The sequence below is a fragment of the Humulus lupulus genome, chromosome 3 (assembly GCF_963169125.1).
Source record: "Humulus lupulus chromosome 3, drHumLupu1.1, whole genome shotgun sequence".
NCBI classification, from domain to species: Eukaryota; Viridiplantae; Streptophyta; class Magnoliopsida; order Rosales; family Cannabaceae; genus Humulus; species Humulus lupulus.
The window spans coordinates 238,970,107-239,042,195 of NC_084795.1; the positions used below are offsets into that span (position 1 = coordinate 238,970,107).

General features: G+C 41.4%; 1 long non-coding RNA gene across 1 annotated transcript; it reads left to right on the top strand.

Moving 5' to 3' along the window:
- Nucleotides 1-37,593: 37,593 nt before the first annotated feature.
- Nucleotides 37,594-40,950, top strand: LOC133821575 (uncharacterized). Its single transcript, XR_009887678.1, has 3 exons — nucleotides 37,594-37,876; nucleotides 40,060-40,101; nucleotides 40,683-40,950. It is a non-coding gene; the product is annotated as an uncharacterized LOC133821575 (long non-coding RNA).
- The last annotated feature ends 31,139 nt before the right edge of the window (nucleotides 40,951-72,089 follow it).

Consider the following 72,089-nt stretch of genomic DNA (forward strand, 5'->3'; position numbering starts at 1 on the left):
TATCAATTACATTTACAACTACATATGAATGAGTTGCTTCAGAATTAATGATGACTCTACACATTATACCAGAAATAGAGAGTTGACCTGTGACAACGGTGTTACTATTGGCCGCCTCTCCTTGAGTCAAACTGAGGACTTTGGCTAGCAATAGGTTTCTATTATTGCCTTGCTCAACTCTTGCCTTCCATTGTGGGCAATCCTTCTTTGGGTGACCTGTTTGATTGCACTTGTTCGTGCCTGCGTGACGTTCCCCTAAGTGTCAGGGTGAGCATTTAGAACAGTTGGGGTAATCAACTGTGTGGTTCTGTTGGTTTATGCAGTTATGACAATTGTTGTGATTGTTATGATTTTTATGGTTGTTGTGGTTGTTGTGGTTGTTACGATGATGTGGTTTTTATGATTGCTATGGTTATTACCATTTGGAGTTGTTGTTTTGCACCTCTTGTCAATGCGACTGCCTTGCCCCTCTTGAGCCTTCCTCTTATTGTCGTCTTGGAAGGCCTTGTTCTTGTTGGCCTCCCTTCCTGCAACATTTTCTTTCCATATACGGTCCTCTAAGTAGTCTACACCAAGTGCCTTGTCTAAGATCTAAGTATAACTAACCACTTCAGCACTGGTCTTCTTCGCTTCCCTAGCAATCATGGGATTTAATCATCTCACAAACCTTTGGACCCTCATGGCCTCCGTCGGAAATTTTTTAGGAGAAAACCTCATCAACCTATCAAACTTTTGGGCATACTCAGTGACAGAAAGGTTGCCTTGCATCAATGTTATGAATTTGTCGAACCTAGTTTCTAGTACAGCCGCATTGTAGTACTTCTTACTAAACACTTGAATGAAGTCTGCCCAAGTCATGGTGTTCAGGTCATGATTTTGCTTCACTACATCCCACTAGATTATGGCATCCATCTTGAGTAAATGAGCAGCACATGAAACCCTTTAAGGATCATTATACTCCACGTGATCAAAGATGGCCTTGATCGACATTAACCAATCCTCACCCACCATTGGGTTGGGTTTTCCTTCAAAGTTTGGTGGAGATTGTTTCTGAAGCGCTCATAGACTAACTTGAATCCATAACTCAATAGCATTGGAGCAGGTGCAGGAACTGGTTGTACGGGAGGCTCGGTCTGTGCCATGGGTTCTTGTGGGGCTTGAGGCACTTGCTGGTCTTGGGCTAGCTCTTCCTCTCTTTGCTTCAATTTATTCCTTAGCCTTGCTACTTCTACAGCTAGGTCCATAGGTGGTGCAGTTAGGGCTGCTGGCTACGCTGGTGGCACTTCCACACCAAGCCTTTTAGCTGCATTTGGGTTCGCAAGGGCGAGTCTTCCGCGGCCTATACCCCTTCCCCTACCACCTCTTTCGCCTGTTCCTCTTGTAGACATGATGATATTCTAAGGCACGAAAGAAAACATCATGAGATAAAGTAATTCGTATAATGGTTAATTAATTAAGAGTTTAATTATTAGGGTGGTCATGCATGCTCCTATCCATTTAACATCCAAAGATGCAAAGAGGGAAAAATAAATGTAGAAATTACTTAAATATCCATAATCAACCAAAACATCCAATCATAACCAAAATATCCAACTCTAAAAAATATCCAAAAATAGCCAAAATATTTAAAAATATCCAGAAGGTCTCAAAAAGGAGTCTTGTTTTATTTAAATAATACTAATGGGTCGAATATTTGGAAAAAGACTCTAGTCCTCCACCATGGACTTGTACCCTGAGTCACCATGGACTTTAGCACACACACAAACACACCAATAACTCACCAAAATCTACTTACCAAAAATACTTACTACAATTAAAATATAAAGCTACATAGAATCCCCTAGCAATATTCTGCTCTTTCTTTTAATTAAAAGAACAGAAAATATAAAATCATGATTAAGGAAAGTCCTATTCTCTCTTTGCCTATTCACAGGCCATTCGCTTATTCATACTCTATACTTGTGTGAACACAAGTATTCTAGAACTTTTACTCTTTAAAAGTCTTATTTCCTTTTTCTTAAATAATCAAGAATAGATAAGAAGAGAATAAAATGCAAAGTGTACGGGAAACTAATGCATGCTCACCATGCACACACACAAGTGCTCATGTGCATCTCTACTAAGCATACACCTCAGTGCATATCATTTATGCAATTTAAAAAAAAAGGTTTAAAGTCCCACTGTAAGCATAATAGAAAACATAAATAACTCCAAAAAATGTTAACTAGATCGTTTATTTGTTCATGGACACCCCGTGACACACATGTTCAGATCTTGGAACGCCCCATATCACAGTGCGTGCCATACAAGCACTACTAAAAAAAAGTACAATTGTGTTAGTCAAATGCGTCAGTCAATGTAGTTGACTGACGTTGTTGACCGAGAATTAGCATTTGTGGCAGTCGGGGGCAATTGCGTCATAACATACACTGACAGCATTGAATGGGACCGTTTGCGTTAGTGGGCCACTGACGCTGTTAACGGAACCATTTGCGTCATTAACCCACTAACAGTAACGACCCATTTGCGTCAGTGAGGCACTGACGCAAATGCCAAAGTAAAACATGCATTTTTCTTTGGCATTTGCGTCAATGCCCCACTGACGCAAAGGGGTCGTTACTGTCAGTGGGCCACTGACGCAAATGGCCCGTTAAGTGAATTAAGACAGCCACATTGACCTAAATAGTTTTAGAAAAAAATGGGACAAAACTAGCGACGCCCTCTTCGGTTTTCCTTCATTTTGGTAAGTTTCTATCATTTTTTTTTCAATTTTAATGTAAAAATAATGATGTATATATGTTTATGAAGCTTATACATAGTTTTTTTATTTAATTTTTTGTATATATTTTGTATTTTTGAAGATTATTGTTTGAAAACCCATAAACTTAGTTTTTTGGGGTTTTCTAATACAATAACCCACATTGCTCAATTACCACAAGTAAGTGCAATTTTATTAATTTTTATGATTTAAATTTAATTTTTGTGATATTTTTTTTTTTATAAATTGACTATATTTCAGAGTTTTTAATTTTTGGATAATTTTATATTAATGATTATGTAATTGTTTTAGGTTTAAACTTTGCATTGTAATATTTTGTTTTTATTACAATTGCTTTATTTTTTGTTAACTTTTTCAATTTTTTTTAAAATTTAATTTAGTTTTGGATTTACTTATGTAAATGATTATATATATATATATTAATGTATATATTTTATGTAAGTTTCACTTTATTAATTATTTAGTTTGAATATTTTGAGTAAGTTTTTGTTTATATTTTGTTAACTTTTTAAATTTTGGGTTTAATTGGTTAAACATGTATATATTAAATTGTTTGTTTTCTTTAAGTTATATTTTATTATTGATTTATTTAGGATATTTATAGATGATTTTTCTTTATGTGATTTGTTAACTTTTTTTTAAAAAAAAATATTTTATTTCGAGTTTAAGTATTTAAATGAGTACATATATCAAATTATTTGTTTTCTTTAAAAACTTTATTGTTTATTTAGTTACAATATAGCATTAATATATTTTTCTTTATATTTTGTCAACTTTTTTATTATTTTTTTGTTTATTGTTATATTTGAGTAGGTATTTTGTTGACAACTTTGTTGGTGAGATCAAGCTTTGGAGGATTTTATATTAGAGGTAATATTTTAAACCTTAATGTATAATTAAGATATTGAACTTAGTGGAATGTATGAATTATAAAATAGTGGAGATAGGTTCTGAGACTGTGTGCTGTGGTGATATAAGGCTGTAATTATGCATGTTTGATTGATTAATTGGTTTGTTGGGTTTATGTGATGAATATATGTTTATTTAAATTTTGGGAAATATGATAGAATTAGGGGAAATGCTGCCCAATTTTTTTTTTTTTTAAGATTTAGTAATATGAGAATTAAGCATGTTTGATTGATTTGTTAAATATTTTTGTGTATACCATGTGTGTATACATGCATGTTTTAAATTTGGTAAATGTGATAAAAATAGGGGAAATGCTGCCCAATTTGTTTTGGACATCTTGTTTCCTTTATTTACTTGTCAATTAGGTAATCCATAAACCTAATTGTTAATGTTTGTTGCTTTGTTTGTTTGTTTTTCTGTGTGAAGTTTAACAATGGATAGAGATTGGATGTCAGCAGATAGGTTATCCGTGAAATATAGGAATGGAGTTGAGTTTCTTGCAATTTTGTGCAAGAAATACTTAATCTCCTAATAGTATTCCTTGTCCTTCTGTTAAGTGTGGTAACGTTGTCAGGATGCCAATTTTTATAATAAAATATCACTTAGTTAGGAATAGTATAGACAAAAGTTATAAAGTATGGTTTTTACACGGAGAAAGAATGAAAGTCACTGATGAGGGACCATCTAAGAATAATAAGTATTTTGATGTGGATTACAAAGTTGATGATATTGCAGAATTGATTGATGATGCACAATATGAATCACATGTGGATCCAATGAAATTTCAGTTAATCTAAGAAGATGATGAGAAACCTATTTTTCCTAATTGTACAAGGTTCACTAAATTATCAGCACTGATTAGGTTGTATAACTTAAAAGCCAAACATGGGTGGAGTGATAAGGGAATGATAGAGTTGTTAACATTTTTAGGAGAATTATTACCCGAAGGTAATGAAATGTCGTCTTCATTTTATGAAGCAAAGAAGACATTGCGTTCCTTAGGCATGCAATATGAAAAAATACATGCTTGTCCTAATGATTGCATGTTATATCGAAAGAGATTTGTTGATGCAATTGCATGTCCAACATGTGGCGAGTCTAAATGGTAAGAGAAAAAAAATTCAGATGCAGTTAGAAAAGGTGTCCCTGCAAAGGTTTTATGGTATCTACCACCGATACCTCATTTGGTTCGGTTGTACCGAAATGATGATCATGCTAAAAATTTAATTTGGCATGCCAAAGATAGAGTGAAGGATGGCAAGCTAAGACATCCAGCTGACTCGCCAGCTTGGAAAACAGTAGATGTTAAATGGCCTAAATTTGGCAATGAACCGAGAAATATTCGTCTGGGTCTTTCTACTGACGGAATTAATCCACACACTTCCCTTAGTAGTAAATATAGTTGTTGGCCTGTAATGCTACTCATCTATAATCTACCGCCATGGTTGTGTGTGAAGAGGAAGTTTACCATGTTGACCTTGTTGATATCTGGTCCTAAACAACTTGGAAATGATATTGATGTATACCTAGTCCCTTCAATTGATGATTTGAGAACATTGTGGTATATGCTTACGATGCTTATAAGAAAGAAAATTTTAATCTTAAAGCAGTGTTGTTGTGTACTATCAATGATTTTCCAGCCTTAGGTAATATTTATGGATTTAGTGTGAAAGGGTACAAGGCTTGTCCCATTTGTGTAGAAGGGACTCATTCTGAACATTTATAACATTCTAGAAAGATTTTTTATATGGGACACCGAAAGTTCTTATCCAAAGAACATAAATTTTGAAGTTTGACAGATGCCTTTAATGGTAAACTTGAATTTGGAAAGGCTCCACCACCTTACTTGGAGGACAATTGTTAACAAAGTTGAACAAAGTCCAATGCAAGTTCAGTAAGCCTAGAAAATATACAAATAAGAGAAAAACTGTTAGACGAGAAAAAACAAAGGAGGTTTTAGATGGTGTGACAGGTTGTTGGAAGAAGAAATCTATTTTTTTTTAGCTTGAATACTGGGAGCATTTGGTTTTGCGGCATAACTTGGATGTGATGCACATTGAGAAAAACGTGTCGGATAGTGTACGCCCTGATTTTCCAACGGGCTATTAGCGAGCTGAGATATGGCCTAAACTATATCAGCCACGTGGATCCCCCATGACCAGAGCTGTTGTTGTCAGGTCCTACCTCGTTAGCTTGGGGTATCCAAGGGTTCACCAAGATTACTTAAGGATTGAGTCTAGACTCTGAAGGCCACAGGTCGAGGGAAGCATCCAGCTCGTGGTACGAGCTAGAGTTGGAGGCTGTGACCTTTTGTAAAGTCAACCACGCAAGGTAAACGTGCATATATCAGACATCACGTGTCTGATATATCCCTGACTTCTCGGACAAGCAGCATAACCGTGCGTATTCAGACACCCACGACTGGGTTGGGCCGTGCGGCCCATTGTCCCCCTCACCTATTGATTAGACCACACTTCATGTGTCAGGTTTTAGGAATTAATCATGAATGTCACAGAAGTGGCATGATAGGTAAAAAGGTCACGGGATGACCTTCTTACCAACTCCCAGGTGCCCTCTCTTATAAATATGGAGACCCTAGGAGTTGCAAAGGGTTGGATTCTATTGTGTAAGGAAATACCCTGTAAAAGAATACCAAGCATATAGCAATAATATTGACTGGTGGAGTAGAAGGATTATAACCTTTGAACCACCTAAAAAATGTAATTGTGTCACCAGTCCATCTCCAAAAGATCATCCATCTGTTTCGGTTCATAGTTAAGCACTAATCCCTTCCTCTTATTTTCTTAATTACCTGTTGGCGAAGAACCGCGTCAACAGATTGGTGCTTTCATTGAGAGCAAGTTAGATTGGTGCTATCGCAAACATCCAACTATGGTGACCACCCGATCAAGACACGGTAACGAGGCGGAACAACATGATGGGCAGGAGGCTCATCATGCCGCCATCTCTGGTGAACAGATTCCTGAAGTCCAGCAGCGGCCAGGCAAACAGCCAGTGGGCCAAGATGACACAGGAAGTTTGGCGCCCCGGCCGCCTAATCCAAACCCAGATTTTTACACTGCGGTAGAGATGGAGAACGCTCAGCTGAGGAGCCAACTAGCGAAAGCTAATCAGCAGATCAAGGAGGTGTTGGCCCGACTACCCCCTCTTACAACCGACACTAACGTCAGAAAGAGGCAAGGCGAGAATCATAAGTCCCACCGAGGTAATTGGTCCAGGCCTAGCCGCTCGGGCAGACCGCCGACATCAAACTCTATTCTCTCATCGCACCGTCGAGAGGCAAACTTCAAAGAAATGCCTAGAGCCGAACAACAGTATAGCCGCTCGGTCCGAACTTCAACTCCCAGTTCACAACCAGCTTCGAGCGTGCCCAGGAGAGCTCGAGGGAATTCCAGAAGGAGATCCGGGGAGGGCTCACAGCATCAGCCCATCCCCACCAGCCGTCCTGCGCCTCGTCCAGATCGCCAGGCGCGGGACCCGCAGGTTGGCAGGGCCGAAAGGCCCCCACCTAACTTGATCTGCCTTGACGGAACCAGGATTGCATCTCCGGTCAGGCATCCTCCATCTCCAATAAGATATCCATCTCCTCCTCGGCCAATCCGAGATATTCCAACTTATGGAAGCAGCAGGAGAAATCCGCCGTCCGCAAGACCTTCCCGACGTAGCAGGGCGCCGAGAGAGAGCCCGGATCCTCACCCCCAGAGGTGGACTCCGAGCTTCTCTAACAGGAGCTACTGGACCGGCAGTCGCTGAAGTGACCTTTCTGGCGGAGACCTGCGTCCACGTTTAAGCTCGGCACAAAGTCCTCAAACCACCCAGGGGCGACCTGCGAGATCACCTAAACTCTCATAGGGGGGAACCAGTAGGAAGTGGCAGACCTGCATCAATTTCTCCGACCTAAATAAAGCATGCCCCAAAGATTGTTTTCCCTTGCCAAGGATTGACCAATTGGTGGATGCCACGGCGGGGCACGAGCTCATGTCCTTTATGGACACGTACTCAGGCTATAATCAGATCGCCATGAATCCGGCGGACCAAGAGCACACCAGCTTCATGACCCTGACTAACGTCTATTGTTACAAGGTCATACCGTTCGGGCTGAAGAACGTCGGCGCTACATACCAGAGGTTAGTAAATAGAATGTTCGCCAACCAGATCGGGAAGAACATGGAAGTGTATGTTGATGACATGCTAGTCAAGTCAAAGACTGCTGACAACCATGTTTCCAACCTAGAGGAGTGCTTCAAGATATTACGGGAGTATGGCGTGAGGCTTAATCCATAGAAATGCACTTTTGGAGTCGCATCTGGAAAATTCCTGGGTTTCATCGTCAATACCCGAGGAATCGAGGCAAACCCCGACAAGGTTAGGTCATTGCTCGAGCTTCCCTCACCTAGGTCGCGCAGAGACGTCCAAGGCCTAACAGGAAGGGTGGCAGCCCTCAATCGATTTATTTCAAAATCCACCGATAAGTGCCTGGCATTCTACAACCTGCTCCGAGGAAATAAGAAATTCGAATGGACAGAAGAGTGCGAAAGCGCTTTCCTCGACCTGAAGGCACATCTGGCCGAGCCACCCATATTATCCAAACCAAAAGAAGGAGAGCCTCTTTTTCTCTACCTAGCTATCACAGAGGATGCAGCTAGTGCCGTATTAGTCCGAGAAGAAGACCGGGTTCAGAAACCTGTCTATTACATCAGCAAGAGACTTCTCGGGGCTGAATCCCGATACCCATTGATGGAAAAATTGGCGTTCTGCCTTATCATGGCCTCCTGAAAGCTCAGTCTGTACTTCCAGTCCCACTCAATACACGTCATGACCGATCAACCTTTAAGGCAGGTTTTGCAAAAACCTGAAGCATCAGAACGCCTATTAAAGTGGGCTATTGAACTCAGTCAGTTCGAGATTTTATACACCCCACGAGCTGCTATAAAAAGTCAGGCCCTGGCCGATTTTGTAGCAGAGTGCACAGGATTCCGGGAGGATCCTGTAGAAGACTCACCCCAAGTCACCTCGGCCCAGGCATCGTGGAAGATCTTCATGGATGGTTCATCCAATGAGAACGGCTCTGGGGCGGGAATCATTTTGATATCCCCTGAGGGACATAGATTCCACTCAGCGTTGAGATTCGGATTCAAGGCCTCCAACAATGAGGCCGAATACGAAGCTTTGCTGGCCGGGCTAATGATAGCCCAGGAGCTGAAGGCGAGCTCCGTTCAATGCTTCAGTGATTCCCAGCTCGTGGTAAACCAGGTGCTGGGCGAGTATCAAGCACGAGGACCCAAGATGGCTGCCTACCTGGAAAAGGTAAAAGTTGAGCTGTCCGCGTTTGGGCGAGGCTCAATTGAGCAGATACCTCGGGAGCAGAACGCTAACGTAGATGCTCTTGCCAGGCTCGCCACCTCCGGGGAGACGGAGGCTTTGGGGTTAGTTCTGGTAGAGTTCTTGGAAAAACCAAGTATAGAAGAAGTCAGGACGGAGGTCGAGATGATCGACGCCAGGCCGACCTGGATGGCCTCCATCCTCGAGTATCTCACCGAGGGGAAGCTACCTGAAGGGCGTAATGATGTGTGGCGGGTATTGTACCAGGCCCCAAGGTATACGATGGTAGATGGGATGCTATACCGGCGTGGGCACTCCCTACCTCTCCTACGATGTGTTCTTCCAGGCGAAGCAAAGGTCATCCTGCAGGAAGTGCATGAGGACTTTTGCGGGGATCACACTAGGGGGCAAAGCTTGGCCCTAAAGGTCTTAAGGCAAGGGCATTACTGGCCCACTCTGTCCAAGGACTCGATTTCGTATGTCAAGAAATGTGACAAGTGCCAGCGGTTCGCCACAGTTGCCCGTGCTCCCCCAGTCGAGCTGAAGATGATCTCTTCCCCGTGGCCATCTGCGGTCTGGGGAATCGACTTGGTTGGCGCTCTCCCTACTGGAAAAGGCGGGGTCCGTTACGCCGTGGTGGCCATCGACTACTTTACGAAGTGGGCTGAGGCAGAACCTTTGGCGACAATAACTTCCAAAAAAGTCCTCGACTTCGTGGTTAAGAGCATTATCTGCCGATTCGGGCTGCCCAAGAAAATCATTTCCGACAATGGGACTCAATTCGACAGCGACCTATTCACCGAATTTTGTAAAAGGTACGGGATCGTGAAAAGCTTCTCGTCCGTGGCCTATCCTCAGGAAAATGGCCAGGTCGAGGCCGTCAATAAGACCCTAAAGGCGAGCCTCAAGAAGAGACTAGACGAAGCTAAGGGGGTCTGGCCAGAACAGCTCCCCCAGGTTCTATGGGCATACCGGACCTCTCATCAGACTCCTACGGGTCATACTCCTTTCTCCCTAGCTTTTGGGAGTGAGGCAGTCCTCCCTGTGGAGATTAAGGTACCTTTACATAGAGTCCAGGCATATGACCAGGACCACAACCACGAGCTACTTTGCGCTTCCCTTGACTTGGTTGATGAAAGATGGGAAGATTCGCAACTCCAGCTTGCACATTACCAGCAAAAAATCACTCGTTATTTCAACTCAAAAGTCAAAAAGCACGCCTTTAGCATTGGCAACCTGGTCCTCAGGAGGGTTTTCTTAGCCAGTAAAGATCCCAAAGATGGAGTATTGGGACCGAACTGGGAAAGGCCATATCAAATCATCGAGGTCATTAAAGAAGGAACTTATAAATTAGCTCGGCTCGATGGAGGGGCAGTCCCACGAACCTGGAACGCCATCCATTTGAAGAGATATTATCAATGACACCCTTGTAAGGCCTAAAATGCCATTTTTTACGTATTAAGCAATGAGAATTAACTTTTCATTTATGATTGTACATGTTTACAAGTGTAATCTAAAGTAACCACGAAAGACCCTTTCCTAGTCACTTAGGGGGCATATGGTGCCTGGATATAACCAGGTCGCCTTAAAGACTTAGAAGTTAATTCAAATCGATTAATCGTTGTTTTTCTTAAAAAAACGTGAGATATTGATAAAGAATTAACGCGAACTAAGCTCTACCCTGGATGCAACCAAGTTCTAAAACTTAGAAGTTAATTTAAATCGATTGATCGTTGTTTTTCTTAAAAAGCACGAGATATTGATAAAAATTAACGCTAACTAAGTTTTCAAACTAAGTTCCTGGACATAACCAGGTCATAAAACTTAGAAGTTAATTTAAATCGATTGATCGTTGTTTTTCTTAATGAGCACGAGAAATTGATAGAAATTAACGCGAACTAAGTTTTTCAAAGTAGTGCCTAAAATGCGTAGAGGCAAAGGGAAATAAACCAATTAAAAGAAAAAATTGATAAAACCAATTGTCTCGAGGTGGAAAAACCTCATGCAAAGTTACAGAAAAAAAAAAGAGAATATTAAAGGGAAGGGTGCGAAAAAGAAAGGCCCTAAGCTCCACCAGGCTGCCCCGAGGAGGTCGCTGTCTCGCCCTCCTGCTCGGCCACGACGGATGCCTCCCCGGTTTCAGAAGGTGCCTTTTGCTGGAGGTGAGCTTTGAACCCCTCCAGGAAGACCTCTCCGTCCGCTCCTAAGAAGGAGAAGTCGCCGTCCGGGTTATAGGCCCAACAATGGTAGAGCATGTCCTCCATGGCGGTGCTGGAAGCTGCCTTCTCTGTTTCCAAGGCGGCCTTAGCCTCCTCGGTCCCAGCCTTCACAGAGTCTAGCTCGACCAGCGCGGAAGCGAGGGCGGCTTTGGTAGCCTCGGCCTCTTGAAGCTTGGGACGGGCTTCTTCCAGCTCGGCCTGTACGGCCACCAGGGCATCCTTGGCTTCCTTTTCCTTCTGTTGGGCCATCTGCAAGGAAGTCTGATGGGCGGCCAAGGCCGCCTGATGCTCGCCCCTCATATCCTCGAGTTGGGCCTTGGCCCTGGCTATGCTCCGGTGAAGGGCCAAGACGCTCTGCAAAAACAGAGGCAACTGCCTTAGAAAAAAAAGATAGAGGAAAAACAGGGCAAGGCATGATAATAAAAAATAAGGGTAAAGTGAGCTTACTGTTAGGGCCATGCCCAATGAAGATTCCATTACGCCCACTGGGCTCCTTGTTTCGATGGCCCGCAGGTCCCTCTCATTGAAGCGGTAGAAGTGGTCGACGGCGTAGCTCGCCGTCTCATACACCGTCCCCCGAAAGACATCTGGAATCTTCTCCAGGGCTTGGGGGTCCACCGAGATATGCACCTCGGGAGGCGCAGTTGCTGAAGCCCCGAGTTCCACCCCTATGTCCCGGACGAAGGCCAGAGCTCGCGGAGGGAGTGGGGGCATGTTCCCCACCGCAGCAGGAGGTGCAGTTTCCTCGGCCTGGGCAGCTAGGGGCTGCTCTTTCCCCTTTGCAAGGGACTTGGTTGGGGTCCCAGCAGCTTTCTTCGCCATCCGGAGCTTCTTCATTTTGGGCCCAGAGGCCCCAGCTGAGGAGTTCCCTCCGGTGAACATAGCTTGCAGATTTTTTGCCCCAGGCTGAGACATCTCCTCTGGCAAAACAAAAACAACTTCAATATATCAGTAAGCAGTCATGCAAAAAAAAAAAAAAAGCAAAAAGCAAAACTCAAGTATATATGTATATACTAAAGAGAATCCTACCCCCCGAGCTAGAAGAGGAATCTATGGTCACGACCATCGGCCCCGGAGCTTCTGCGGAGGAATCTAAGACAATTACTTCTCGAGCTGGCGCGGGTTCTGGATCCGAGGCTGGCTCAGGACTAGACTCTTCTACGTATTGCCTAAGACCCGGAGCTACGACACCCTCCCGGAGTGATGGCCATGACCGAAGGTTGGTCCCATACTCCTCGAATAGGACCGACCTAAAGGCTAGGGTGTTGTCTACAACTATGGTACCCCTAGGGCGGCTACTTTCGTAATCCAACACGAGCTAGTCGACGCAGTGGAGCAGGGTTACATCAAAGTCTGGGTCACTTCGATGGCGTTGGACGAGCTGTTTGGGATTGAACCTAGCTAGCCGGGGGTCTGCAGTGGCCCTATCTAAGCTCCTAAATGTATATGGGTTACCTTGGCCGGAGGGACCTGCAGCTGCTCCGGACCGGATCCTCTCCTCGTCCTCACGAGGGGCACCTCGTCCTCCTCGTCCTCATCCCCCGCGGCCTCCTCCTCGGGGATAGGCCTTATATCGCGAGCTGGGGGAGGCACCCAGGGCCTCCTCAGGTTCATAGTCTGGCCTGGGGAGATCAGCTTACAGGCCAGCATCATCTCGTCTGTCACGAGCTCGCGATAGTCCTTTTCACTGGGGGGCAAGCCCGCCAGTGTCTCGTATTGGCTCCCGAGGATCACAGACTTCTCTGTCCTCGCGAAGATAGCTGCAGAATTATTCTAAGTCAGAAATGGATACAAGGGGGAGCTAACTGATACTTAACTTACGAGCTAAGGATGAAAGGTACTTACGAGGACGGTTGAAGTAGTGCAGGTCGCAGTTGCGAAACCCCTTGGACATAAAGAACTGGTCTTTGAAGTCATTGGGGTGGCTGGGAAGCTTGATGACCGCAGCCGTATTTGGAAACCGGGTTAAGTAATAGAACCCGTCGCCTCACCCCCACTGCTCCGGGCTGGCCTTGAGGCAGAAGAAGTATAATATATCAGCCGGAGTGGGGACCTCCCACTCCTGTTTCAGGAACAGATATCTCAACCCCGCCAACACATGATAGAAGTTGGGGGGGAGCTGGAAAGGAGCCAACCTCATGTAGTTGAGGAAGTCGGCGAAGTACTGATCCAGCGGGAGAAAAGCCCCGGCTTTGAAGTGCTCGTCACTCCAAGCCGCGAACTCCTCGTCGAGCGGCGCGCAGCTCCGCTCACCTTCTGCGGGAGGTAGGGCGATCAGGGCGCCCCTCCCCAGTTCGATGCCATGGGAAAGGAATATCTTATTCACTTTCCCCTGATCGATGATCTTCAAAATGATCCTCTCGGCCTCGAAGAAAGCGTCGGGCGCCACCTCGAGCTCCTGCTCCACAGCCGGCCCAAAGACAGAAATTGGGGAGTCCGTCATCACCTCTTTTCCCTTGGATTGTTGGGAAGCCGAGCTGCCGGCGATCCTCTTTGGAGCATTCTTCTTGGGTGCCATCTGGTCACCTAGCGAACAAAAAGAAAAGATTTTCATAAAAGGCGACCTAAGCATAAGGAAGAATCAAAAGGGGTGTTTCCTTTGCACGAGATGAGGTAATCTCAGCCCGTGGAGAGTGAGACCACGCGGTTCTATGAACACGCGCCTGTGCTCCCAATAGATCCCCGATTACTCGGAATTCGTGTGTCAGGAGGGTTAGGATAGAAATTTTCCTTGGAAGGAAAGTTTTAGTAGGCAAGAGAGGCAAAATCGCCTGTGAAGCGTGTCCCCTAAGCTACCCGGTTTTGCACCCAAAATACTGGATATTTTAAACAAGCATACCAAAAATCCTACCCATAAAATTTTCCCAGGAAATGCACCCTATAAACCGTGGCCCTAAATGGTTTTCTACTACAAGAGATACCCTAACCTAAAAGGCTTTCACCCTTCATGCCCACAAAAAACCAACAAAACCTTGCATGCGGCTACAGTAAATATTTACCTAGGCTACAGTGAAAAATAATCTCAAAACATGCACAGTCAGGGGACTTACAGAGTGTTCTGGTTGAGAAGAGGATGAAGGGGTTGTCTGGGTTAGGGCCTCATCGGAGTAGTTGATACCAAAGCTTCAAGGGAGCCTTTACACCTGAACTTCTCGAGCTCTGGGAATGGTAGCCGGAAAGAAGAGGGTTTTTTCTTTTGAAGATGAAGAAGAGAGAAGAAGAAGGAAAATTCTGAAAAATTTCAAATGAATGGGTGGCCCATGCGTAAGGTGGCCACCCCTTTTATATACGTGAAAGGCCACATGAGGAGGGCCGTTGGATTGCCCTGATGTGGGATCCAAGGCTCTCCACTCGAAAGACAAAACGACGGCTGAGTATAGGCTAGGCCATTTAATGCAGTTCTCAGAAGACGTACCGTCACCAACCACGATGTTCCACGTATTTGGCGCCTGCGTAGAATGTGGAATATGAAGAGTTCATGGGGAAGCCGAAAAGCCCCTACTGTGGCCCTACACGACGTCGTGTACCACGAGCAGGGGCTTGGGGGGCAAATGTACGCCCTGATTTTCCAACGGGCTATTAGCGAGCTGAGATACGGCCTAAACTATATCAGCCACATGGATCCCCCATGACCGGAGCTGTTGTCGTCAGGTCCTACCTCGTTAGCTCGGGGTATCCAACGGTTCACCAAGATTACTTAAGGACTGAGTCTGGACTCTGAAGGCCACAGGTTGAGGGAAGCATCCAGCACGTGGTACGAGCTAGAGTTGGAGGCTGTGACCTTTTGTAAAGTCAACCATGCAAGGTAAACGTTCATATATCAGACATCACGTGTCTGATATATCCCTGACTTCTCGGACACACAGCATGAACGTGCGTATTCAGACACCCACGACTGGGTTGGGCCGTGCGGCCCATTATCCCCCTTACCTATTGATTAGACCACACTTCATGTGTCAGGTTTTAGGAATTAATCATGAATGTCACAGAAGTGACATGATAGGTAAGAAGGTCACGGGATGACCTTCTTACCAACTCCCAGGTGTCCTCTCCTATAAATATGGAGACCCTGGGAGTTGCAAAGGGTTGGATTCTATTGTGTAAGGAAATACCCTGTAAAAGAATACCAAGCATATAGCAATAATATTGACTGGTGGAGTAGAAGGATTTTAACCTTTGAACCACCTAAAAAATGTAATTGTGTCACCAGTCCATCTCCAAAAGATCATCCATCTGTTTCGGTTCATAGTTAAGCACTAATCCCTTCCTCTTATTTTCTTAATTACCTGTTGGCGAAGACCCGCGTCAACAGATAGCTTAATTAGTACATTGTTGAATATTCCTAGTCGGAGTAAGGATGGAATTAAAACTTGGTTGGATTTAAAAGTAATGGGTATACGCCGTAAGTTACAACCAGAGGTTGGTGAGAGACGAACCTATTCACCACCTGCGTGTTGTACCCTGTCTAAAGAAGAAAAACAAATTGTATGTCATTCTTTGTCGAATGTGAAAGTACCGGAAGATTATTCTTCAAATATTTCTTCTCTGGTAGATATGAAAATTTTGAATTTAGTTGGAATGAAGTCTCATGACCATCATACACTACTTGAGCATCTTCTACCGGTAGCTATCTGTTCTATGTTACCCAAAAAAGTTTGATATGCAATTACCAAACTATGCTTCTTCTTTAAATCTATTTGTTATAAAGAAGTAGATGTGTCAAAGTTGGACAATCTTCAAACAAATATCTTGATAACTATGTGTGAGTTGGAGCAGTATTTCCCACATTCATTTTTTGACATAATGGTTCATTTAATAGTTCATTTGGTGGAAGAAGTAAAATTGTGTGGACTAGTATACTTGAGATGGATGTACCCATTTGAACGGTATATGAAGGTTTTCAAAGGTTATGTTAGAAATAGAAGTAGACGTGAGGGTTGCATAGTTGAATCCTACATCGTTGAAGAAGAAATGGAGTTCTGCTCATAATACTTATCAGGTGTTGCGAGCATTGGACTATGTTTTTCTAAAATTAAGTTTGAAATAAGTAAAGGCGGAGGAGGTGGTGTTGTTTCTGAAGCAAATAAATTTGATAGAGATGAGGCACATCGCCTAGTCTTACAAAATATTGATGATGTTCAACCATATATCGAGTAAGTTCCTATACATATGCATGGTCAATCTTATTTTTCTCTTTCATTATATTGGCAATGAAGGTATTTTGTTGATATAAATGATTTTTCTTGAAGAAAACATTTCAATTGGATAAAGACCACTTATCCTAATAAGCCTCGGAATAAAAAATGGGTACAAGATGAACATTATCGAAATTCTAGTACTTGGTTCAAGAATGAGGTAAAATACTTGTGTTGTTCTTGTTTGAGTATTATTGTATTTTAGCTTGTTAGAATTTAATATACTTTGTTTTATTTTATTGTATTCTAGGTTCTGAACAACACCACAAACAAAGTGTCTGAAACACTAAAATGGATAGCACGAGGTCCTTCAATGAGTGTAATTAAGTATCAATGCTATTATATTCATGGTACTCAATTCAACACCATGGAACGTGATAATATTAGTTAGACACAAAATAGTGGTGTTACTATTATCGCCCAGACTTTTCAAATATATAGTTCCAACGATAAAAATCCCATACAATGTGATATGACATTTTATGGGGTGATCAAAGAAATTTGGGAACTAGTTATGTGACTATTCAAATTCCTCTCTTCTTGTGTGATTGGCTGAATAGTGATAATGGGGTCAAAATAGATGACTTAGGATTCACACTGGTGGACTTAAACCGAATAGGACATAAATCTAACTGCTTTATAATGGCGTCTAGTAGATGCTCGATGGTCAGTTGTCCTAACAAGTCAACCGAAAGATTATCTGATCAAAGAGTTTGGGAGCGATGATATTATACTCGAGCAAGAAATATTTACAATTGCTTCACCGCATATTGATGTCACCATTGATAATGATGATGACTATATACGCGAGAATGGTGAAGGGTTGTGGGTAGATAATTAAAGGTATATATATTAATTTTGTGATTTTGTTTTTATGTATTTTGTGAAGTTTATACCAGATAATATTTGTGTTTACTTAATTGCAGATTTATTGATTATGGATCCATCATATGATGATGAGGGCGATCCATTTGTTGATGATCATGGTAATGGTCTGGAGGGGATTAATCATACCGCACCAACAAATACACAAGATAAGAAGAATAGGGCTAAATTGAATTCTAGTGATGTATTCAAAGCAAGAAGTGAGGGTCGCAATTCTGAGGTTGAGTACAATCATTTTGGTCGAGCAATGGGAAAAGGGGGGATCAAGATGAACAACACCATCAATCTTCTATCACGCACAACCCTACCTTTAGATATTGACAATTGGAAACAAATACGGAATGATAAAAAGGAGACTTTATGGGGTCAAATACAGGTAAGCTATAATATTAACTATTAAATTTATCAGAGAAAATTAATATATTGAAAAAAGTTTAATATTTTTGGGTTCATTTGCGCAGACTATGTTCAAACGTCCAAATTCTTCTAAAACAAACATCCTCAAAGAAGCAGGAAAAACATGGAGAAACTGGAAAATAAGACTAACAAAAGATCTTATTTATGTATATAAGAATTTATCTCCTGAGCTTCTTGCCAAGCCGCCATCAGACTACATCGAGTATTACAAACCTGAAGATTGGAAAAAAATTGTTGCGAAAAGACTTACCCCAGATTAGGAAGAGATGAGAAAAAAAAACAAGATGCTCGGGCTCAGAATAAGTATCCACATCACTCAGGGCGTGGTGGTTATACACTGGTAGAACAACAAATGGAGGAGGAACTAGGTCATGAGTTGATCGAATATGACAGAGCTGAGATGTGGACACAGACACGGATGAACAAGAAAGAAGAAGTTATTGACAGAGAAGCTCGAGAGGTGGTGAAGAAGATTGTAAGTGTTCTTCGATTTTTTAAAATAATTTTAACAATTAATGTGTGTGCTAAATTCTAATTGATTTATTTACTATGTATATAGGCGGAATACAGGCAAAAAGTAGCAGAAGGCGAGTTGGTGCAGGAAGGTTCAAACGATATACTAACAATGGAATTAGGCACTCCAGAGCATGGGGGACGTGTTAGGGGAATTGGTGCACATGTCGCTCCCCATCAATTTTTTCATGTCCCACCGCCAAAAAGATTCAATCACAAACAAAAAGGTGTGGAAGATGTTCGTTATAAAGACCTTGAAGAGAAATGGCGTCAATCTGAAGAAAGGGCACGTCAACATGAGGAGAAATTAAACCAGTTGATGGCGCATATTGCATCTCAACAGAGCAGTGCATTTGGATCATCAATTGCATCTGGTTTGGGTGTAGGAGGAGCCTCAAACACACCACATGCACCATATGCCCCTCCACCACCGACACAGGCACAATATGCTCCTCCACCACCGACATGGACATCATATGCTCACTGACAACCCTCACAGGTAGCATATGCTCCTCCACAACCGACACAGGCACCATGTCCCCCCCCCCCCCCCCCCCCACCACAGTCAAATTTTCCTGATGAGGTAATAGTTTCTGATTAATTCATTATTGCATATATTTGATATAGTAAAAATAAACTAGTTTATCGAAAAATCTAACAGATTAATTGTAATGTAATAGATTAGTTGTAAATTTTGTCTTGGGTCGACATAGAATATAGTTGTAGAGGGGAAACTTTTAAGTACCTGTTGCACAGAAATACATAGCGTTCAACTGCAACCTGGAAATTATCGTGTGAGAGTTGAGGTAGCCATTCAAGAGAATGTTAGTTTACCATATCCGCTTACAGTGGAAGGTTATACATTGGTTGGACAAGCAATCGGGTATGATGTTGGATGGCCACAACATTGGGTTCTTACTAATCAACAAACGAAAGAGCCACTTGCGCCCTCTACTCAACAACCAAGACAATCAAAGAAAATAATAGAGGCATTGACACAGGAGCCTACATAAGTGCCTATGATAAGAATGTTAAAGTGTTTGGTGAAGTTTATTGATAAATGGAAAGTTGACCGCGTGGTAGAAATTCCAATTGTTGAAAGGGTATTTGGATTCCAAACTATCGCTCTGTTAGGGAAAGATGATACCCTCCACTTTTGCAACTATGAGATGATTGGACAGACTGCGCTAGCATTATATATGAGGTACAATGGTGTTTATAATCTTTTAGTTTATTTAGTTTAACATGAAATTTAATAGTTTATTGACTTTTTTAATTATATGTAACTTCCTCGATGATTTAGTGCAAACGAAGGGGTTGAACCACATGTACACTTTCATGCATCCCGCTTTAGTGTCCATCAATGCAAGAACCAATGAAATATGTGCTAAAAATCTCTTCGATCGGTTACTACAAATGGAGCTAGAGACAGTTTGTAATTTGTCCTTGGAACAAAAAGTAAGTCAACTTAATTTATATTCATATATTTTTTTTATTGATAAATATCTTACACAAGTTTTTTTATTGTAGCTATCATTGGATGTTAGTATTAATTCAGCCACATAGTCACTCGGTAGCTTTTTTGGATCCTGTAAACTCACATTTTCGTCTCGAAATCAATGAGATAATTATCATGTAAGTTATACATATTACTTAATTAATTTATGATTTCATTTCAAACTCATATATGGGTAAATATTAATATTGTGTGTAGGGCATTGGATCAATATGATACACACCGAAGACAAAAAGAGTCAATCAATCTAAAAGTTTGTGTTCCTAAAGTAAGTAAATTATATTACTTATCGTATTAAAGTTTTTAACATATTTTTATTATAATAACATGCTAAATATAATACTTAAATTTGGATAACTATGTTGTAATAGTGTCGAAACCAGACTGGGCCAATCGAGTGTGGCTTTTACATTATGAAGTTTGCTAGAGATTTAATTTTACAGCCTAGACTAAAGACCTATTTGAAAAATGAGGTATTGTTTTACCTTTTAATTTTGATTTAAACTATCGTTCATGATTTTATTTGGATGATTTCTAACTTATTATTTTAAATATTTTCTAATTAGTTTGCGAATACGACACCATATTTGGCTGACGAAATCAACGAGATATAGGATGAGTGGACTGAATCAATTATAGCGTATCTCAGTTAGCAAATAAGCAAGTTGGTGAGGAAATTTTAGTTTAAGTAGGTTTAATACGTAGAAATTTAGAACACAAGAGTACCTATATACATAGATTAACTTTGAAATTTGAATTACTTTTGTAGTTTTGATCACAAATGTTAAATTTTGATAGTTTAAAAAAATTATACTCTTGTTTTTTTGTTTATAATGTTATTTTTCTATTTCTGCTGCTATTTTTTTTTATCAAAATAGGCCACGGAAATTGGCATAAACATTTGCAATTTCTCTGGTTAATACTTTATGTGACAGTTCCTAACTTATGTAAAAAAAACTCATTTTTAACATATGTGACAATGCCCCACTGACGCAAACAAGACTGACGTTTGCGTCAGTGGGGCACTACCACAAATGACGCAAATGCCAGTCTTGTTTGCATCATGGGATTCCGCGTCACATAGAATACTGACGCAAAAACTCAATTGTGGCAGTTATAAACTGACGCAAATGACTTTTTTTGTTGTAGTGAAGAAACCTAACGCCTAGATGAAAGGGGGAAAGTAAGGAGGTGAGCTGTGAAGAGCAGATAATTTCCCAAGAAGAATTTATTGTAGAGATCCCCATCAAAGGGTCATATGCTTAGCCATTCGTAAGTCGTCTCGCAAGCCGTCACGACAAAAGATGTAATAGCCTCGCTATATGAGAATCTAGAGTATGCAGATGCCATGACCCCTAGCTCGCATAACGAAATGGAATCCATAAGAGTCGCTATGTTCAGGGTCATGGACGTGGTCCCTCACCTAAGAGAGGCCCTCCGTTAGTTGGTCCACTACGATGAAGGCCTTGTATATGGAGGAGTCAAGCTATGTGGAATGATGCCTTCCTATATGCCTCAAAGTAAGGCCACTGCTATGAAGGAGCTCGCTATGCGGGGCCTAACCCGCCTATGGGGCCGAGACGCGGGCATGGCTCACTGCACGAGGGGCCGAGATGATGGGATGCTGAGGCACGCGAGAGACTCGATGCGTGACAGGCCGAGACACAGGCATGGCTCGCTGCACGAGGGACTGAGACACTGGGATGCCGAGGCATGCGGGAGAGTCAATGCGTGAGGGGCTGAGACACGAGCATGGCCCGCTCCACAAGGGAAAGAGACGCTGGGATGGCCTGCTGCGTGAGGGACCGAGATGCTGGGATGGCTCGCTGCGTGAGGGGCCAAGATGCGCGGGGGTGGGTTGCTGTGCAAGGGGTTGAGACGCGCAAGGGTGGCTTGCTGTGAAGACCCCCACAAGGCTCTCCGTATGACATGCATTGGGGTCTTAGGATGGAGGCACCCTTAAGGGCCAGTCTAGCTATGCATGATCTGGGCTAGGCCCTGTGGGTACCAATGTCACCCGCCAATGGCTTGGCCTGAACACATGTGCGTCCCCGATGCTACGAACTCCACCCATGGCATCCAGGGGAAACCCACTATATACCGTAGAGATGAATTCCCAAGATCAACAACACTTAGCAGAATGGGAGAAATCTTGGAGAGATGATGTGTCTCAGATATATAAGAAGGACCATTAGGTACAAGGTATGTATATGAGTACGGGGTGTACAATCTTGAGGAGGACAGAGGCATGGCCCTGACATCCGCGTCTGACAAGTAGTGGTGGTACGAACCCGTATGGAGAGGGGAGGCACTACCTGAGCACCCTCGACCATATGCTAGAGTCAACTGCATGATGTCCTGCACCATTACCCTGCCATTGTCAGAGTAGACATCACAATGTCTTGAGCCACTACCCTGGCAATGTACCTGTGTACATCCCTGTCCCCTGGGACCTACTTGTATCAGGGGCCAATAGAGCCCACCTATAAATAGGCTTTGAACCCTCAGGTTAAGGGGTTGGAAAATTCTTTGTATGCACAGGCAATTAAGGAAGATACGATTTTGGCTCCATTGCAGTTCTGTATTTTTGCTCTTTCAAGTTCTTTTCATCTTCTTCCTACATATCTTTCACAATATAGTTTGAGTTTTCTGACCTTATATTGTTGACGAGTTCTTACCGTCAACAGTTTGGCGCTGTCTGTGGGAAGAACGAGTATCAAGCCAACGTTCTTTCATCACTTTTAGAAAGGGTGAAATGCCAAGGAGTTCGAAATGCCTACGTTAGCTACAAGATGTTGAGGCTCACTTGGACAGAGAGCAACAGAGGGCCCCCCGGAAGGAACCCCCTCCACTTAAGCAGAGGGACATGCCGGAGGAACGTCCTCCACCAATGGAGGAGAAGGAAGCATCGTCCTCAGCTATCCGGCCTGATGGAGGTTACCTAGAGCCACCAGCGCCTCCACATCCCCGACCCCCGGTGGTACCCCGCTCCGGCCATCGAGACCCAGGTCCCTCGACGCGGAGGCCATGCATAAGTCCCCATGTACACTCGGTGAGTTTTAGCTCTAGGAATCGCTTCGATGTGGACGAAATTTGTGAGTTGCACAAGAAAAACCAAAAGTTGGAAGCCACGCTAGAGAACATGCAGGATGTCTTAAACGAACTTCTGCAAGGAAAGTCGAGCCTACCCATTCCGAAGCACAAGGAGAAAGAGCGAGAAAGAGGGGAAACTACTGTCCCCATGGATGATGGGAGAACCCGACTCTCCACCAGCAACACCCCCCAGAAAAAAGACCATGAGGGACCTAGACCAGCGAAATATCCCCAGGAGCAAAGACAGAGGAACAACGATGGTTTTAGGAACAAGGCCGAAGTCACCTCTAAGGAAGCGATGCCTGACCTAAGAGAAAAGCTCAATGGCGAAAGGTCAGAATTGAGGACGACGCCCCCTGTGGCCCCTCCAAAGGATGGATAAAAGAGAAAGGTCAATCCCACTGAGATAAAGGACTCCTTACATAAGAGGCAACAAGAGCTAGACAGCGAGATGAGGAGCCTTCGAAGCAAGATTATCACGGCGTCAAGGGGGCACATTAATGATGAAGAGTTCGACTACGAGTCACCTTTCACGTGAGAAATCCAATTGGAGCAACTCCCAACCAACTTTAAAGAACCCCATATGACCCCATATGAGGGTACCTCAGACCCTAAGTACCACTTCGACGCCTTCAATGATTTAATGAAGCTGAGAGGGATCAATAGCAGAGCGAGGTGTCACTGTTTCTCTGTAACGCTGAAAGGTCCTGCTTACAAATGGTTTAAGAAGCTGAGGTTGGGGACCATTAAGTCATGGCAGCAGTTTTTCGACGAGTTTCTCCATAAACATCATGCCGTGCGAGATTACACCATGTCGGGCACCAGTCTCGCTAACATAAAGCAAGGTTAAGGAGAAAGTTTAAAGAGCTATATTCATAGGTTCAACATGGAGGTGGCCAAGGTGGGAAGCTTGACCAGGGGAGAACTCAAGATGGAATTCACGGCTGGAGTGCGCCCACGTAGCAAGCTTTGGGATAATATGCTCAAAAGGGAAGTCACCGACTTAGATGACTTCTACGAAAGGGCACAAAAGTCCATTCGTGTCGAGGATGGCCATGAGAACTTAAAGGCAGGAAAAAATGAATCCCATGTTAAGCCCTCAACCCATGAAGGATCGAATGAGACAAAAAAGAAGAGGGCATATGAAGGGCCGAGAGATGGCCACCAGAGAAGGCTCAAACGCAGGAGACCCTAGGCAAATGGCTTACACCTTCTATAGAAACCTGACGGACACCAGAGAACATATCTATCTCACGAATAAAGGCCGGGTTCCCTTCAAGAGGTCCCCACCGATGAGAAAAGATCGGTCCAAGAGGGACCCTAGCAAATACTGTCAGTACCACAAGGACATCGACCATACCACGGCAAAGTGCACCCATTTGAAGGAAGAAATTGAATAGCTTATACGCTGGGGGCACCTAGGCAGATATGTCAGAAGGGAAAATAAGAAATTAGAGGATGAGCCAGTGATACCTCAGGCCCAAGAAAGAGCCCCAGAGATACAAGGAGAAGTGAGAATGATCTTCGGAGGTCCGGGGTTTGGGGAAGAGTCCAGGAAGGGTCGAAACAGGAACTTTAGAGAAGCCAGGCGGAGTCCACCACCGTGTGTCATGAGTTGGGAGCAATGACCCTCGAAAAGCTTTAAGGGAGAAAATGACTCAATCACTTTCACGGAGGAGGATGCACGAGGGGTGCACTTTCCCCATAATGATCCTTTGGTGTTGACGGTTCAGTTGGCCAACATGCCGGTGCATCAGTTCCTCATAGACAACGGAAGTTCCATGGATATCTTGTATCACCCCGCCTTGGAAAAGATGGGTTTGGGCGTCAGACACTTGAAACCTTGCCAATCCTCCTTATACGGATTCACGGGGGACTCGATACAACCCTTAGGGGTGATCGAATTTGCACTCACCATGGGACAACAACCCAGACAGATCACATTCAAGGAAAACTTTGTCGTGGTTGACTGTACTTCAGCTTTCAATGAGATATTGAGGAGACCATCCCTAAGAGAATTGAAAGCGATAACTTCAATATATCACCTAGCTGTCAAGATCCAAACTCCCGGTGGAATAGCGAGTATGAAAGGAGAACAAAGAGAAGCAAGGGAGTGTTATAACACCTCCCTAGGCACGTCTATGAAACAACAAGATCCAATGGCGATGGTAGTACATGGAGGCGCAAACCTACAGGAACTAGACCCCAGAATCATGGAGGAGCCAGGGGCAGAACCCGTGGGGGAGGTAGAGGAAATCATGGTGATGGAAGAGCCATTGTGAAACCTTCAGGACGACACGAAGAAGAAGTTGGTGAGGTTTTTGAAGGAGAATCTAGATGTATTTTCCTGGAGTCACGAAGTCATGGTGGGGATAGATCCTACGATCATGTGTCGCCAATTGAATATCGCCCCCGAGGCAAGGCCCGTTAGGCAGAAAAGATGAGCGCTTGACCCTAAGAGGTACGCAACCTTAAAGGAGGACGTTGACAAATTGAAGGCGAATGGGTTCATCCGCGAATCATTCTATCCTATATGGGTATCGAACCGCGTACTAGTCCTAAAATCTAATGGAGAATGGAGGACTTGTGTGGACTTCTCAAACCTCAATAAGGCTTGTCCTAAGGACAGATTTCTACTTCCAAGAATAGATCAGCTGGTGGATACGACGGCCGAGCACGAGTTAATTAACTTCATGGACGCCTACTCTGAATACAACCAGATACCTATGAACCCAGCTGACGAAGAGCATACGTCATTCATAATGGATAAAGGACTTTACTACTATAGAGTGATGCCTTTCAGATTGAAGAACGCAGGTGTGAAGCAATGTGGAATTCAAAGTCGGAGATCAAGTCTTTTTAAGGATATCACCTATGAAAGGTGTGAAGCAGTTTGGGAAGAAAGGCAAGCTTAGTCCCAGGTTTATAGGTCCTTTTGAGATATTGGACAAAGTGGGAGCAATTGCATATAGATTAGCCCTACCGCCAGCTCTAGCAGATAGCCATAATGTGTTTCACATCTCGATGATGCGTAGATATGTGTCAGACCCATCTCACGTCCTCAATTATGATACGATAGCATTCTAGAAAGACTTGAGTTATGAGGAATGACCAGTTATCATCCTAGATAGAGGGGTGAAGGAATTACGGTCCAAGAGTTTTCCGATAGTCAAAGTCCTATGGAGTAATAGTTCTGAATGGGAGGCAACATGGGAGTTGGAGGTGGACATGCAAGCTCCGTATCCGGAATTTTTTGGTAAGTAAATTTCGGGGACGAAATTCTTTGTAGTAGGGGAGAATTGTAAAGTCCCAAAATTTTTACTTAGCTAGTAGTAGTTTGTAGTATTTTAGTTGAACACTTGTAGCAACCCTTATAGATTTTATAAGTTTAACCTATAGTTTAGAAATATTAATTATAACATAAGGTTTGATTAATATTATTGGTCATAGAAATATTTTAATTATACTCTAAGGTTTAGATAGAACCATTAAGAGCATGACACTTGTCATAATCACGTGTATTTAAGGATTTAAGTATTTTTAAATAAAAGAAAGCTCTAGAAACTCTAGAACCTTCCAGAACCATTAAGAGCATGACACTTGTCATAATCATGTTCATTTAATGATTTAATTATAGTTTAAATAAAAGAAAGTTCTAGAAACTCTGGTTCCTTCCAGAACCATTAAGAGCATGACACTTTTGATAATCATGTTTATTTAAGGATTTAAGTATTTTTTTTAATAGGATAGTTTCACTCCTTAAACTCTAGAAATAGGACCTAGTGCTCAACCATTTTCTCCATTCTTCAAGCATTTGATCAGAGCCTCTAAGGTGCTAGTATTACTATAGAGAGATACACTTGGGTTTGGGATAAAAGCTTTATCATCTTAAGCTTTATAAACACTTGGGTAGTGAGATAAAATGGGTTTTCAATATTGAGGTGTAGATCGGTTCTAGTTCATCCAAGGTAATATTGTTCATAAGTTCTATTCTTTATGATTCCTTAGTTTTCCTTAAGTTTCTTTCAGATCCTAACTTCTGTTTATGATTTTTTGGTTACGTGTTTAAGTTCTTTGATTTAAGGTTCTCCTCGGTAAGTTTCTTCTATGATGGTTTAGTTTCTTTTCATCTCTTTTCTTTAGAAACTCACCATTCTCACATTTGGTTTTAGGAGTGTTCTAATACCGCTCTTGTTCTCAAATATCCCAGTTTTGGTAAGGAAAATTGGATAGATTTTATGTGCTCATATGTTATGTTATGTTATGTTTATGTTATGATATGTTTGTGTAATGATATGTGTATTTTATGATATGTATATGTATAGAATTCCTTGGGCATATGACTTGTTTAGATAACAAGCATGTGACTTGTTTAGATAACAAGCCCCAAGAATATAGTCCTTCGGCATATGATTTGTTCAGATAACAAGCCCCATAAATTTATATGACTTGTTTAGATAACAAAGCCCAACAAGTTTATGGGCATATGATTTGCCTAGCTAGCAAGCCCCAAGAAGTATGATGGCCATTGTAATAGATGTTTTCATAGTCATATGTTTTATAGTATACATTTATGATATAGTCTTATGTTTATGATTTATGTTATATGTTGTTAGTAGATTTTCCTTGCTATGCATTAGGCTCACTCCTTTATTTTTAGTGTGATGCAGGAAATTAGATATGGAGGTGGAAGGATTCTTGGTGGCTTGGCTTGTGTGTTGAGGATGAATGGAATTGATGGGCTGCATGATGATTCGAGGATGACGTTATTTTTAGTCTCTTTAAAGTATGTTTTTATGTATTTTTCGCATTTAGTTTTGTAAACAATTTCCTTTAGTTTAAAGTTATGTTTTATTTTAAAACAATGGGATCCCATATCACTCATTTATGTATTTCAATATTTACTTTGGAGTTTTTAATAAAGTTATGAATATTCCTAATGTATGTTTTATTTAAATTAGTAGCTATGTCTAGTAGTTTTAATGGTCCAAGGTCTTAGAATTTGTTGGGTCATTACAGGAGAGAAAAGGCATCAACAACCCGTGTACTACATCAAAAAACGGTTGGTAGATGCAGAGAACCGATACCCGGAGATAAAGAAGTTAGCATACGCATTAGTCGTGGCCTCAAGGAAGTTAAGGTCCTACTTCCATGCCCATGCGATCGAGGTACTCACTGATAGTCCTTTAAGACAGGTCTTGCATAAACCTGAAACCTCGGGGAGACTGATGAAATGGTCGATTGAGTTAAGTCAATTCGACATCAATTATACCCCAAGGACCTCCATCAATGGGCAAGTGCTTGCGGACTTCATAATGGAGTTCAGCTATCGACCGAATGTAGGAGGAGATGAAGGAGAGGGACAGTCGGTTGGAGAAGGAGAGAAAAGGAATTTTGAGGAATGGAGCTTGCATGTGGATGGAGCATCCAATGAAGGAGGAGCTGGAGCAGGTATCATGATGACTGGACCCAGGGGACACAGGATGTACTACGCGATACGGTTTGGGTTCAAAGCCTCGAACAACAAGGTGGAATACGAAGCGCTCCTAGCTGGGTTGTGGTTGGCCCACGAGCTAAAGGTAACACATTTACACATTTTTACTGACTCACAGTTGGTGGTGTTCTAGGTGAAGGGCGAGTATCAAGTGAGGGATCCTATGATGGCTGCATACTTGGAAAGGGTAAGAGGCTATCTGGGGAAGTTGGTGGGGTATAGCATAGAGCAAATCCCAAGAGAGAGGAATACCCATGCCGATGCCCTCGCAAAGCTGGCTTCTACTAAGGATGGGGATATCCTTGAATCAGTGCCTGTGGAATACTTACCGAGGCCAAGCATCATTGATTCAGATGTTCTTATGATCAGCATCTCAAAGGAGTCGTGGGCCGACCAAATTGTAAGCTACCTGAAGGATGGATTTTAGCCAACAGACAAGAGGGAGGCTTGGAGGCTGGTGTATAAGGCTGCTCAATACACCTTGGTAGACGGGATCTTGTATAATAGAGGGTTCTCTGTGCCACTGTTGTGGTGTGTTGGTGAGGAGGAGGCGATGAAAGTGCTATATGAAATGCATGAGGGCGAGTGTGGCAACCATGCGAGTGGACCATCCACGGCTCGGAAAGCCATGAGGCAAGGGTACTTTTAGCCTTCCATGGAGAGGGATGCAAATGACTTCGCGAGAAAATGTGACAAGTGCCAAAGACACGTAAACTACTCCTAAAAAACCCCGAATGAGTTAACTAGCTTTACCAGCCCTTGGCCTTTTGCTATCTGGGGGATAGACTTGATCGACGCCCTTCCCACAGGCAAGGGTGGAGCAAAGTACACAGTCGTAGCCGTAGATTACTTCACCAAGTGGGTTGAAGCAGAACCTCTAGTAAAAATAACGACCGAGCATATCACCACCTTTGTCAACAAATTCATTGTATGCAGATACGAAGTGCCCTACAAAATCATTTTTGACAACGACACCCAGTTTGAGTGGGAAATGTTCGAGGAGTACTGTAGGGAAATAGGAATAAGGAGAAGCTTCTTAGCTGTTGTACATCCACAGGCCAATGGGCAGGTGGAAGCCATTAACAAGGTCCTTAAGAAGAAATTAAAAATGATGCTAGAGAAGATGAAGGGTGCCTGGGTTGAGGAGCTACCTAATGTTCTTTGGGCCTATAGGACCACCCCACGCACAACAACTGGGGAGACCCATTTCACCTTAGCATACAGATGTGAGGCTGTTCTCCTGATTGAGATAAAGGTTAACTCATTTAGGATACAGGCATACGAGGACCAGGTCAACCATGCAGCAATGGCGAAAGCTTATACATGTTAGAAGAAAGAAGGGAAAGGGCACAAATGAGAGTGGCAGTATACCAGCAGTGGGTAGCAAGGTACTACAACTCGAGGGTGCAAGAGAGAATGTTCAGGGTGGGAGACTTGGTACTGAGAAAAGTACTCCCCAACATGCGTGACTCGGGGGCAGGGGTACTAGGGGTGAACTGGGAAGGACCCTACCAAGTCGCTCAATGCATACCACCAAACACCTACAAACTAGCGCGCATGGATAACACCGTCATACCTCGAGCATGGAATGCGGAACACCTCAAGAAATTCTACCAGTAAGACTTCCATATCCGATGCAAAGAATATTCATGTTTTGTTTATTACATGTTATGTTAACTTAGTAGATAAGAATCAAAGAGGTTACCCAGAAAACCGCCCAAGTAAATGTAACCATTTCATATATGTCATTGTAACCTACCTACTATGAATGAAATTATTCGCAACTTCACATGCTATTTTTCTTCTCTATGCGAGCATCCACCAAAGTGCCTACTGGAATAAATTTCACCAAGCACTTGGGGGGGGGGGGGGTGGTAGGACAGGAGGCACGCGTATAGCCAAAGAAAAAAAACTCCTATCTCTTATATTCAAAAGGATTAGCTACCCTTATGAATATCAAGGGAATAGTTTTAAAAAAAAGATGACCTCTAACCAAAGGCTGACACCCCCGCAGGGGATGAGGCTGTAAGGAATCTCCCAATAAGTCTAGAACGACCACTAAGCCAGCTAGCCTAAAAGGGTCATAAAAGAGACCCTTGAAGAAATAGTACTATGCATAATAAAGAGAAGGACGCTTCTCGCAAAAAGTAACAAGCGCGCGCAAAGAATATAAAAGGACCCTGAGAACCCAATGGGTTAACATGTCCTTAGAAGTATAGTCAAGGTGCACCAAAAATATTATCATCATCAGATCAAGGAAGAGATATGTAATCCACAAATAATAATAATAATAAGAGGGACTTACCAAAGTCCCCTAAGTTTGATAAACACAAAAAAAAAAAAAAAAAGAGAAAGGGAAAATAATATGATGGATTACATGGAAACAACAGATATAAGCCGAATGCAAAGGGATCTACACGTTTCCATCCCGACCCTTCCACTCAGAGATTTTCTCAATTGCATAATCTCCAAAGGGAGACAGGTTAACGACAGGGTTGGTCCTCCATACCGCATGCAGTGTACGCTCAACTATGTCGTTCTCGACATTCACAAGCTGAGCCTCAAGCGTAGTAATCCTCTCATTTAAAGTATGGATGGTAGCTTCCAACCTGGTGTTGGAGTGAGAAGTCAATGCAGCCTGGGCTAAAGTGGAATCTCTCTGGCGAACCGCCTTGGTCAGTTGACTCGACAAGACATCCTTCGTCGCCTTGGCCATCGAGAGATTCCCCAATGCCTCCTTGAGCTTGCATTGTAGCCGTTGGGTTGATGAAGAGTTTGAGGCAATAAGTCAGTGACCCAGGATAGAAGCCTAAGTAAGGACAAAAACATAGAATAAAGCCTCGAGGGTCAAGCGATATAAATATATATATATAAAATATATAAATCGAATGTTTTGACAAATACCTGCAAGGAGGCTCGCATATAAGCATCTTCCAACTCAATGTCGGGAACGTCATGCAAGGATCCTTACTCGCCTTTGGGAAGGTTTCCCAGATGATGGCTCATGGCTTCCCCGTACTGGCTTGCCAGAGGATGGTCTTCTGAGGCGGAAGCATAAGCTCAACGCGGGGAAATGTGTGCACTAGCTGAGACGCGCTTTGACCGAGAAGGCCCTGATCCATCCGCAGAGGTGCGGGGGGCAAAGGAGTGCGTAGTCATCTCTTTAGGTAAAGAGGCACCCGAGGACGCTCGCCTAGAACCCCCCCCCCCCCCCCCCCCGAGGGTAGAGGATCCCCACCAAAAGAAGGAATAACAAAATTCGTTTTAGGCATAAAAGGGCGGGGGGACAGAGGCGTTGAAGGGAAACTCATTGCCGGGCATCGATGATGGCACCCAAGAGGTAACACTGTTGGTATGTCCATCATCGGCCACGTCCCTAGCCCTATCAGCGAAAGAGTTCAGGCACGAGTAGTGCTCAGACTCCACTACCTCCTCTGTGTCCATATGATCACCCGATGGGTAAACATAGTCTGTATCAGCTGCCTCGTCGTAATTACCTTCATCATGGCCATATAGCCACGGACCTGCGGAGTCAGATGAGACGGAACATAAAGAGACGACTTGGTCCGTGGACATCAACTTGTACGAGTGAAGTTTGCTCTCAGTAAAAAGGGCACAAGCTAGTTTGCATTCAGCTGGCAAGTCCAGGATCTTAATCACCCGATCACGGGCCAAAGATTTCAAGGTAGGGCTGGCAACCCCTATGAGACCTGCAATCAAGAGAAAAGAAATAACCGTAGTTAGATAAACCATAAAAGAAAAGCAGAGTAAAAGAGAAACTTCTCATGTATGAACTGAAGGTGAGAATTGTCTTACCTTAAGCGTTGAAGTGAGTGTGTCGGGTGGACACGCTATAAGTGAAGAAGTAGTCAATTTTCCACGAGCCCCTATTTGAAATAGAGCCCTCCATGAGGGGAGACCCTTTATGGGCCATGAATTTTTGGAGCTGATAGAACCTGGGAGCAGATGAATTCGCCCTAACGGTGAAGAGGTAATGAACCTCGCTCATGGAAGGACCTCTGGAGTGCACCTATTGGTACAGCACGTATAAGCTGCTAAGCACCACCCAAGAGTTGGGGGATAGTTGTAGAGGCGCCCGTTCGAAGTAGTTAAGTGCTTTGATGAAGAAGGGGTGAAGCGGCAGAGACCCACCAGGTTTGATTATGGAGTGACTGAAGGCCACGAACCCTTCGGGCGGTTCAGATGCACAGTCCTCGCGCTTTGGGATGACAAACTTGAGATCTAATGATAGCTTATGAGCCTTTAGCATGTTGGCAAGTTTAATGCTAGTAAAGTTAGACCTGCCCGCATCTTCGGAAGTATCGGAGGTCCTTTTCGGCATCTCGGGTACCTAGACAGAGACAGGAAATTTGTGAGCTATAGACTTTCTCAAGGTCCTGGAAGATCCCCCATGCGTCTTACATCTACTAGCACTCTGCTTGACCCTAGGGCATAAGACCGGGGGTAGGGGAGGAAGCGTGGGTGGGATCATAGAAAGAAACTCAGGTTCAATTGATTCATAGTCATCGTCCTCAGGGAGGGGACCCCCATGACTTGAAGACTCGTCACCACAGAAAGAAAAATGCTCGGGGGGCAAGTTTTCCTCTAGGCAAGTGATTTCAGAAAGGCAATCCTGAAAGGCTGATTGTAGCTGGAACACATACGTCGCATGCCATGGGGAGAAGTCTAAACCCTCGCCACTAGTAATAGATTATAGTTCCTTCTCCAAGCCACGTGCCTTTTGCCTGAGGTATGACAATATCTGGAGGTAGAGTATTCGCACACCCCCACGATTAGAGGGTCTGCGAACGTCAACCTCAGAGTCGGAGGATGACAATTCAACAAATTCAACATTAGATGAACCTTCGGGACATCGCCTAGATGCCATAGGCCAGTTAAGACTCGAAGACGTATGTGCATAAGGATAATTCTATATCTACAACATGAGTATGAGGGGTATAAGAAAAGGGCCTATGCATATGAACTTGAAGGGCCATAAGAAAAGAGAATGACAACCTCTAAAGAATGAGTGCATTACAGCCAGTAACCCTACCCCCGTGTAATAGATAAAGAACACATATGTATCGTTGGAGGAAGGAGGCATACCTGGAGATGTATGAATCCGCAGGTGCGCAAGGATAGACTTGTGGAGGTGTAAGGTCGGTCGAGCAATAAGCGAGGGCGGGTCCTTATAAACAAGAGAATGCCTAGCACCACTACCATGCAAACCTGATATAAAGAGAAATAAGTAAAAAAAAAAAAAAAGAGGATGAATAAATGAAAAGAAGAGAAAATTACCTCAAGAATGCTTCAATGGAGGATAGAACCTTTGAGCTCTTGGAAGTGGCTTAGAGGGAATACCACTAGGTTAAGCAAGTCTTCGTGTGGAGAAGTGGGTTCAAGTCTTGGGGTATTTATAAGGAAAGTCAAGGCTTCCTAGCCATTGGATCAAATCTACTTGAATGGTGGAGATCAAAAGCATTGGCAACCTTGGGATCCGCGCTTGGAAACAGTTGGCCATTATTCAATCTTAGGGATACACTTGGATCATCACCAAAGATGGTTGGTTTTTGTGTTTCTTTAAATACTATAAAGAAACACACCATCCAAATCCACTTTATGTTTATTCAAGCAACATTGGATAGCATATCAAGGTTGAGCCTCCCAAAACATGCCATCCATATCAAACAAGGGAGAAGAAAAAGTCTACAAGAACACATAAAAGTGTACTTATAGACTCGGGGGCAAGTGTGAATGTTGGATAATTTCCCAAGAAGAATTTATTGTAGAGATCCCCATCGAAGGGTCATATGCTTAGCCATTCGTAAGCTGTCTCACAAGCCATCACGACAAAGGATAGCCTCGCTATATGAAAAGCTAGGGTACGCAGATGCCATGACCCCCTGGCTCGTATAACGAAATGGAAGCCAAAGGAGCCGCTATGTTCAGGGTCATGGACGTGGTCCCTCACCTAAGAGAGGCCCTCCATTAGTTGGCCCACTAGGAGGAAGGCCTTGTATATGGAGGCGTCAAGCTATGTGGAACGATGCCTTCCTATATGCCTCAAAGCGAGGCCACTGCTATGAAGGAGCCCGCTATGCGAGGTCTAACCGGCCTACGAGGCTGAGATGCAAGCATGGCTCGCTATGCGAGGAACCGAGACGCTGGGATGCCAAGGCGCGAGGGACCGAGATATAGGCATGGCTTGCTGCGCGAGGGACCGAGACGTTGGGATGCCGAGGTGCCCGGGAGACTCGATGCGCGAGGGGCCGAGACACGGGCATGGCCCGCTGCGCGAGGGACTGAGACGTTGGGATGGCCTACTTGCACGAGGGATGGCTCGCCACACGAGGGGCCAAGACTCTGAGATGGCTCACTGTGCGAGGGGCTGAGACGCGCAAGGGTGGCTTGCTGTGAAGACCCCCACAAGGCTCTCTGTGCGACACGCATTGAGGTCTTGGATGGAGGCACCCTTAAGGGCCAGTCTAGCTATGCAAGATCTGGGCTAGGCTCTGTGGGTACCAATGTCACTCGCCAATGGCTTGGCCTGAACACATGTGCATCCCCGATGCTACGCACTCCACCCATGGCATCCAAGGGAAACCCACTATACCGTAGAGATGAATTTCCAAGATCAACAACACTTAGCAGAATGGGAGAAATCTTGGAGAGATGATGTGTCTCGGATATATAAGAAGGACCATTAGGTACAAGGTATGTATATGAGTACGGGGTATACAATCTTGAGGAGGATAGAGGCATGGCCCTGACATCCCCGTTTGACAAGTAGTGGCAGTACGAACCCGTACGGAGAGTGGAGGCACTACCTGGGCACCCTCGACCATATGCAAGAGTTGACGGCATGATGTCCTGCGCCACTACCCTGGCATTGTCAGAGTAGACACAACAATGTCTTGAACCACTACCATGGCGATGTACCTGTGTACGTCCTTGTCCCTTGGGACCTACTTGTATCAGGGTCCAATAGAGCCCACCTATAAATAGGCTTCGACCCCTCAGGTTAAGAGGTTGGAAAATTCTTTGTATGCACATAAAATTAAGGAAGATATGATTTTTGCTCCATTGTTGTTCTGTATTTTTGCTCTTTCAAGTTCTTTTCATCTTCTTCCTACATATCTTTCGCAATATAGTATGAGTTTTCTGACCTTATATCATTGACAAGTTCTTACCGTCAACATGAGCTAAAAGCCCAGTAAGAAATTACAAACAAGTAAACAACAATTCACATAAGTACAAAACAAGTCTATCCTCATCGTAACAAATAAAGCAAACAAGTTCTATGAGGTAACCAGTAAAGCACAAACCAAGAAATCCTCCTCTTTGAGTTACTCAAGAGCTCTGGTCCTAGAATAACCTCAGCACATCCACCCTATGAGTTACTTGATACCTTAGTAACTCCTTTTTTGTGTAGCGTTCAGTACTCTAACGACCTCTGCTGTTCATACAATATACAAGCACATATACAGATAGGTCATTTAATAACATTACATCTCAAAGAGTCAACATAATCTCATATAAATTCTATCTAACTTCCTTACCTTGAGTCGAAGCAAAATAATGAGCGGGGTACTTCACAACGAGCCTAGAATTACAACCAAACATTCGTCTCAATATCAACTAAAACTAAGCATAATAAACAAACATACCCCACGTGTACATGAGCCATGTACACGTGGCACAGGTTGCATCTCAATCATAATCACACAAAAATCAAACATAAAATCATAAAAAGAATAATCTGAATTTTACTAGTGAAGCCTCAATGAATGCCAAGCAACAATCATACATTTAATCAAGAGGCATAGATTTGGATGTAAAACTTAGCTTCCAATCAACATGCATATGTTGGAAGGTTCTTAAAACGCGCTCAGTAGTTGGTAGATTTCAATCATTTTATTTTTTATTCAACTCATAAGATTTAGCAAACAAACATATTTTACCGACTTGATTTATACCGCGACACTACATTAAAATAATAAAATTTTACTCAAAATTTTATTACAAAGAGTCATTTTATTTTAGTTGCAATTTTACCAAATATTAATTCTATTTATTATTTTAAATGAAAATAAAATATAGTAACTCTGATCTATTTTCATTTCTCACAAAATAATTCATTTAACATAATTATTTAATATTGAACAATTAGGCACTTACTTACTTCACCAAGTAGATAAATAAAATAATTAATAATTTAACTTTGTAAAAATATTGATATCTCAAGGTCACCACATTTTTCATATAAGTCATAATTTAAATAAGTTGGAAAATACTCATTTATACTCCCTTTTTCTCAAATAAAATTACTTAATCCTAAAAATAATGTTACTTAATTAATTGTTTTACAAATAAAAAACGTCATTATTATAATTGAGATAATCCCTACTTAAAGTGTAAAAAAAAAAATATTTTTCATGTATAAAATCTATGTCTTAAATTATTTGAATATATACTTTATATCTTTTATTTAAATGAAACTTTCTTTCAAGAAACTAAAAATTTCAGCAAGCATTTTATTATATTAATTTTTTTATAATAAAATTTGTAAGCATCAAAATATAGTTTCCTTCACAAACTTGATATAAAAAAAATGCACGCATTTGACTGAATAAAATACAATATTAAGTGTAAAAAATCATCTTTTACTTACATTAGTTCTAAAATATGAATTTTGAGGCATAAGTTGTACATCTTTTAAATCATTGATAAATTACCACATACATAAACCAAAAATTCTTCATGCATACATTTATTTAAATATTGTAGTGCACCAAATTGTTTTTTTAGTAATTAAATATTTGTGTTTTGTTTTATTTAATTGTTAAGTATTGTGAATTTTATTATTTAATTGCTTGTTTGTTTAAATTAATTGTTAGAATTGTTTGGTAGAATTTTGTGAATTTAATTGTTAAATGTTATTTATTTATTTTATTTTAAAAATGTGATTATTTGAGTTTTGGTTGAATGCACTAAGGTGCATGGTAGGTAGTGATGTACCTTAGTTATTGAGTGTGTGCATGTGCATGGTTTCATTGTGCACATGTGTAGAATTTTCTACAAACTTGTAGTTTCCTTTTATTTAGATTTAATTATTTATTTGAAAAATAAATAAATAAAAATTAGAAAAGGGAAATGGGCTTGGACGTGTGGAGTATAGTGGGAAAGGGGACATTCTTTTCCTATTTTATTTGGGTGAATATATTGGTTAAAAATGGAAGAGATGTTGTCATCTCTATTCCATAACATTTAAAAATAAAAACAATTAAATAAGAAATAAGAGAAAATAATTAGGAATAGGAAACTTACCCATTTATTTTTATTAGGCTATTACGAGTAAATTAGAATAAAGAGGGTAGGAAAAAGGGAAGAGAGCCATTATGCTCTTGGGCTGCCGAAACTAGAGAGAAGAAGAGAGAGAGAGAGAGGCGTGAGGTAGAGAGAGAAGGAGAAGAAGAAAGAAAAGAAGAAGAAGAAGAAGGGATCAATTTTAGGGTATGACTCTTGATTTTATTTTATGATTTTTCTTTCTTTTAATTCTAGTATATGGACTAGAGTTGTTTTTAATTGTTGGTGTTCTTCTTCTTCTCCATCTTGAATTTTTGAAAAACCCCTAGGGTTTGAGTAAGGAGGTGGTTCTAGTTTGGGTTCTTGATTTTTATTAAGAGAGGTACTAAATTTCCTCCACAATCTTTTGGTTATTGATTGATATTTTGGAGAGATTATGGCTGAAAGTGGGTTTGTGTTTTAGGTAGGATATTATGTTTGTGTTGATTGATATTGAGGGATATTTTCAAAGAAATCATGTTTTGAAATAAAGCTAGTGTTTTGTTTATATTTGGTATTGATGAATGTGTTGTATTATGGTTATGTGGCTTGAAGGGAAGCATGTTAGGTGGTCATATATTTTGGATTCAAGAGCATGAAATCTCATATAGATCTCACCTAAAGCATGTGTAAATAATACTTGTGAAGTTTTGATTATGTTTCTATGATTTTGGTCATGTTATTTGGAAAATAGAAACATGCTAGGTTTAATGTAAAGGTATATATGAATATTGGTGTTTTATGTTATTAATGCATGTTTGTCTTTATTATTTTGTTGGGTGGCATGTCTATACTCATTAGAAATATAATAGGTTGTTTGTAAGGTTTTAAATGAGTATATGTTAGTTGTTTTATTTTGAATTATTTGAATGATAGAAGGATGTTAAGGTTTGTGATTAATTGTGTTAATTAAACATGCATGAGTAATATATTTGGATTTGGTAAAACATGGTGAAAGTGATGAATATTATGATTTGAAGTACTTGCTGTTTTTGTGTATAAAAAGTGCCCAAATGATAAGAAAAATGTTTTTGAATGCTTAAGTAAATTTTGCAAGTGCTTTGATGTTTTAAGAAGTTAAATGTGAGATTTTAAGGTGCCTTGAAATGATATTTTTGTGTAAATAATTACCTACAGTTTTTTTTTTCATATTTTTGATGAAAATATGAGCATTTAAAAATTAAAATGGTGATTTTGAGGATATATTTAGTTACTGGAATTTTAATAAAAAAATGCGAGGTTGTATTTTTAATAAAAATGAATTTTGTGTGTATGTTGAAATAAATCAATACCCTAACCCATGAAATGATTTAAAGTGGTGTTTTTAATATAACCATAAGTGTTCATTTTAATAGATATGATTTTTCATTGTTTCAATTAAGAAAAACGTTGAATTTAATTCACTTGTGATTTTTAAATAATTAAAATCATGGCTGAAAGTTTAGTTAAATATTTCAAAACTAATTGTTAGATTTTCACATATGAATTTATTCCACTTAAAATTAAGTCTTAGAATAATAAAAGTAAGAATGTATTTTTCCACACCTAACAATTATATTTTTCTCACATAAAATTTGTAAATCTGATAATTGGATTATAATGTTATTTTCTAAGTAAACATGTTAAATTATGAGTATTTTACATTATTTTAGTCTTTGTTATTTTATGGAATTTAAAAGTAAATAATGGGATTATTATATTTTAAATGGTTAAATAAATTATTTTATGAAATAAAAATAATGTCTCAAAGGGTTTAATCAACTTAGTGATTTTAAGAAGATAAATAATGATGATTAAAGCATGTTACAAATTCGAAGGAAACATGTTAATTATAAGTATTTTACATAATTTATAGCATTTATTATTTTTATGTAATTTAAAAATAAATAGTGGAATTATTATATTTTTAAATGACTAAATAAATTATTTTATGAAATAAAAATAATGTTCTAGAGGTTTAATCAACTTAGTGATTTTAAAGAGATAAATAATGGTAATAAAAGTATGTTACTAAATCATTGTTTTGAAAACCATAGAAATAAGCGCGTAGGAATTATCGTTTTTAACGTCACTTTTCAACAACGTTCCCATGTATGCATGTCGCATGCAAATGCACTTTTACGTACAAAAATATGCATATTATGCTACCATATGATTTTTATAGAAAGACGATGCATGTAATATAGGTAAAAATTGTATTATTCTTTTGATGACTTTATGTGTAATTATGCCTAGTTTGGATGTTGTGAGTAATTTTCCATGTGTGCATGGCCCATGCACACATGAGTTATATGAGTGGGCAAAATAGAGTTTTATGTGATGCTAAATGATGTTATTTTGTTATGGTATAGGCTTGTTGTGAAGTTTTCATTTTTGCTTTGCTTGGACCTGAGGTAAGGAAGTTAGATAGAAATTTTGGTTGTTTATTCTATGTATGGTAAGATTGCACTATATGGTTAAGAATGTTATGTACGATGATATTTTGTGATATGAATTGTAAATTTCTAATGTATGTTGATATGACTGGTTTGTATGTATTTGAATGTTATATGATATGAAATGGTTGTTAGCGTGATGAACGCGACACAACAATAAGGGGGTTACTAAGGATGTGAAGATGTAACCCGAGTTACTAAGGATATGAAGATGAAGCTCATAGGGCGGACGTGCCGAGGTTATTGAAGGACCAGAGATCCTATTTACCTCAAGAGGTGACATGGACAAGTTAGCGAGCCATGATCACAAAGACATGATGTTATGTTTATGATCTTTATGTTATCATGATGATGATGACCTTGTATATGATGCCAATGTTGTGATGATTATGTTTATGTTTACAATAATAATGTCATTACGATAATGATGCTATGATGTACGATGATGTATGAATGTGAGTATGTTTTGTTATGATTTGTTGTGTGTTATTTGCACTTTCTTACTGAGCTTTTAGCTCACCCCCTTACTTTCATTTCAGGTAGCAAATATGTTTTCTCTTTGGCACGCGTGGTGATGTGGGGAGTTCTATCGTCAGGATGTGTATGGCGTGGGGGGCATCCTATGGACGAGAAACGATCAATTTAAATGCAATTTTTCTAAAAATAATGTTATGTTTATTTTGACATTCTAAACTTATCAGTGGGACTTGAACTTTGGTTATTTTTAAGAACATTGCATGAAAACTATTCATTTTCTTTTTAAACTATTGGGCCCAACTTGCATGTTTTAGCAAGGCCCCACTGGGATTTTATAATAAGTGCCTTTTCTCCTTTAAATTCATGAGTATGCAAATGTTTTACAAAGTATTAGATTAGGGCGTTTTACAAATATGCTCTTAATCATATTTAACCATTAACTTAGCATGTTTTTATAATTTCATGCATTCCAAGAAAACAATTAGCATGCACTATGAATTTAAACCATCTACACAAAAGAATCCAATTGGCATCTTTAATAACAAGACATCACAATCTCAAAGAATAACATGGTCACAATTAAATTTTAGCTTTATACTAAATTTTGAAACCTAAAATAACTTAGGATGCTTCCAAGATCACAAGTGACAAAAATGTAAGAAAAAAAATAAAACATGCCAAAAGGGAAATAAGTCATAGGCCAAAACCTATATACTCAAACAACAACGAATCCTTCCAAACCCATGTCAAATAGATCCTTGACATGTTTCCTTCAAAACCTATATGCTCAAAAAAAAAGACAACATAACCATATATTAGTAGGAAAAATACAATTAACAACTTAATAATAGGATTTCTAACATACCATAATGCATAAAATTATAGATTAAATAAGAATAGGACTTTTCATAATCTATCCTCTTTAAGATTTCCCATAAAATTAATAATGGAATTAACTAAAAAAAACAAAGTCACAAAAAAAAAAACAACCATCATCATGTAAACACATTTTCTCATGGAAACAATCCAAAACAAGAATCAAGATCACAACAACAAAACAACACAACATCAACATCAAGGCTATATACTTTCTTGCTAGAAATCAAAGACGCAAAAAAAAAAAAGGGCACCCTCTTGAACAAACCTAGGGTTTTCGAAACCCACATCAAGAAAGATAAGAGAAAAAAATGCTCTTAGATTTAAGAAGAAGAAGAAGAAGAAAAACTCACCATGAAACAAAGGGTTACCCCTCAGGATTTTAGAATTCCCAACCTCCTTTCTTCTTCCTGTAGGAAATACATATTGCAGGATCTTTATTTATTTTTATGCAATTTACATATTAACAAACAAACATACAAATTCCTAGAACATGCTCATATGAAATTGATACAAAACAGAGTTAAGTATAAAAACTTACATATACACAGTAAAACTGGACAACTCATTCCTTCAATCTCTTTAACCCTTGATTCCTTTCTGTAGCTGAGAGAGATTGAATAAGAACAATAACACAGTCTTCCTCACCAACCCTTTGATACACCTAGAACTAGTGTGGGCTGGTTCTCAACACATGAGAGAGAGATCTAGAAGAGAAAAAGTGATAATGGCTAAGAAATGATTAGATTGCCTAGGTTTTCACTTACCCAATGAATCAACTAAGACTTACTTCCTTATGAAAACTCTAGAAATCATATTCCGTATATAGGAAACTTAATGGGCTTTATTTAAATTTAAATTAATAAAAATAATAAACAAAAAGATAAAAGCTTTGGGCCCCAAAAATTGGACTTGGACCCAATCTCTTTGTTTTGAATTTAAATCTCAATTGGGCCTAAATTCAAAACCTTTTATTTTTTTAATTAATTAAATAAATCCTTATTCAAATTAACTAATTATAATTTGAAACTTGATTTAATATTATTTATTTTATTGACACCAATTTATCAATATTAATAATGTTTACCAAGTTTTTATGAAACTAGAATTATGAAAGATAAGAGAGCTTTAGAAGGAAGGATTTAGAAAATGCAAGCAAGGATTTTACGTGGTTGGGGCGTTAATAAGCCTTAGTCCACGAGTCAGTTGTATTAAAGCTTAGAGAGCTTTTGATAATGGAGTTTTCTGCAAGTTTTAGCAGAGTAATTGCTTACAAGAAAAAACTAGGATCCCCCCTCCAATGCACCACTATTCGTATTTAGAGGCAGGTGAGTGCACTAGGCTTGGGCTGGGCTAGTCCGGGCCCAATAAGGGTGTAAATATTATTTGTTCTCTGACGGAGGCTCAATACGAAGGATTGAAATATAAAACATAAATGAACCAAGGCCCATTGGGCCAGCCCAAACACAATCGCATTATAAGACTTGCGACAAACTGGTGTTTCAGTCTGGGTGTCATGGGCTATGAGGTAGATTCGGGGGACAAGATCTGTCAGTGTACTGGCGGCACAGTTCTGAACCAATGGCGTACATTCCCGAGGCAGCCTCCTCTGCAGGTTACTTATGGGGACATAGCTCTACGCTTCCTGGGATGACGTCAGTATCAGGGATACTTTACCACGCCAAAATTGGCCAACCGACCCAGGTTTATCCACAACGATCCCGGCCTACTCTCGAACGTGGGACTCACGACCTTGCCATTGCGCCCCGAGGGGGTCCCGGAGGTAGAGGTCTGGGAGTATGCAACTTGCCAACGCGATGGTCCTCGCTAATGTTTCGGGACGCCCTTTGGGCTTTGCCGAGACTTCGGCTGCCAATATTCATTCTATCGTTGTCTATTGGTCCCTACCTGGGCTTTAAGTTCCTGGGAGACGGCCCATTAACTCAGAAAGTGGATCCGTACACTTGGGGAGAAACGGGGATAAAAATTACCCCCAAGCTTTCATCTGTGCTTGCGTGGTGAAGACTTGTTACCTTCCCAGCTCAGCTCCGTATCTCCTGGTTCGATCTCAAGATGATAGATCCGTTGTCGTGGGGGAGTGCTCGCCAAAAGCTCGTGGACTGAGCACCTATTCCAACGTCCCGGATCGAATCTTGAAAAGCTCGGTCCGTTTACTAGGGTCTGGGTCTGTTTACTAATGTCCGGGTCTATTTATCAGAACCCCGGTTCTTTTACTTCATGGTCGTTGGGAGGCCTCCTGTTCACTCAGCTTCATTATGATGTGCATACGTGTCCTCTTGCGACTGGCATGCTATTGGCACTTGAATCTGAAAGGTCAGAAGACATTTTATTAGTTTTCGTGTTGGCAATCATTCGTCAGCACGACTTCCAAAGCATCTCATCCGCACGGACGACCCTTTTATTACCTTTGCATTAAAGGGGACTGCTGGATGGGATGACCTTTGAGATGCTCTTCCTCTGGGTCGTTGGATCAGGGCTGCGCGGATCGCACCCTTAGGTAACCGCGACCCAGTATTCGAGGAGGCCCATTAATGTCCTTGCATGATCCAGGACCGTCAGATGGGTGGAATAGTGTCGAACCGTTAGATCAAAACAACCTTCTGGTTTTTATAAATAACCTCAGATTCTCATTTGACATCTTTACACTCTCAGAACAAAAAATGCTTAAAAGAACTTTTACGTCCGAGCTCGCCGACGACATTCACCATCATCTACTTCATCTTCGCCGCCATTTATTTCTGACGTGCCTGATCTCCACAGCTTTTCCTGAGCAGACGACCTCAGCCTGTCCAATAGACAAGCTTTTGAGCCGCCTTCATCTGTTCAAGACCGCGATTTTCCCATCACTGTCGCCGGAAATACACCATTTTTCACGATCAGTCCTTTCCAATAAGTTTTCCTAACTTTTTTTTTTATTTTCTTGCATTTTCCATATCGTCAAAATTGTCTATTTAGGTTGTTAGAGCTCGCTTCTGTTTAGGCTGACTCTGGGTGCATTAGAATAGGTTAGGAAAAAATTGTCCGGACTGTCCCGGATCTCCTCAAGTTCGGGCGGTTCCCAGACAAGCGGTAATAGGACAGCTTAGGAGAACTTCAGCTATATCCCTTCTTATTCGTTCCCGATCAGGGTGCCACGGTTCCTTGGTGATCCCAGACTTGATCCCGAGGGGACTCTTCCAAGCAGTTCGTAGGAGAGCCCTCGTGCCTTAGCCAATCTTCTTGGGTTTTGGTGCTGACTGCTTGGTTGTTTGTTTTGTTCTGTTTTGATCCTAGATCATCAGCCATGACTTCCGGCGTTACCCTCCATTCAGAAGAACATGTTCAAACAACCCCTTTCACTCTATTAGGACACAAGGCTTCCAGTGGCAAAGATGGGAGATGGATGGGGTGCAGAACCTGTTCTGAAATTATTGGATGTTGTACGCCCTGGAGAACCCCGACTCCCGAACTATTCTATAACCACCTGGCCAGAAAATAAGAGAAAGCTCACACCGACGTGGGAGAATTCAGGGCCTGGAGCGTAGCCCACATCAGTACGGGAGCCACTCTCTCGCTTCATGATTACTTTGCACAATTCCTCAAGTTCGTGGGGATTGCGCCGTTCCAGCTCCTGCCTCAAGCATACCAACTGCTTGCGGGATGGCGCATATTCTGCATAGCGAAGGGAGTCCCAGATCCAACTCCAATAGAGATGCTGTATTTCTACAAGCTGGAGCTGCAGCTCAACGTCAAGGACAAGACCCTGGACGGCTTCTACAGACTAAAACCGTGGGGCAACTACGCTGCTCCCACCAGCACATGGAAGCACCCCCCGAATGTCAGACATTACTGGTTCATGACGTCCGAGTTTCTTTTGGATAAGAACCCCACGCTGATGCTGGACTTCCAGAGAGTGGGTAAGTGGCTTCCTGTTCCCTAGTTTCTTTCTCGTTTTCCCCTTTTATTCCTCATTCTCAATATATTGCCCTAGATGGTAGGACCCTATGCCCAGACTCCCCTCACCCAGTTTATGTTGGACCGGAAGAAGTTCTGCTCCATGCTAAGCGCGGAGGATTTGGACGTAGGGGGCTACGTTTACACCGAAAACCTCTGAGTGGTCGGGATGTTGGCTGCCAACCAAACGATCAAGGACCCTAGCCTCCAGGGGATACAGGGCGAGAAAGACCCAGCCTTGAGGGAGGAGCTGGCCCTTGAGCACATCAAGGCTATGGAGGCCGCGGCCCTGGCAGACACGACCAAAACAAAGCGAGACCAGGCTCAGTAGAAGGAGAGTGCCACCTCCAAGGAGCTGGAAACCCTCTTCGACGAGGCCCAACCAAACACGGGGACCCCTGGTGCTAGTGTATCAGGGTGAGGTAATTCACCTTTGCTATTGATTTATGCTCCCTGTGTTGGGGACTTAATTAGGGATAGACTAGCTTATCGAGGCCCCCTGTTTGGGGCTGAAGGAGAAATGAGACCTTCGTCTCCCATCACTATAGATCCAGAAGCTCTCATGTGCTCGACCGGGTTCCTTCAATATGGGAACTTCCTATACCCGGATGACATGGGAGACCGAGTCCATTCCTTCGCCTTAGGAGAATTAAGTCGAGTCCGAGTTCTAGACAAGGGTTCGTCCCAGAGTACTTTTAGCCTTGTTTTTACTCATTTGTCTTAACTTGTTTATTTTTCTAATTCCATTTTTGTTTGTCTATTTCAGAAGAGTCCGACATGTCCAACCCCATGGAGAAAATGAAGCAGGCCCTTGAGGCCCGGGTTACCAAGGCTAGGGCTTCGGCCAAAAAAGCCGCTAAAGGTACGCCCAAGCCGAAAGCTCTAGACGTGATACTTGGGAGCTCGGTGCCAGAGCCTAACTCCGTCGGGGAGGCCTCAGTCGCGGTCTCGATCACGACAGTTCATCCTGAAACTATTCTGGCTCTCCCTGCTCATCCTCCGGTAATCGACTTGGAGCGGGAACTTCTTGTGAGTCGGGGTTTCGGGAAGAGAATCGCAGACTTGGGTGCGGGTGAGGCCGCGAAAGGGGCGAAGAGGGCCAAGACCAAAGACGTTGGCTTGGACGAGGATTCCTCCGGGGAAAGTCAACTTGTCGCCCGGGAGCTTCCAGAAACGCCCGTGCTTCCCATTCATCTGACTTTGCCCGAAGAGGGAGAGGCGATCATGCAAGAGGAGCGGTCTAAAATGGTGTCACGGATGTGGGGGCATGGTCAGGAGAAAAGGGAGGAGGTCTACCGAGCCTTGACGATCCTTCGTACGGTCGAGTTTTCAGAGCGTCCGGCGGCCATCAGTGCTTCCCAGTCGATCGTGGACCGGCTTGTTGCTAAAACGAGGTTCCGTCCTAAACTGGGGCAGGACACAACTCCATTCACCGTGGACTTGCTGCAGTAGGTAGGGGCTGCTATATCCAACCTGCAGTTGAAGCGGTACACCACTATAGCCAACGAGGACGCATTGTTCATCTCCCAGGCCATCCGCCATCAGGCCACTGCTGTAAGTTATCCATTTACATGTCCTTTTGCTTCTTGCATTTTTAGTTCTTCAGATTTTTCTAACTTCAATTCATTCCAGGACACTCTACTAGCTCACTGGAATGCCAACTTGGTGGCCGAGATGGCAATGAAAATGGAGATGGGCCAACTGGAGCTGGAGGCGGCCGTGAACCATCGGTAGGCCACTAAGGAAGCCCTGGGCAAGGAGGTGGCTCAGGCCAAAGCGGACCGTGAAGAGGCTGCCCGGACTAAGTTTCAACTTGAAGAGACTATGTATCGGAGAGAAGTCGAAAATAGCAAGCTGGTGGCTAGTTTGGAGGCGGAGCTTCTCCGAGTAAAGGCTCTTCAGGAGGCGGCCAAAGCCCAGTCTACCCAGGACTGGGAGAGGATCACCGGTCTTGAGTCTCGAGTCCATGAATTGGACGACCTGCTTCAGCAGGAGGTGAAGGCGCACGATGAGACCCATCGTGAGAAAGAACAGGCGGACGCCTTGTTGGAGGCCACCTTTGACAAGGCCATCTACATGGACTAGGTCCAGGACAAGAACATGAACCTCCTGCTTTACCCCGACCCCGCTGCGAAAAGAGCCGAGTTTGAGGCCAAGGAGAAAGCTGACGTGGAACCCTTGGACGAGGAAGAGGCAGATGGAGCCAACCCAGAGGCATCAAGGCTCAGCGAAGCCTAGACCTGGGTCTTCTACCTATTTTTCTTCCTCTTTTTTTTTGTTTTTGTTTTTGTAACACTTTTATTGACACGGATGCGTCTAAGACAATTTTTTTATTCGCATTTACTTCATTTCTTGCATAAGGTTATCCTGCTTCCATTCGTTAAACTTTCACTAAGTGTTTTAACACCTTGTGTAAATGAGTCGAATGTTCAGTCCCGGTCCCAATGGTTGGGACCGTTGGGGAAAAGTTGCAGAAAATGTCTCTTCTGGTGACCCGTGTTTGGGTCTTGACGGTCTGGACTAAATTATTCTGATTTTACAATACGAGCTCCAATAACCTGGACCGCCCGAGATCTTTCTAGATTTTAACTTACTAACTCACTCTAACCTAGTTGCTCAGGTTCCAACGGCCTGGGCCATTAGGGAGTTGGTTGGCTTATTTTGAACCATGGGACAGGTTTTTTCGGCCTAGACCATTTATAGAGGAGACATGGACGGGTATTTGGTTATTCAGGATCATGTTTTAGTCAACTGAATATCCCCAGACCAAGCATGTCCGGGTTAGGATTAGGGCTGGCCCGTATGTCCTATTGGATATTATACCTCTGAACCATGCATGTCCGGGCCAGGATTAGGTCTGAGCCTTCAGTCCTGTTGAGCTTGTAACCCCGGACCATGTATGTCTAGGTCAGGACTAGGCCTGAGCCTTGCGTCCTACTTGGTTTATACCCCCCAGACCTTGTCGGTCCGGGTTAGGACTAGGCCTTAGCCCTGCGTCCATTTGGGCTTGTACCCCACGGACCTTGTTAGTCCGGATTGGGTCTAGACATTAACCTTGTGTCCTTTCGTTAGGAGTTGGGCTTCCATTACTATTCATTGGTTCTAACCAAGAGCATTTGGCGTCCTATTTTATTTTTGTTCTCGGATTTGCTCGTATGAATGGATATATCACCCTCCCCCCCCCCCCCCCCTCAAGTGATCGAGGACTGGTCATGGGTCACTTGTTTATTATTTCACAGACGAGAACTTTCATTGTTTCACAGTGTATATTTTTTTTTTACATATGATGTTTTGAACACATCATTTTTATTATTCATGAAATTTCCCTGAGGCGTACATTACAAGGAAAATTAAAAGCCTAAACATGGTCTCTTCACTACTGATAATACTTGTGGAGATGTTTCACATTCCAGGCCCTTGGGACTTCAGTCCCGTCGAGTCACCTTAATCGGTACGTTCCCGGACATATTTCCTGTTGGATTTCGTATGGTCATTCCCAGTTTGGGCCCAGAACCCCCACTCCTGGGTCTTGGGTTGCAGGGAAGACTCTCCTTAGGACTAGATCATCGGTTTCAAACCTTCGACTCTTTACGTTTGAGTTAAAATGCCTAGCGATCTTGGCTTGATACATCTTCAACTGAACTTGAGATTCTTCCAGGATCTCTTCGATAAAATCTAAGGATTCCTGGAACAAGGCGTGGTTATGAGCTGGATCATACGTGTCCCTCCTGTGGGATGGGACAGCTGTTTCTACTAGGATGACAGCTTCGCACCCGTACACCATGGAGTAAGGAGTGTGTCTGGTAGACGTTCGTTCGGTGGTCCGGCACGCCCATAGCATGCGGGGCAACTCTTCTGGCCATTTGTTCTTGGAAGCTTGAAGCTTTTTCTTTAACGTCCCCTTCAAGATTTTGTTGACGGCCTCTGTTTGCCCATTTGCTTGGGGTCTGGCAACTGCGGAGAAGCTTTTAATGATGCCATGTCTCTCACAGAAGTCCGTGAAGTGGATGCTGTCAAACTGCTTCCCGTTGTCAGACACGATCTTGTAGGGGGACTCGTACCGGCACACGATGTTGTTGATGATGAAGTCCAAAGCCTTCTTTGAGGTGATGGTGTTCACGGGTTCCGCTTTGACCCACTTGGTGTAGTAGTCGACGGCGACGATTGCATACTTCACTCCACCTTTCCCAGTCGAGAGCGATCCTACGAGGTAGATTCCCCATACTGCGAAAGGCCAGGGACTCGTCATCAGAGCTATTTCTGTTGGGGGGGCTCGCGGGATCTTCGCGTATCTTTGGCATTGTTCGCACTTACGGACGTAATCAACACAGTCTTTCTTCATGGTTGGCCAGAAATACCCTTGCCGCAGGATTTTCTTGGACAAGCTGAGTCTGGCTGTATGATCTCCGCAGAAACCTTCGTGCACCTTGTGCATGATTGCACTCATATCGATCTCAGATACGCATCGAAGGTATGGCATGGATAGCCCTCTACGATAGAGTTTTCCATCCATCATGACGTATCTGGGGACCTGGTACTGAAGCTTCCTGGCTGCTGCCCTGTCCGTGGGCAACCCCTCGGTCATTAGGTGCTGGATGATGGGTCCCATCCAGGACGTGGAGTAGTCTCTAGCGTTGATCATGGGGGCATGGATACTTGGTGCGGGGAGATGGTTGATCGGGACCAACCCGAAAAGTTCTACCTTGGCATCTGTGGCCAGCTTTGCCAACGTGTCTGCAAACATGTTTTGTTCCCTTGGGATCTGACAGATGGAGTGCTTCTTGAAAGACTGGAGTATATCCCGCGTCTGCATCTTGTAAGCTGCCACCTTTCCCCTTTCGTTTGGTGTAATGCCCCGGATTCCCTAATGTGGTTTAACGGCTGGATTTGTAGGCTGGGAGGGCCATAATTGTTTAATTTTTCCATTTAACGTGTTTATGTATGTTTATGAGAATTATATGATAATATAATGTTAATTGCATGCATGTCGGTGCCACATTATGATGTGGGTTTGTTCGAGCTGTTCGACATGAGACGATCGTAGATTATTGATTAGCGGTTTAGTCACAACAAGTTTAAGTGCCGGGACTTGGGTTAAGTTTCGGGGTGATTTTGATGATTAGAGCGTTACCGGGAGATAAAGGGTAACGGGATGTGAATTATTGGTGTTTATGATTTTTGAGAATAGCGGGAATTAGAGAGCGTTAATTATGATTAACGAGTTAGGAGGAAAGTACCAAAAATTCCCTTGGGAGTCTTTAGAAACCATTAATTGACCTAGGGGTAAAATGGTCATTTCACCCCTAGGATAGATATAACCTTATTTAGCTGAAAAAGGTGATGGAAAAACAGAGTATCTTTGAGAGTTCTCCCGTACCTTCTTCTCCTCACTGTTCTTTGTGGTTTCTGAACCAATTTTGAGGATTCAAGCTTAGGAAGCAAGCCTTGGGAGTTTGGGAGTGTGTTCCATCATTGAAGAGCTTCATAAGCCAAGCTTTGGGTAAGTTTCTAACCATAGTTTCTCTGGTTTGCTCTGTTTTAGTTTTGTTTTGCAGCTGAAATGTTTAGGGTGAATTCATGGGTTTTGTTGGGAGTTTTGGCTAGGATTCCCATGCTTGTGATGTTTGGGGTGTGTTGGGATGGTTTTTGGGTTCATTTGGCATCAAGAATAGGCTTTGGAAGCTTGGAGATCGAGTTAGAAACGAAGGAGATGAAGAAGGTCGGTTCAGGGAAGTTTTGGGCTAGAGGTAGCGCTACAGCGCCCACCCTAGGGCGCTATAGCGCTCCTCAGGAGGCTTTTTGGCTTTTGGGAAGTTCTGAGTAGAGCGTTGTGGCGCTAGGGGTTGAGCGCTGTAGCGCTACCCTGTTCCTTCCAAACCCCGTTTTGAGTGTTTTTAAGGGTTTTTGACTTGGGGTTTCAATCCTTAAGGCCCGGGATCGATTCTACTCACCGTGTGGGCATGTTTCGAGGTCCCGAGGGTGGTGCTTAGGTTAAGACCCTATTATTGTGGATTCTCATTAATGGAGGTTATAATTGGTTGTGATTAGGTAACCGCTAAGGAACTAAAAGACCGATCGTTCTCAGGGGTCGTCTTTATCATACTTCTCGCTCGAACTTGAGGTAAGAAAACAGTGTATGGATACAGTTGCACCCTGTACAGGTATATGACACGCATGGTTTGATATTGAGGCTTGTTGGTTGATATATGTGAACGTGGATTGCATATTAAATGCTAATGAATGCTGATTACCTGTTTAAGACACTGACTAGTCAGGGACCGACTTTAAAGTCGATGATCACGCATTGAATGGCTCTATGGCATTAATGCGGGACCGACCCTAAGGTCGAAGAACTTATAAGCGCTTGCCTGGTCTACGACCAGATGACTATAGCCAAGGTATATGACCCCGGTGACCGTTTGTCACGTGGCTAAGGGACGTTGTCCATCGTTTCGACTCTAGAGTCGTGAGGAAGGTTATGGTGGTGACCAATCACCATGCACCTGTCCTGAAGAAAATTATGAATGAAACATTTATCGATTAAGCCCTGGTGACCCTATCGTCACATGGCTAGAGGGAGCGATGCTCATCACTGTGACTTTTGGCTATTGTCACCTATTCGTTGGACTGATAGTCCCGGATGATTATTATGATCGTTGTTGATATTATATCGTATTCTATTGTGTTTTCTTGCTGGGCCTTGGCTCATGGGTGCTATGTGGTGCAGGTAAAGGAAAGGAAAAGCTTGGCCAGCCTTGAGTGGAGAGCTTGGGCGGTGTGATGTACATACAGGGCCGCTTGACCGCCACGGTCAAGGAGTTCTCAGAGGAACTAGGGGTTTACCCTATTTTTGCCGCTTAGGCCGGCGGAGTTTGTAAATTTGGAACTGTAGCGACTCTTTTGTATTATGAACTACTTGTAAACATTTTAAAAGGCTCATGAGCAGTTTATTTACTTAATGAAATGTACCCTTACCTTTTTACTGGTTTTCTACCTTAACCTGATAATAACGCTTAGATCACGTTTTTAGCCAAAGGACTCGGGTAGCGAGTCAAATTTCCGGTTCACCGTTCTCCGTAACTGTTCTGGGGTAGCCAGGGCGTTACATTTGGTATTCTCCTGAGATTTTTCTGACAACCAATTGGGAGTCGCTATAGATCTCTAGGTTCGCAACCCCTACTTCTCGAGCCAGGCGCAGTCTGGCCAACATGGCCTCGTGTTCGGCCTCCTTGTTCGAAGCCTTGAACTGGAAATGCAGGGCGCTTTGCAACTGGTGTCCATATGGTGACACTAGGATGACTCCGGCCCCTGCTCCATTTTCATTTGAGGCTCCATCTACAAAAACCTTCCACAAGGGTGTTACAAAATCGGCGGGATCATCTTCTTCAGTGATCCCAGAGCATTCCACGATGAAGTCAGCCAAGGCCTACCCTTTGATTGATACCCTAGGGATGTACGCATTATCGAACTGACTCAACTCCATGGCCCACTTCAAGAGCCTCCTCGATGATTCGGGTTTTAGCAACACTTGTCTGAGGGATGGTTAGTCAGTACTTTTATCGCATGAGCCTAAAAATAAGGCCTAAGCTTTTGGGATGCGATCAGCATGAAAAATGTCAAATTTTCAATTAATGGGTACCGTGATTCTGCACCTAATAACCTTATGCTTACATAATAGACTGGGAGCTAGGCTTTCCCATCCTCCCGTACTAATGCGGCTTTGACGGCATGTTCGGTCACGGCCAAATAGAGGTACATCGGTTCTCCCTCCACTGGTTTCGCCAATATTGGTGATCGGGCCAGATGTTCTTTTACCCTTTGGAAAGCCTTTTCGCATTCAGCCGACCACTCGAACCTTTGGCTTCCCCGAAGGACGTTGAAGAACGGGATGCACTTGTTCGTGGCCTTCGAGACAAAATGGCTCAAGACGGCTATTCGCCCAGTCAGGCTCTAAACATCTTTGTGCTTCTGTGGTGAGGGCATCTCAATCAGTGCCTTGATTTTGTCCAGATTGGCCTCTATTCCTCAGAAGCTTACTATGAACCCCAGGAACTTCCCAGATGCCAAGCCGAAGGTGCATTTTTTGGGATTCAACTTCATCCCATACCTTCGAATGATAGCAAAGGCTTCGGCCAGATTGTCAGAATGTTCCCTGGAGGTCTTGGATTTGACCAGCATGTCGTCGATGTAGACCTCCATGTTCCGTCCTAGCTGGGCTCAGAACATTCTGTTGACTAGCCGCTGATAGGTGGCTCTGGAGTTTTTGAGTCCGAAGGGCATGACGACGTAGCAATACCCCCCCCTTGTCGATTTGGAAGCTAGTATGTTCCTGGTCCGCTACATGCATAGAGCCTGAATAGGTATCCATAAAGCTCAAGATTTCATAGCCAGATGTTGCGTCCACCATCTGATCGATCCGAGGGAGCGGGAAGAAATCTTTGGGGAAAGCTTTATTGAGGTATGTTACATCAATGCACGTTCTCCCAGTCCCGTTCGGCTTTGGCACCAGCACAGGATTGGCTAACCACACAGGGTACAAAGCTTCTCGGGTGAAGTTGATTGAGTATAGCTTTTCAACTTCCAACTTGAGGGCTTCTGCTCTTTCCGCACCTAGGGGTCTCTATTTTTGTCAGGCCAAGGTCGCGCCCTTGTTGATATTTAAGGCGTGGCAGATTATATTGCGGTCAATCCTGGTCATATCCGAGTAAGACTAGGCCAGTACATCCTAGTTCTCTTTTATCTGGGTGATGATGGAAGCCCGGACCTCCGCACTTAGGTTCTTCCCGACTTGGATTATCTTGGTCGGGTCGGTGTCGCTGATGCACACCTCCTCAATTTCCTCCATGGGCTCCAGTACGCGGTCTTCCCCAATTCGCGGATCCAGTTCATCTTCTTCCTGGACATCCCATCTTAATGGAGGGGGCGGGACTGGATCAGCATCTTCCTCCTCAAGAGGTTCTTTGTGGACCATGTAAATGGGCCGGGCAGACACATGGTAACATTTTCGAGCGCTCTTCTGATCTCCCCGGACTGTTCCCACTCCTCCGTTATCGCAGGGGAATTTCATGCAGAGATGGCGGATGGAGGTGATAGCCCCGAAGTCGACCAATGTGGGCCAACCGAAAATGATGTTGTACGTGGTGGGGGAGTCAACCACCACGAATGTGCAAAATTTGAATGAGCTTTGCATCTCGTTCCCTAGTGTTACAGGTAACTGGATCTTCCCCATCGGGAGTATTGAGTCTCCATTGAAGCCGTAGATCTGGGTTGGGCATGAGGCTAGATCTGCCTCAGTTAAGCAAATCGCGATGAATGTTGGTTTGAACAAGATGTTGACGGAGCTTCCGTCGTCAACCAATACTTGGGACACCATCTTATTGGCTATTTGGGCATCAATGACCAAAGGGTCATGATGCGGGAAATGGAAGTTGCAAGTGTCATCTTCTGTGAAGGTGATGGGGAGGTTCATCAACTTCGGCCGTTGAGCTGGTGCTTGGACCAAGGCACATACCTCTTGGTCATGGTCAAGTTCACTGAGGTAGCGCTTTTGATCATTTCAGGACGGTCCTCCCAAATGGGTCGCGCCCGAGATGGTGGCTACGTGACCATCTACTCGCGGCAGCGCGGTCCAGGCAGGGTAGGGAATTCCGGGTCCGGGCGCTTGCACAGCGGGGGCCCCCTGAAGGGCCTGTGCTCCCAGGCCCTTTGCATATCCACCCTGAGGAGATGGGTACGTTCCAGGCGCACCCAGGACCGTGGCCTGTCCGGGGACTGCTAGCAGTCCTGAAACTCCCACAGGCATCCTGACCCACTGGTGGAGATGTCCCAGCTTGATAAAATTTTCGATCTCATCCTTCAGCTGCCAATATTCTTCGGTTGTGTGGCCCACCTCCTTATGGTACGTGTACCTTTTGTTGGTATCCCTTGGGTTCTTTCTTCCTTTGAACATGGGGGTTGGTTTCCGGTAATGAACCATCCTTTCTGTGGCCAGGTATATGTTTTCCCTGGTATCCACTAGGTTGGTGTACTCCGAATACTGGGGCTCATAACCCCTCTTTCCTTTCTTAGAGGGTTCAAATTGATTTTGTCCTGTCCTGGATCTCTTTCCCCGGGAGGGATTCATAGTTGCCTCGGTTCCCCCCATCTGCGACGGCTGGGCCCCACCGGGAGCAGCGCTGTACTCAACTGGCATGATTCTGTACCCGGGTAAAGGGGTAGACTGGGTCGGGGCGTACCCCGAAGATGCAGGGCCGTAGACCGCAGGTGCGACAAAGGTTATTCCAGGCGCAATTGTCGATCCCGACGCTATTGGGGGAGTTAGATACTGCTGGGCTGGATATTGTGCCCCATATCCCGGAAAGGCTTGGGCATTTGGCTGAGGGGTCGGCTACCATCCGAATGCCCAGTTGATAAAGCCTTGTGCCCTCCTTATGAATTCTTCGAGGGTGGCCGCCTTGATGTACTGCATGTCGTCCCAGAGGGGGGATCCGGTCCGGATACCGGATTGTAGGGCCACCAGGCGCTGCCCATCATCCACCTTGGTTTTGGAGATGAATCAATCAAATTACAAATTTTTAAATAATAGTGAACAATTGAAAATAACTAATTAAGAGATGAAAATCAATAATATAAAGACCTAGGGTATTAACTTCATCAACTTTTCATTCTACTAATTTTATTAATCACTTCTAAATTTCTTTCTTCCTATTATAATAGCAGGTTAACATAAATCAATTCCTATTCTTTTTCAAGATATAAGATCTCATCCTATATGCATATTTTCTACATCTCTGTGATAAACTTAAACATATAGTAGGCAATAAGCATAGAAACCTAATTACTACAGATGCCACACATGTTCTTTTGCCCAATATGTAACCTGTGTCTATATAATGATAGGATATTCAATTCTCATCTTTCGAATTTTGAATCAAAACCATAAGTCAAGCAAATATTGATTAGGTATTTCCTAGCACTAAGCAAACATTATTTAGATTAGAATAAAAAAAAGTAGAATCAATAGAACATCAAAATAAGATTTAATAGAAATCCAAGTGACTACATTAAACCCTAGATAAAAGTGTTTAGTTCATAGCAGACATGACTAAATCAACAAAATAATAATATAGAAACATAAAATTCAAAGACTTGAAGCATAATTAAAAAATATGAAAGTGCAAAAATCTGGCCTTTCCTAGGTCGCGGCCCGTGTCTTTTTAAAGCTCTTCAAAATCTGGTCATGTAATGACCCAGATTTTCAAGACTCGATAAAGTGGAAATATAAATGTTTTGATTTAACAAAATGTCTCAAAAACCCGTATAAAAAAAAACTTTTTAAAAAGTTGTATGGCCATACTTAACATTTAATTACAAATATATTTTATAAAGAGTAGAGTGAGCCTAGTTTAGGAAAATTACACAACATTTGCAAAAATAAAACGACTTCCCCAAAAGGTCGGTCCACATGTACATTTGCAAGGTAGACTCCAGTGCTCACTGCTCTGCCTTGCCCTTGCTCTTACCTACAACATGAAATAACTAGGTAAGCAAAAACGCTTAGTAAGTTCAACCTTAAAACAAAGCATGCAGAGAATTAGGGTTCTGGATCCATCCGGACCCTACACAATCAATTTCAAGAATGAAAAAGCATCCTAGCAAACTTATCGTCATGCCTGATAACCAATGATAAATTATTTCATATAAACAGATAAAACTGTGCACGCAGAAAATCACAGAACAAGCAGACATATTATATCGCAACAATTTGTTATCAACAAATAAATACTTGCACTCAAAAAAAATCCCAGAGCAAGCATATATATTATTTTACAACTATATCTTATCAACAAATATATCCCTGCACTCAGAAAATCCTAGAGCAAGTAGATATATTATTTCACAATATAATTCGAGACCAACACTTGACAATTTCCAACAATTCTGGCGTAACACGCCCTCCAACATAAATGCTTATATATAGGAGAGAACCAAGTCTCAACACTAAGATCTAGCCAATAAATATCCCCATCAAGGGTATCTATCGTATTACCTAGGGCATCTTTACTTATCCAAGAGTGTAATCGAATTTACACGGTTTTACAGAGACTTCTATGTTAATCAGTGGTGCTGGTGAGCAGTTGCCCCTAGGGTTTTCAGCCTCACTCAAACTTTGCAACCCCTAGTATCTCTAGGCACTCTCACTGAATGGCCAATATTCACGGCTGCTATCTGGGAATAACTTATCAGGGCACTTTCTCGGGTTATAACCGTTCACTGATTAAGTAAGCATGAGGGCCCCTAGTTCCCATTCATTTTGGCGCCCCTAGGTTTAACCAGCGATCCTTACCTCTTGGCCACTTGTTCGGTAATGAGCCGGACATAATAAAATCAAGTGTGACGGGGATCAGCCGTCTAGGATATGATGGATATCTATCGATCATATATTCTAAATCAGCACTCACTAGACTAACGTCTCTGAGCAACTTTCTACGACAGTATATATATGTGCATGTGTCCATATACTAACACATAATACAATAATTGTTTCAAGTTGCAAGCACACAATATAATTTCACTTACTTGGAGTCCTTAGCACTCAGCAGGTATTCACCGTCCAACGTTCAGTCCAGTTACGCTAGCCAATACTGTTGTTATCCATATAATATACTCGAATTAATTATGACACTCATAATTCATTATTATTATTTTGGGCATTTTGGTCATTTTCAAAATCATGAGTAAGGATTTAAAGATCCTTATTTGGTTTTAAACCCAGTAAGGAAATTCATACAAAAATATTTGAGACTAAACCCTAAGTCTCAGGGAGACCTATCCTATGGTGTTGATACCTAGGCTCGGGTATTACAATAGTATTTTCCCACAATCCGCTAAATATCTTATCCTTTAAAGGTATCACTATTAACCCATACTTTCAACAAGTCGGTTAAAATATATAGAAGATTGTATACGGTATTATATCCAGAAAATACTAGTTAAATTCCTAATTATTTTTCAAGAAAATAACTCTTAATTTTCCTTTTATTTTTCTAAAGGTTTTAATCTCTAAAAACTGTTTTAAGAAAATAGCCTAATTTGTCTTAATTAAGAAAATCGTTAAAAATTTCCCATCTTGACTAGTTAATTTTCCAAAATCAATTAATCAAGTTTACTTACTAGAAAAATATTTCACTTAATCATTTTCTCAAAATATAGTGTTTTCAAAAGAATAAAAATTCTTTAATAAAGAAATTCACACTAAACTCAAAGTGGTAATTTTAGTGAAAATATGTTTTCAAGAGTTACAAGGTTTATATCTTGCAATAAGCAAAATTTTACTTGTTACCTTAAGTTCCAAAATCTAATTTTTGCATTAAGTGTGAAAACTTTACTTTTCACATTTTTAACTACATACTTTGTTAGTTCATAACTTTAAATTTACTTACACAATTGTTACCAAAATTTCCCAATTCCACTTTTGGTATGCCATTTAGGTCTTTGTAAAATCGTAGGTCAAAATGAGCATTTTTGGTTGGTGAAATCATTTTCCAACGATGAGGTAAATATGACCTTATTTTCAAATCCTTATTTTGTCCAAACTTTGACAGTTAATAACTTTCAAACCGTTCAATATTTTCTTACCAAATTTGACAGTGGAATACTAGGTTATGCCAAAAATATGTCCGCCAAATTATAGAAATAACTGAGTTCATTTTCCTTATACAGTGGCTGTCCAAACTTGGTTCCGAAAATAAGATTACGAGAAAACAATTTTTTTTACCTAAACTTTGAAATAGCATAACTTACTCATTTTTAAACATTTTTGAGTGTTTTAAAAGCTAAAATTTATGTACTCAATCTCAACCACATCACAGCACAATTAAATTTTAAAAAATCAATATTCAGTGGATGCTTGACCCCTTGGAAGTCACAGCTCAATACATGTATTTTGTTTTATGGTTTCCTTCAAAACCCTTGGGGGTTTTGATCCCTATTTTCAAAAATCAACACACAAGCATCATAAAAAATTATAAAAAAAATACCATAACCTTATTACATCACCAATAAGAAACTTTAAGCATTAACTATACAAAATAATGCTTAAAACTAAAAACCCTACAACAAAAATCATAAAAATCAAACTTTTTACCTCTTGTTGTTCTTGCTTAAGGTTTTGATCTTCCTATTAGCTTTGGCTCCTTGAAAGCCTTTAAAAAACCCTAACCAACTTCCCCCAACAATGTAGATAATGAAAAATATATGGTTAAAACTTTACAAAAGTCTAGTTTATGGAAACTTTACCTTAGGGAAAACCCTTCCTAGACCAAGGCTTAAATGCTTCCAAGCCTCCTTTGTGTTCTTGAGGTTGAAGGTGGAGAGAAAACTTGAGAGAGTTTTCAAAAAGATGATAGTGAAAGAGAGAAAGTGAGTGGTCGGTTTGGGGGGGGAGGGGGGGGGGGGGGGGGGGGCGAGTTTATACAACTCTAATTATCCTAAAAAACACTCAAGTGTTTTACCCACTTGCCTTTATCCCTAACATTAAAATAAATGGGATTAAACTAAAAAATATTGGTCCACCCAATTAACTATATCACATGGTCGGCCACCCACTTTTTTTATATATGTAATTATATATATTTTTTAATAAAGGTGAATCAATATTTCCTAAGAAGAAAAATCCAAATTGACTTTCTATACCTTTTTCACTCTTTTTAAGTTTTAAAAATAAAATTTAACACATAATAATTAAATTAAATGTCTCTCACATTTAATTTAATTAATCACACAATAAAATTTTACCTAAGGTCCCTTTATGGAATAAAAGTCCCCATTTCGATAAAATTAAGCATTTAACACAAAATGTCCTAAAATTTCCATTTTCTCTTAGGTTTATTATTTTTGATCAAACTTTAATTTTCATGAATGTATTTTATGCCCAAAATATATTTTCCATTGCTTTTCATTTTATTTTCTGAGATTTTTACCCGATCAGGGTTTTTGTGTCGGTCTAGGACCGAAAGTCTTATCTTGACTTTTAAATCACAAAATTCATATTTGGCTAGCAATAACTCATGGAATAATTTCCAAACAAATATAATATTATTTAAAATAATATTCTTAAGTCGGGGAAAAAATCCCCACCTGAGTCGTTTAAAGGTACTCGAAAACGCAGGACGTTAGAATACCTACAATTTATAAAGGTTTCGTCCTCGAAACTTAAAATAAATGAGGATACAACTCCCTCATCTTGTGTTATTTTTCCCAGGTTGCCTCTTCAATGCCATGGTTACACCACTACACCTTTACCAACAGAATCATCTTGTTCCTCAACACTTTTTCCTTTCTGTCTTATATCATCACCAATTTTTTCTCATAGACGAGTTGAGGATCAATACTCTGCTGCTCATAGCTGAGTACATGCGAGGGATTGCGCATGTATTTTCTCAACAAGGATACATGAAACACATCATGCACCTTGGACAAGGCGGGCGGAAGAGCTAAACGATTAGCTACTTCCCCGATCCTCTCTATGATTTCTAAAGGTCCAACAAACCTTGGGCTAAGCTTTCCCTTCTTCCCGAATCGCATAGCCTGTCGGAGAGAAGCTACCTTCAGTAGCACATTATCGCCAACCTCAAACACCAGGGGTCTCCTGTGTCGGTCGGCATATTTGCGTTGTCGATCAACCAAAGTTTGCAAGTGTTGCCTTATCTGTTGGATGTCCTCGGTAATATGATCAACCTCATCCGATCCGAGAAATTTCTTTCACTGGCCTCGTGCCAATGAATCGGTGATCGAAATTTCCTTCCATACAAAGCCTCATACGGAGCCATCTTGATGGAATCATGATAGTTATTATTGTAAGCGAACTCTATCAGTGGAAGCTTCTCATTCCATGACCATTGAAAGTCGTGCACCCAGGCTCTTAGCATATCTTCCAGGGTCTGAATTGTTCGTTCACTTTGACCATCTGTTTGCGAATGGAAAGAAGTGCTAAACTTCAGTTTAGTACCCAACCTCGTTTGGATTCTATTCTAGAATGTAGAGGTAAAACTTCCGTCGTGATATGATACGATGGAGTTGGGTACACCATGCAGTCTCATTATTTCTGCAATGTAAATATCTGATAACTTATGTGCGCCATAAGTTACCTTGATCAGCAAGAAATGAGCAGACTTAGTCAACCTATCTACGATAACCCAAATGGCATCATGCCCCTTGGGAGTGGTTGGCAGACTTGTGACAAAGTCCATAGTGACCATCTCCCACTTCCACTCCATAATTTCTAAGGGCTGTAACTATCCGGCTGGCCGTTGATGCTCGGCCTTTGTCTGTGGATAAGTCAAGCAGTGTGCAACATATTCTGTCGTCTCCTTTTTCATCCCAGGCCACCAAAAGTACTTCTTCAAGTCTTAGTACATTTTCGTGGTACCCAGATGCATGGCATAAGGAGCATTATGTCCCTCGAAAAAGATCTGCTTCTTGAACTCGTCATCGTCCGGAATACATATTCTGCCCTTGAACCCCAATACTCCATCTTCGGCGGTATGGAATCCTGGTCGCCCCTCGTTCCTCACTTCGTACATCAATCCTTGAACCCAAGGATCGACTAACTGTCTGCCTTTTATAGCTTCCATTATGGTAGGCTCGATAGAGAGGTTAGCCAATTGACCAACTACTATCTCTAAATCCAAGGTAGCAAGGTCTGCTCATAACTGCGGCAAAATTTCTTTCACTGTCATCACGTAAGCACTTGGTTGTTGACTCAATGCATCTGCCACCTTGTTTTCTTTTCCCGGGTGGTACAAAATATCGTAGTTGTAGTCGTTGAATAGTTCTAACTATCGACGCTGTCTTATATTCAATTCCTTCTGAGTGAAGAAATATTTTAGGCTTTTGTGATCAATGTAGATGTCGCAGTGTATCTTGTACAGGTAGTGCCTCCATATTTTCAGTGCAAAAACCACTGCTGCAAGCTCCAGGTCATGAGTGGGATAGTTCTTCTAGTAATTCTTTAGCTATCGAGAAGCATAAGAAATTACTTTTATGTGATGCATCAGCACTGCTCCCAACCCTTGGCCCAAGGCATCGCTATAAATAGTATATCCCTCTGTGCCACTAGGGATTGTCAGCACTGGGGCAGTCGTCAATCTTGTTTTCAGCTCCTGAAAACTCTTCTCACACTTGTCATTCCATTCATATTTGATGTTTTTGCGGGTGATGGCAGTCATTAGTGCGACTATTTTGGAAAATCCTTCCACAAATTGCCGGTAATATCCCGCTTACCTAAGAAAACTTCTAACCTCATGAGCATTTTTCGGAGGTTTCCACTACTTAACAGCTTTTATTTTGGCGGGATGTACTGAAATTCCGTCTCCCGACACTATGTGCCCCAAAAAACTTACTTTCTCTAGCCAGAATTCACACTTAGAAAACTTAGCGTAAAGCTTTTCATCTTGCAGACGCTGGAGGACCCGTTGCAGATGTGTTGCATGATCTTCCTGTCTTTTTGAGTATATTAGAATATTTTCAATGAACACGATGACAAACTTATCCAAATACTCGTGAAATACGTGATTCATGAGATCCAAGAATGTCGCAGGCGCATTGGTTAGTCCAAAGGACATCACTAAGAACTCGTAGTGACCTTAGCGCATTCTGAAGGCCGTCTTTGGTATATCCGTCCCCTTAACCTTAAGCTGATGATAGCCTGATCGCAGGTCTAGTTTGGAAAATATTGACGCCCCTTGTAATTGATCAAAAAGATCGTCAATCCTCAGTAATGGATATCGGTTCTTGATCGTCACTTTTTCAACTCCCGATAGTCAATGCACATTCTCATCGAGTCGTCTTCCTTCTTCACGAATAAGATCGGGGCTCCCCATGGAGAATGGCTTGGCCTAATGAACTTCTTGTCCAATAACTCTTGCAATTGCGACTACAACTCCATGAGTTCAGCTGTTGCCATTCTGTGAGGAGTCTTTGAGATCAGCGCAATTCCTAGAATCAACTCTATCTCAAACACAATCTCTCGGTCTGGTTGAATCCTTGGGAGATCTTCAGGAAATACATCGGAAAACTTGCACACAATCAGTGCATCAGATGGTTGTTGACTTGTCTCTTTATCCTTATCCACTATGTTTGCCAGAAAATCAATGCATCCGTCACTCAACATTTTTCTCGCCTTCATCACAGAAATCATGGGGCACTTCTTTTCTCTAGACGTACCCTTGAACTCAAATGGTTCTTCTCCTACTGGGGTGAAGACCACTTTTCTGCGCTTGCAATTGATAACAGCGCCATATTTGGTTAACCAATCCATCCCAAATATGACATCGTATTCATGTAGGTCCAAGACTAACAGATCCACCGTCAGCTTACGACCTTCAACCCAAACTGGTACAACTCTAACCCATGTCCGCACCAACATATCCTCTCCTGAAGGCAAGGATACCCCACAAATAACAGGCATAGGCTCAGGACTTCTATTTAATTTTTCCACAAAGGATTCATATACAAAAGAATGCGATGCACTAGTATCCATTAATGCATATGCCGAGGTTTGGGCGATAGAAATCTGACTTGACACCATATTAGATGGGCCAGCTCCTTTGTCGCTTTGTGTAAGCGCATAAACTCGAGGCAGAGCTCCAATTTGTTTTTGTTGGTCATTTCCATTGCCATTGCCTGGCATTCGGCAATCCTTAGCAAAGTGCCCTGGCTTTCCACAGTTAAAACATACCCCACACTCACCCCGATGGCGTCGGTTACACTTGTTGCACAGTGGCCATTGTTCAAACTCACGTCTTGGCTGTTTGTTGTGACTAGCCATTGCCTAATTGGAAGGTCCCCCTTTTCTTTTTTTATTTCCCCCAAAAATCGATCTTGTGCCTTTTGGATTCTTTGTTCACACCGAGTTCTGGCTGAACCTCAGGTTGAACTTTCCCCTTGGGCCATTCTGATTGGCCTGAAACTGTCTGGGGTTGTTGGGAGTGTACCTCCTATCTCCGTTTTTCTATGGTTTTGGCTTGTCTGACATGGCCCAAGACTCTTGGCGAAGATCTCGTTCCATAGCTTCGACATACGTCTCCGGGCCAGTTCTACCAGTGTCTACACATCTGGCAATGTCTCTGCGTAGGTCCTTCATAAAACTCCAAGTCTTATTCTCTTCAGTGCTCACCTAGTTCTTCGCGAACCTAGTCAGTTGGTCAAATTTTTGAACGTAGTCTTGCACGCTCGACTTTCCCTGCTTTAGATTAGTGAACTCATTCGCTTTGTGCTCGATCACAGCCTTACTAAAGTACTTGCCATTAAACAACGTCAAGAACTCTAGCCATTCCATCTCGAAAATGTTATGCCCTTTCTTGGCTGCGTCCCACAAGAAGCGGGCATCTTTTCTCATCTTATAGGTTGCACAAACTACTCTCGGTAGTTCCAATGAAGTCGAAGATCCTTTCCAAAATACGGATCCATTCCTCTGCCATTGAAGGGTCACTACTCCCCTCGAATATAAGTGGATTTTGGTTGCCGAACCTTTCTGATATAGGTTTTTCTCGGGTAGCTCTTGGTGCTTCTACTGGTAGTACATGTTGCTCAACAATAACCTGCGAGCCAGGGTTCTATTCTACATTGTTTTTGGGTGGTACTTCGTTGTTCTGAGCATTGTTGGGTGGCATGGGGAGTCGTCCCAAGGGGGTGTTAAATCTTTCATCTTGGAGGGCATTAGCGTCCTCCTGTCTCTTTTGCCCTCTTTCTATTTGGGCTCCCTACGTCTCCACTAGCCTTTGCAAATTATTCATTTGCTTGACTATCTTGCGAACTCTAGCAGCTTGGTTTGGAGCTCTAGCAGCAGGCGCGTTCTGATCTCTATCAGCAGGTGCGGCCTGGCCTCGGCCACCAACACCCCTTCCTCTTTGAGCTCTTGTCCTTGCCATTTTTTTTCTTTCAAATCAAAAGCTCCTAAGTGCATAAGGACGAGAAGTTAATATCGATTCAGATAGTTAATAAACCTAATTAAGCACGCCAAGCATATCAAGCACAATAAGCAATCATCACTTTTTAACAAAAGTTTGCAACTTTATTTCATAACATATACTATATACAACAACGTTTTAAGTTTGGGTCGACCAGTCTAAGGGATTTACAAAATCAGCCCTAAAAAAATGGACTTATATCCCTGCTAGACCAGTTACAAATTTCCTTCATCATATACAAGGTAGGTACATATTTCAATAGTAGGTGGGTTTCTAACACCTATGCAGCGCCTAAAACCTAGTCGGTGTCGCTGTCAGCGGCCATATCAGAACCTTCCTGGGGATCCTCCTCGGACTCTTCCTCAGTATGGTCCATCAGCTCCTCATAAGAAATTTTCCCCGCCGCCGAGTTCGTCGTCAGCCACTTCATCCACTAGCAGGTTCTCGGCTACAACTACACCGAAGTCCTACAAAAAGTATCAACAAGACCCTCACAGAATAACATAATCTAAGTTGTCCATCAACATATCCAGCTCTATGTCGGTATCCTCATCCCACTACTCGGGATCCTCCTCTGGCTCTACCGAAGACTTCTGTCATGTACTGCGTACATTTCCAAATGGCACGCCGTTGTCGTCGTTCGTACTCGAAGTGGCAAGGAATTCTCATCATTAAAGAGTCTATAGAAAATTGATTCTAGGCGAAGGGATCATGGGTAGTTTTTCTATCACAGGGTCACCTATCTGAGGTATATCAGTCATTACCTACGATTTATAGAATTGAGGAAAATAAAAGAAAGAAAGGGAAACATATATAAAAAAGACAATACTTACAGTGAGTGTCGGTCTATCTTTGAAAAATGTACATGTGGGTTGTCTACAGAACCGGCTAAAGTCGAGCTCTAATACCAACTGTAACGACGCAGATTTTCAAGACTCGATAAAGCAGAAATATAAATTTTTTCATTTAACAAAATTTCTCAAAAACCCATATAAAAAAAACTTTTTAAAAAGTCGTATGGCCATACTTAACATTTAATTATAAATATATTTTATAAAGAGTAGAGTGAGCCTAGTTTAGGAAAATTACACAACATTTCCGAAAATAAAACGGCTTCCCCAAACGGTCGGTCCACATGTATGTTTGCAAGGTAGACTCCAGCGTTCACTGCTCTGCCTTGCCCTTGCTCTTACCTACAACATGAAACAATTAGGTAAGTGAAAACGCTTAGTAAGTTCAACCTTAAAACAAAGCATGTAGAGAATTAGGGTTCCGGCTCCATCCAGACCCTACACAATCAATTTCAAGAACGCAAAAGCATCTTGGAAAACTTATGGTCATGCCTGATAACCAATGATAAATTATTTCATATAAACAGATAAAACTCTGCACACAGAAAATCCCAGAACAAGCAGACATATTATATCGCAACTATTTCTTATCAACAAATAAATACCTGCACTAAAAAAAAAAATCCTCGAGTAAGCAGATATATTATTTCACAACTATATCTTATCAACAAATATATCATTGCACTCAAAAAATCCAAGAGCAAGCAGATATATTATTTCACAATATAATTCGAGACCAACTCTCGATAATTTCCAACAATTTGGGCATAACACACCCTCCAACATAAATGCTAATCTGTAAGAGAGAACTGAGTCTCAACACTAAGATCTAGCCAATAAATATCCCCATCAAGGGTAACTATCATGTTACCTAGGGCATCACTACTTATCCGAGAGTGTAATCGAATTTACAAGGTTTTACAGAGACTTCTATGTTAATCAGCGGTGCTGGTGAGAAGTTGCCCCTAGGGTGTTCAGCCTCACTCAAACTTGGCAACCCCTAGTTTCTCTAGGCACTCTCAATGAATGGCCAATATTCACGGCTACTATCCGGGAATAACTTATCAGAGCACTTGCTCGGGTTCTAACCGTTCACTGATTAAGTAAGCATTATGGCCCCTAGTTCCCAATCATTTTGGCATCCCTAGGTTTAACCAGCGATCCTTAACTCTTGGCCACTCGTCATGGTAATGAGACAGACATAATAAAATCAAGTGTGACGGGGATCAGCCGTCTAGGATATGATGGATATCTATCGTTCATAATTTCTAAATCAGCACTTACTAGACTAACATCTCTAAGCAAATTTCTACGACAGTGTATATATGTGCATGTGTCCCTATACTTACACACAATACAATAATTGTTTCATGTTGCAGCCACACAATATAAGTTCACTTACTTGGAGTCCTTAGCACTCAGTAGGATTTCACCCTCCAACGTTTAGTCCAGTTACGCTAGCCAATAATGTAGTTATCCATACAGTATATTCGAATTAATTATGGCACTCATAATTCATTATTATTATTTTGGACAGTTTGGTCATTTTCAAAATCATTAGTAAGGATTTAAAGATCCTTATTTGGTTTTAAACCCATTAAGGAAATTCATACAAAAATATTTGAGACTAAACCCTAAGTCTCGGGGAGACCTATCCTATGGTCTCGATACCTAGGCTCGGGTATCGCAATAGTATTTTCCCACAATCCGCTAAATATCTTATTCTTTAAAGGTATCGCTATTAACCCGTACTTTCAACAAGTCGATTAAAATATATAGAAGATTTCAGCCGGTATTAGATCCAGTAAATACTAATTAAATTCCGTAATTATTTTTCAAGAAAATAATCTCTTAATTTTCCTTTTATTTTTCTAAATGTTTTAATCTCTAAAAATCGTTTTAAGAAAATGGCCTAATTTGTCTAGATTAGGAAAATCGTTAAAAATTTCCCATCTTGACTAGTTAATTTTCTAAAATCAATTAATCAAGTTTAATTACTAGAAAAATAATTAACTTAATCATTTTCTCAAAATATAGGGTTTTAAACCTTTTTTTAATTTATCAATTATTAATAAATTAAATCATTTATTTTTAAAAAGAATAAAAATTCTATAATAAAAATAATTCACACTAAACTCAAAGTGGTAATTTTAGTGAAATTATATTTTTAAGACTTACAAGGTTTATATCTTGCAATAAGCAAAATTTAACTTTTTACCTTAAGTTCCAAAATCTCATTTTTTTACTAAGTGTGAAAACTTTACTTTTCACATTTTTAACTACATACTTTGTTAGTTCATAACTTTAAATTTACTTACACAATTGTTACCAAAATTTCCCAATTCCACTTTTGGTATGCCATTTAGGTCTTTGTAAAATCTTAGGTCAAAATGAGCATTTTTGGTTGGTGAAATCATTTTCCAACAATGAGGTAAAAATGACCTTATTTTCAAGTCCTTATTTTGTCCAAACTTTGACAGTTAGTAACTTTCAAACCGTTCAGTATTTTCTTACCAAATTTCACAGTGGAATATTAGATTATGCCAAGAATATGTCCGCCAAAGTTTAGAAAAAACTGAGTTCATTTTCCTTATACAGTGGTTGTCCAAACTTGGTTCCGAAAATAAGATTACGAGAAAATAGTTTTTTTTACCTAAACTTTGAAATAGCATAACTCACTCATTTTTTAACATTTTTGAGTGTTTCAAAGGCTAAATTTTATGTACTCAATCTCAACCACATCACAGCACAATTAAATTTTACAAAATCAATATACCGTGGATGCTTGACCCCTTGGAAGTCACAGCTCAAAACATGTATTTTGTTTTATGGTTTCCTTCAAAGCCCTTGGGGGTTTTGATCCCTATTTTTAAAAATCAACACACAAGCATCATCAAAAATTATAAAAAAACTAAGATAACCTTATTACATCACCAATAAGAAACTTTAAGCATTAACTATATAAAATAATGCTTAAAAGTAAAAACCCTACCACAAAAATCTTAAAAAGTAAACTTTTTACCTCTTGTTGTTCTTGCTTAAGGTTTGTATCTTCCTATTAGCTTTGGCTCCTTCAAAACCTTTCAAGAACTCTAACCAACTTCCTCCAACAACATAGATAATTAGCTAATGAAAAATCTATGGTTTAAACTTTACAAAAGTCTAGTTTATGGAAACTTTACCTTAGGAAAAACCCTTCCTAGACAAAGGCTTAAATGCTTCCAAGCTTCCTTAGTGTTCTTGAGGTTGAAGGTGGAGAGAAAACTTGAGAGAGTTTTCAAAAAGATGATAGTGAATGAGAGAAAGAGAGTTAGAAGAGTTTATACAACTCTAATTATCCTAAAAAACACTCAAGTGTTTTACCCACTTGCCTTTATCCCTAACATTAAAATAAATAGAATTAAATTGAAATAAAAATTGGTCCACCCAATTAACTATATCACATGTTCGGCTACCCATTTTATTATATATGTAATCATATTTTTTTTATAAAGGAGAAAAATCCAAATTGACTTTCTATACCTTTTTCACTCTTTTTAAGTTTTAAAACAAAAATTTAACACATAATAATTAAATTAACGTCTCTCACATTTAATTTAATTAATCACACAATAAAATTTTACCTAAGGTCCATTTATGGAATAAAATTCCCTATTTCGGTAAAATTAAGCATTTAACACAAAATGCCCTAAAATTTCCATTTTCTCTTAGGTTTATTATTTTTTACCGAACTTTAATTTTCACGAATGTATTTTATGCCCAAAATATATTTGCCATAGCTTTTCATTTTATTTTCCGAGATTTTTACCCGATCAGGGTTTTTGTGTCAGTCCAAGACCGAAAGTTTTATCTTTACTTTTAAATCACAAAATTCTTATTTTGGCTAGCAATAACTCATGGTAAAATTTCCAAAAAAATATAATATTATTTAAAATAATATTCTTAACTCGGGGAAAAATCTCGACACGAGTCGTTTAAAGGTACCCAAAAACGCAGGACGTTATAGGTCAGCCCTCCAGGCACCGCGACCCTCTAAACCCAAGTCGCGACCAGCCTCTCTGTGGACCTACTGGGGTTTGCCTTTGACTTCTTCTAGCGTCGCGTCTCTATTGACCAAGTCGCGACTCTAATTCTTTTATGCATCCCTTCAGCCTCTGACTTTACTGAAGTTGCGGCCCTTAAGCCCATCCCGTGACTTTAATTCTTTTTTTTTTCTAGATTTTAACCTTTTGATATCCCTCCTTGATCAGAACTTCTTATTATTAATCCTTAGCACCAATTTGAGTCAAACAACCACGAAAACCTCAATTTTCCACCATTTCCTCTTTTTTTAGCATTTAACTCACGATCCAACACACCGATCTATAATAAAGACAAACAAAAGCGTTAGCTTGCACAAAACAAACATAAAGACTCAAGATGACTGCAAAAACACATTATAAAAAGACACTAAAATGGAGTTATCAAACTCCCCCAAAACTTACTATTTTCTCGGCCTCGAGTAAAGAAACAATAATAAGTTGACTCAACTAAGAACATCAACAATAAACACACTTCAATCAAGCCAACAACAATAGCTCATGCCTCAAGCTATGGTGACTAACATACTTATATACTCTTTAGTAAAATCAACTTATAATCTAGAATTTCAGTCAAAACATTCTTCCAATTCACTTAAGTCCAAACAAAAATAAAAGCTCTCAAAATAATGATTAAGAAATAAAATGTATTTGAATCAATTCATGCTCACCATTTTTTTTCATTACAACCAATTAATATCATTGTCCCACAAGCTTGTTATACTTACTAATCTCCACTAATGTAGAAAACACATGCTCAAAAATCAATAGGACTTTCATAGCTTATAATTGACGGACTTAGGTTAAGGTAGATGAAAATGTCATTTAGGCTCAAAATATACAATATGCACTCAACCAAACAATTCAACCTTTATCCACTCAAATACAAAAACAATTCGATCCCAAATTTCCCAATATTTCTTATTTTGAGAGAAAATTCATACACATGTTCTTTTTTTTTCCTTTTTTTTCAAATGATACCACACTCCCCCAAACTTATTTCTTTGTATTTTCAATTAGAGTGCAGTTCATATTCAATATACTTTTTCTTTCTTTCTCTCTCAATTTTTCTTCAATAAATGACACAAACTTCCACAAATAATGTAACGCCCTGGATAGCCAAGACCGCTACACTGTGTACTTATAAAGGTGCAAGACTTGCTAATCAAGTCATTAGTTTAAAAACGTGTCACTAAATACATATGAGCTAGGATTAAAAAGGTTTTGAGCTCAAAAGCTTCATTTTATATAATTAAGCAGTTATATACATGGGATCCCAAAAGAAATAGAGTTTAAAAGTTGGATTACAGACTCCCAAAAATACAGACATCTGTCAGCCATACTAAGGCAAAATGAACATTTTCTGGGTCTCGCGTCCCTGCTTAAACCTCAACCATGGAGGCCATGTACATTTCGCTCCCAGATCTCTCCAAATCAAGGCTGATCAAGCTTGCCCTTGCCTTTACCTGCACCACGTAGCACCCGTGAGCCAAGGACCAGCAAGAAAACATGATATGCAACACAATCGATAACATCAGACAGTAAATTCACCAAGCATGAACTCTCATCAAATAATCCACATTAACCATTCAACATATATTCAGAATCAAGGTTAAAATCAATCACTTATAAAATTCATATCACATAATAATCAGGGCCGACAACTTAGGCTGCACCCTCTGTTTATCCCACTGACTCCGGCCCACTTAAACCGAGCTCAGTGCATATTAAGCTGTCCT